The 72089-nt window shown below is 36.3% G+C and overlaps 1 protein-coding gene across 1 annotated transcript; it reads right to left on the reverse strand.

Moving 5' to 3' along the window:
* Positions 1–4222: 4222 nt before the first annotated feature.
* Positions 4223–60090, reverse strand: RFX6 (regulatory factor X6). Its single transcript, XM_004264686.3, has 19 exons — positions 59868–60090; positions 59445–59601; positions 56470–56593; positions 54728–54789; positions 42790–42867; positions 41418–41445; positions 24038–24145; positions 20459–20536; positions 20223–20336; positions 18037–18086; positions 15509–15668; positions 14423–14567; positions 13001–13110; positions 11929–12046; positions 10347–10469; positions 9473–9679; positions 7850–8362; positions 6777–6989; positions 4223–4398 (listed from the first exon to the last, which is right to left on the reverse strand). Exons 1-19 carry the CDS (start codon positions 60088–60090, stop codon positions 4223–4225), a joined length of 2787 nt encoding a protein of 928 aa, XP_004264734.1.
* Positions 60091–72089: the final 11999 nt, after the last annotated feature.

Here is a 72089-nt window from a genome sequence, read left to right on the forward strand (position 1 = left end):
AGGTGATTACCTTTGGGATTTTAGCATAGAAATCAAAGTAGAACACATCAGCAAGAGCCTCTTCCATTCCATCTTTAGAACCAAAACGTTCAGTAGTTGAAGCAAGAGCTCTCTCCCTGACTCAGTGGCAAAATGTCTATATTTTTAGATGCCACTGCTTTTTCCTCAGATGCTCGTTTTGTGAATTTCATTTCCTATTTCATATCAGACCAGTGGTTGAGATTGGTAGGTGGATCACTAGACATGTTTTTGTTTTGCAGACATTATTTCCATTTCGTTTCTCTCTGTACTGTACAGTGCAGTAGTATGCAAACTGTGTGATACGAGAGGTTTCTGCCTTATTTCCACATGCAGAGTAGCTGGGTGTCCTCTGCCTGAGCATTTGGTTGTTCAAGCTCTGTCCACCTCCTAAACTGGCTACTGAGAAAATCAACTTCAACCACGTCAGAGAGTCTCTGGCAGCAGTTCCTAATAATTATTTATGCTTTGGGAATGCTTTTCAGCTCCTAAAACCTGTCTATTTCAGTTTGATTTTCTCAGTTTGTACAATATATGCATATTCTCTTTTTCCCTTTTGTCATCTCCCCACTCTCCAGTGTTTTGCTTTTTAATGTTCTGTAGTTTTGTATGAGATGAGACTTGGGTACTTCTTGCTCAAGCTTTAATGCTTTGTAAATAAAATTGGATATTTATTAAAAAACAAACAAACAAAAAACCCTTTCTGACCTGAAAGTGTACTTGGGAACATATAACTGAGGATAGCTCTAATTTTTCTTAGTGCAATTCTACCTGGAGAGAAGAAAATAAACTAGATCCATTCTGATCTGTGATTCTAGGTTAATGACGTAGCTGGGTTTTAGTTTTTCTTCAAGTTGTTACAAAATAGGCTCTTGGTCTCTGAATTGTATTAAGAATCCACCAAATTAATTAAAACATTCATTTTTCATGTCTTTTATATTTAGTAACCACCATACCATAAGATTTGAAAGATAGTACCCCAAGAATTGAGTCATAATAAACCTAGCATTTAAAAAATTTTAACCTTAATTTTGCAATTCACATAAGCATTAGCTTGAACAGGTCACTTCTTTATGATTGATACTCCACAACTTCTAACAGTTACTTGAAGAATGATTTATTTACTTTTAAAAACATAAAAACCTAGGCAAGATCCTCTTAACTATATCAAAGTTAGCCTAAAGAATAACAGAAAATGCCTTAAGCAGCCAAGTTTTAGATCCATGAAGGAAACAATTCTTAAACAATGAGTGTAGCTGATGGGCAGAAAGGTATTAAATGTCTCAAGCTCCTTTTGGTAAAATTAAAGATGCTGTCACCGTCAATTCGTGCTGGAATAGCACTGCCTCTCCAGGGGCATTTGGATGCTGTGTCGGGAGTACATTGGTATCTAGTGTTGAGGCCAGGAATACTAAATCTTGTTCAATATGCAGAATAGTCCTGCAAAGCAAAGAACTGTCCTGCCTGAAAGCCAATGGTGCCTGCACTGAGAAATACTGTGCTACCTCTAATAGCAATAAACTCAAGTTCACTACCTGGGGAAAAGAGCAAGTTAGTCTTTTTGTCGTCAAAATTTAGCACCTTGGTACAATGCACATGAAACCCAGACACTGCTCACTTGTCTTCTGAGCTTCTCCCTGCTCCAATCATTTTCCCTCACCTTAAAAGGGCAGGAGGGAGTACCAATATAGGGTCAACTATTTCCACTGAAATACTTTGCAAATAGTGTTAAGGAAAACTTTAGAGCCGCTAGTGACATATTCCTTTTTTTTCCCCTTCTATCTAGTCAGTCGCCAATCCTTCAATGTAGTCTTTGAAATGATCCTCATGTTTCTTTAAAATGATGCTTGTGCTTCTTTCTCTCTCCCCTCCTCATTCACTCTTCTTCCCCATAAGTCTCTGCACTTATCCGCTGAGCATCTGGATGAAAGAAACAGCCTTCAGAGTGGCCCATTCTTAGGCTAATTCCTTTCCTAACAAGTCCACCTCCTCCCTCCAGCTGCTGCTAGATGTTCCCTAAACATCTTTTCCTCACCTTGTTTTTTACTCAAAAATCTTCAGTTGAGGTTCTATATCCTATCACCCCTTCATCATTACATCAAAACTTATTAAAGGTATTGGCACTTTTTCATCTTTGTGTTTCTTTCATCTTTTTCATCTTTGTATTTTCCACTGTGTCAGACATGAAACAGATGCTGAATATATACTTAATTACCATAAAAATGGAGATTTGTTTCTCAATTTTTAAGATTTATGTCCAATCACTTTTTTTTTTTTTTGCGGTACGCAGGCCTCTCACTGTTGTGGCCTCTCCCGTTGCAGAGCACAGGCTCCGGACTCGCAGGCTCAGCGGCCATGGCTCACGGGCCCAGCCGCTCCGCAGCATGTGGGATCTTCCCGGACCAGGGCACGAACCTGCGTCCCCTGCATCGGCAGGCGGACTCTCAACCACTGCGCCACCAGGGAAGCCCCCCAATCACTTCTTTTTTTTTTTTTTTTTCAATCACTTCTTAAAGCTGTTTTGTTTTCTTCTTCAGTCCAAGCCCTTATTAATTTCATTTCCTTTGTACTCTTATGATATTACCATAGCAAAGAATAGAACACTTAGTTTTCTATTACTCGTGATTTGTTATTGTTGCAAAATATTTCTGCTAATTCATTAGCTCATAAACTACATACTACTGAGCAAATGGCAGCAACACTCCAACAAGTCGACAGATAATTGTTTATTGCTTTGCTGAATAACAATTCCACAGTTTGTCTCTACCAAATTACATCATGATGTAAAATGGGTGTTTGGGGCTTACAGATCCTTTTATAATGTACCCGGGGCTTACAGTATAACCCAATCCTTAATACAAGTAATAGAAGACCTGTCATAAGACTAAAGGAGAAGCCTGTAAAGTTAATGGAAGTTTCCCATTATAGGCCATGAGTCTTAACAACAGACCTTTCAGTTAAGACATATGAAAAAGAAACAGAAACAGAGCTAGATAAATGGTGTATCAAATTGTATTAGTTTATATGTAATGAATCTTTCACTTCTGAGTTTGTTTTTGCATCCAGATGACCCTTGAACACTCATTCACTCTCAGTTTCTAAGCAAAGTTCTCGATTAAAGACTGCTTCCACATCTGCAGAAGTTCAAACAGTCTACAAGTCACAAGTTCTTTATATGCATGGATCTGTTATGCAAATGTTCTAGAATTATTGTTTTGACCAACCAACTTTACTCTTTAATTTGATATACAAAGGTGCTTTGCCTGCAAATCCCCAGGATTCTTTTTTTTTTTTTTTTTTTTTGCGGTACGCGGGCCTCTCACTGTTGTAGCCTCTCCCGTTGCGGAGCACGGGCTCCGGACGCGCAGGCTCAGCGGCCATGGCTCACGGACCCAGCCGCTCCACGGCATGTGGGATCTTCCCGGACTGGAGCACGAACCCGTGTCCCCTGCATCGGCAGGCGGACTCTCAACCACTGTGCCACCAGGGAAGCCCCCCCCAGGATTCTTTAGAAACAGAACCAGCCCTGAGAACAACCAAGCCTTTAAAAATATTTCCATACTTTATTTCTTCCTATCTTTTTTAAATAAAGAAGGAAAGCATTTTTAATCTCCATTCAGTTACATAGAATTGGAACACTGCTATGTAACAGAAATCATCATACTAATGCACAGAAACTGAAAGTCAAGCAACTTTGGTCGAGGCTGAATTGAATTAAGTGTTGATCTTGTAAACATTTCCATAGGAGGTAGCCATACACATTTGACTTTTTGTCAAATAAGGGATAGTAAACAATGATTCTGAGATCCTAATAAATTAAAAGTATTTTAAAAGCATTAAATAAATGTTTCTCTTTTTTAAAAACCAAAAGTGAAACAGCACACAGATTTTCAATAAATTAAGAAGTGAAATATTAAATCTTCAGAGTTGAAATGTCTGCATCTTCAAAGCTCCACTGGTTCCATTTGATAATGTTTGAAACTATGATTAATAACGGGACCACATTCTAAACAACTTGTGTGCAAGGCAAACTCTGCGAATATTACCATTCACTATGGTGCTGTCCATAGTTTTACACCGGTGACCTGAAAAACAATACCGTGCCACTGGATATTCCATTTTCTTTCTCTGACAGCGGTCTGAGTAGATAGCATGTGAGCACTACAGACTTTTCAAGTTTCAACCCCTACCCAACAGTGCTGGCTTAAGTGCCTCCAGCTGCTGTTCCCATGAACACAGTGTTGATTGGTGGTAGAGAGGATGCCATTTCTCTACCATTTGCTCCATGGGAGTCCAAGGTTTCTTGAACTGGATATTGATTGGAAGTTCCATACATACACTGGGATGAGGAGGAAGGAATCGGGGTTTGCAAGCTGGATGCTGTAAGGGAAAATATAATCATCAATTGAAAATTGACTGACATTTTCTTTTTTCTGTGCCACTCACTTTACGACTTGTGCATTGAGCACATATATCTGTACTAAATTTGAGTGTGTATGGTTTCTCAGAGCAATGCTCATCTTTTCTTCCATTTCCCCCCCTGCTATTCTCCCACAAATTTTCCTTCAGCACATTTCACAAAGAAAATTCAATTTCAAACATAAATTCAGACAACTGTATCACCAAAATATATCCCCAGTCTACGTTCTTTTTCCAGCTGCACCTCCACCACTGTAGTTCAAACCACCATCTTCTCTTACCTGGACCAACACAGCAGCCTCCTAACTAGTCTCATGACCCTCACCCTGCAGAGAACAGCCAGGATAATCTTGCTGATGTGTGTATTAAATTGTCCCTCTTCTCAAATGCTACAATGACTTCCCATTACTCTTAGAACAAAATCCAAGCTCCTTGCCGTGGTTCATAACATCCTAGATGAATTGGTCTCTGCCTTCTGATTTATTTTACTCCCCTCTCTTCATACACTGTACTCAAAACACATGAGCCTTCTTTCCGCCCATTGAATTTTCCCAAAATGGTCCCATTTCAGAAACTATGCAACTTGCCATTTCTTCTGCCTGGAACTCCATCATCAAATCTTCACATCATTGCCTCCTTATCACTCAACTTGCAACTCAAATATTTCTGCCTCAGGAATCCTTTCCGAGCTGCCTTACCTAAAGCAGCTCCTCCGTTACTATTTGTCATTTTACCCTATTTAATTGACCTGAGAGTAACTGAAATTATCTTTTTAATGCATTTGTTTATATTTTCATTGCCTTATCTCTTGCTACTGGAATGTAAACTTCTTACAAGCAGGAACTCTGACCTGATTACCACCATAACCTCACACCTAAAATGAGGTTCGGCACATAATAGTAGGTTCTCAAAACTTTTTACTAACTGGCTCGCTAGCACTACCTTTCCTGCATTTTTGGTTCCTAACTTCTCAGTGCTGTTTTTCTTCTTTTTCTAAGTACCATCATCTCTGTCACTAAAAACCAGGCTTTATAATTAAGGAAATATAATTATAGGTCCTAACTCCCCTTGTGCCACTCATTCACTTACTCTATTCCCTCTTTTCATGCTGAAGCCCTCTTTGCAATTTACTTGTAAGCCAGCTCTGACAACTAAAGCTTAGAATCTGTCCTACACCCAAACTATGTTTCATCAAAGCATCCACTATCACTACCAGTAAACAGAACTAATAGTAACAATAGCAACTCCGTACATTTCAGTCTCACAGTGAGGAAACTTCCTGAAGTGGAATTTTCTGCTTCATTAGAGTAACCCAGAAGCAATGACCATCTGCAGATAGCATAAGATGATAGCAGACTCTGCTCAGGGAGCGTCTGTGATGGTCATAGGAAGGGAAGAAGTGCTTCCTATTGAATTATTGGAAAAACACACTGAGTGAGGAGAGATGCAATGTATTTCATTTTCCCTTATGCTCTGTTTGGGTGTCAATGCCCTCTACTTATGCTAATCTGAAATCAGTTCCATTGGAAGATTTCAATCATCTCATTTAAACATTAACAATCCGCCTTGATACTTATGTGGATATAATACTCGCCCTGTGATACCTTATTAGCAGGTTTAGAAACTAAATCTATGCATTTGTTTCTGCCCCTTTTTTCAACTCAGTGATGTAATGAGTTCCTACTATGTGGCAGACTCTTTGCTGGGTGTCAGTGATGCATCTAGTACAAGTGGCCGTATTTTCTTAGGGACAGCAACCTGGCTGGAATAAGAAGCTAGGGGACTTCATGGCAAACATACAGTTTTGCTCATTTTTACTTAAAATGTATGTTCTAGAATAAGAAAGCAACATTTTCTACAGAGGTATCTAATCACATTTTACATACAACTGAGAAAATTATAGTAACCTTCATTACAAGTCACCATTTTTTAAAACTTGGAGTGGTTTTAGGATACTGATGGAGATTATGGGGTCCAAAGACAGCTCTTGGCACTGGCCCTGCTTCCAACAGTGAACAAGAGAAAGTGAGAAAAAGATGTCATTATTGCCCTTGTAAAACTTAACAGATTTTTGGACTGCGTTTGACAGGTTACCTGAATTTTTTGCATACATAATAGATTCCAGAGATTTGTTTTGGAAAGAATACCAGATCTAGCAGTAGGTTGCATGGTGACATGTATATAGAGAAATGGCAAGGCTTTTACTAACAGATTCAGAAACATAACTTCAGATCCGAAGTGATAAACCAACTGTGGGAACGTGAGTGCCCAGTTAACACTGCATAGCTGAGGTTAACAACTTTTAAAGAACGTTTTCAAGAAATGTTAATATAATTTACCTACTACAGGAGTTCGACATGCAACTGCAGTTGGTGTGTCTGCATAAAACGAGCTGGTCTGCTTTCTACTACCATCGTCTAAGAGGTTGAGTGGATCATGGATGTCACCATAGGGAGGCAGGGAGCGAACACTGCTGATGACAGAAACATGTTGATTCACCATCGATCCAAGTCTGTGAGACTCTGGGTAGTTCACATTGCTTCCATAGTACCCTACAACAGAAAACGGTGAGAATGTAGCGTTAACTTATTACAAGTAATGTTCCAGGAAGACAAACAAAAGGACAAGGTAATAGGATAGAGCCCTAGAGATAGCATACTGTAAATATTACATTTACATCTACATTTACAATATGGTTGGATTTGTGCTTATAGAAATGGTTCATTATGTTGTTTTTTGTTTTAAAAAATACATAGGCATTATCATATTATCAAGTTTGAGATGGAAGACAACACCTCTCTCATATTTCCCTTATTTAAATTAACAAGATCTTACAATGCTTATGAAGAAAAAAAAAAGGCACTGTCAGCCTCTCACAAAGATTACTTGTCAAATACTGATTTTATTTACAGATTCATGTTTCTGGGAGAAGGACTGGCCTACACTGAGGAGAGGCGCATCAGAGCAGCCTCTACACAGAGCTTACTTTGGTGGCTGACTTAAGTCCACAGATTTTTGCAACTCAGTAACCTCAAGGTACTTCAACAGGAGGCACTGTTTGGGTCCTAATCTTTAAGATCTGCCGCTAGCTCTCTGGAAGAAACATTATTCACTAAATTTTCAAAGGACAGAACATTCTTCTTTTGGGCTATTAAGGTTGGTCTCAAACATATGGTTTGACATAATATTTTTGCATCATGCAGGACATTTAGAAGGGCAACTTTAATAAAGTCACAAGAATTAGGGTTATGTTTGTATGTGGCAGAAATTGGCTCCAAATATCTAAGATTCCATGATTTTGAGAAAGCTCTACATGGGATGACATGCTGTTCACCGGAGGTAGAACTCAATGTCTGATTTTGCCTTAATGCCAACTCGAAAGCCAGGAAAAATTCTTAAACAATTTCAATACCATTAGGTGAATTAGGAGGCAATGTTGCTCCTTGGCAGCTGGCAGCTCCTGTGTTGCTCAGGAAATTGAAGCTTCCTGTATTTAAAAACTGCATACTGTGTGAATCTTGGCCATGTGGGGATGGTCCATAGCTGGAAGATGGCCGAGAATTATATGGGGACCCAGCACAGCTGCCACTGAAGAAGTCTCTAGAAAGCTGCTGTTCACTCCAGACCATGCATCGACTGTGCTCGGGGCGATGAGGATAGAGTCCCGATGGGGTGTGAGGCTGTGCCCGAAACACAGTCTGATAGTTAGAGTTGGTCCCATAAAAGTCATGGTTGGCTTGAGGGAGAGTAGGATAAACAGGCTCTGAGTATGCTGAGCAGTGTGCTGGGGCTGACAGTACTGGGCCCACACTCGGGGGTCTCCCTGCCATCGGCCCCTGATTAATGACGCTTCCTCGGCTCGCCATGGCTGGAGAAATGGGTGGTGTCATCAGATGACCAGAGCTCTGGGAAAGCTCCATTGGACCTGGAAAAAAGTTACCAGAGCATTCACTAGCGGCAAATTAAAAATAGATGGCTTCACAGCTTTCAAAATTACGCATGATTTATTACTATACCTTTTTTCCAACTTAGTTCATTTCTGACCTCCAAAAATAATGGGACTAGGGACCTATAAAACTCTAGGTTTAAAAAACAGCATCACAACAGTGTATTTCACAACAGTGGCAACTTTCGGAGTTAGTGACTATGGAGGAAAGCTTGGGATGGCTTCATCCTTCCGTGGGTATAAAGATGATTAGAGATCAAGCTTGGGAAGGGCAAGGGGTCTGCTGTTCACATTTCTCTGTAATTAAAAAACAAGCTGAAGGCTAAATGGTTTCAAGTTTAGGGTAAAAGAAAAGGGCAATAATGTCAAAATGACCATGGCTTCAAAGCGGTCAATTCAAAACTTCATACAAACCCCACTGATGAGCAGTGAGTTATGAAAGCCGCCAAATCCCTGGGTCTCCAATTTTCCATTAGTGGAATTACGCCCCTAAACTACCCATTCCAGGTTTAAAATTCTGTGTGTCCAATGAAGTAAGGTATATAGAAGGATTTCAAAGAAGACATAAGGCAATAAGCAGACTTAAAGTATTATCTAGTAGCTGGTTTAAGCCGTAAACATTCAGATTGACAGAAATGGGACCCTACACCAAAGAGGAAAATTATTGTAATGGTTATCCTAAAATAGCTGAATCTACTTTTTAATGGAGGAGAAATAAAGTCTCCTCGAAATCCAAAAATAAACAAGAAGCTCATATTTTTTGACTTTCAAAGCATTTTAATGATTTTGTGAACACCTAATCTATTTTTTTCTTCCACTAAATGAAAATAACCAATTATTGGGACCTCTGAGATAACTAAGAGAGTATGTTAAAATGTGATACCTATCTTAAAAATGGTATTGATAAAAATGTGAATGACAAATGTTGAAAATCACAAAAATATTATAAAGCTTTGTTATAAGTCAGTGAAGAGAAGCCTTTTTATTCTTGAAATGCCTGGAGTTTACCAGCTTTAAGAAAACAAAGGAATAGTTTCCTGTGAGACATATTGAAGCCTATGAGGTTTTCTTGGTTGTTTCATAGCCTACCAGTGAGCGGCATGTTGTCTGTGTTCCCAGCAGGGAATGGGTGCAGAGCAGAGGTTAAGCCTCCAGGTTGACTGGATGATAGAGGAAGATAGGTTGTTTCCACATGGCTTTCATTCTTCACGGTATCGCTGGGAACAGTGCTCCCTTTATTACGGTTGGCCAGAAAGCATGAACTCGGAGAAGCAGTGAAGGCAGCTTTACTTGCATCTGGAAAGATTTTTTTAAATAGGAAAGCTAATATCATTGCCATGTTCTTAGTGGATAAGCCCAAGTTAAAAAAAAAAAAAAACTGAAAATGTTCTAGGGTTGTGTCATAAATCTGGAAATTCCTGAGAAGTGTTTTCCATGGGAAATAAGACTGGCAGATCTTTGGTGTTGGCAGTGGTGCTGGTTTTTGTTAATTGTATATTTGTGGATGTAGGTGTGTTCTTCAGGGCACTAAATAATCCACTCTGTAGTGAACAGCCTTCAAAATGCAAGTCATCACATCCCAAATATATTGTGTCCCTCCTTCTTTAAATTCCTATAGAACTCATCTCTACGCCATTTATAAGGTGGTATACCACATGTGCTGTCTTAAATTCTAGTTATTTTTGTATTATTGTCACTTGTCCAATATTATCTGAGTTCTCAGAAGTTAAGAATATTGATTTGTATTCTTCAGGGTTTCCAGTAAAGTACCTTGACTACTCTATATACCAATGGAGGAAAGAAAAAATAGGGCTCTCTTAGTGTTAGTAACCTGTGTTAGTAGTGACATTTTGGGGGTAAAATCTGAGACTGTTATAAATCCATTTAACAAGTGTGCTTACAAATTCTTGAACTTAGGTTTCAACAAAGACATATGCAAAACAAGATATACATTTTAAATCACCTGAATTCTTCATATACTTGTCCAGTAAATTCTGTAACTCCTGCTCTTTGTCATTATTAAACTGGGTCTCCATGGCCAGCAGAATGTATTCATCAAGAAGCATTCGGATCAAATGGAAAGAACCTTGTTTATGGATAGGGAATGGGGAGAGGGCATTGTGAGATGAAATGAGGGAGAGAAAGAGAAGGAAAGAGAAAGAGAGAAGTCAAGTTATCTTTGTGACCATCTCGAAACACTTTACAAGGAGCAACTGAAATAAACAAATACTTGTTGGACTTTAAATGACCTGCTAAGACCAACATGCTTAACTTGGGTCTCTAATCTTTTTGTGTACCGCCTGCCCAGCTCACTGTGTGTACTGTCCTGCCAGCTCTTTGACCACTAATTACATCAAAGGAAAATTCGGATGAAAGTGAGACATGCTTTATGCTTTAAGAGGGCACACATTGGAGTGTGATAAGCTTTAACCTGGGGAGAATGAGCTCTACTCTGCTCTATTTCTGTTTACTTTGTACTAAATAATTAGACAATAGCCAACATGGTCTGAAAAAAGTATCAAGTAAGAAGATGTCTTTCTAGCCTGAAACAAAATGCTCTTTCATTTGAGAAAAAAGGAGAAAAGTAATTTTCATGTGGAAGATGTCCTGGAAAACCTCAAACTGCTTTTAACTGTTCAAGAGATTTTCCAACAAAAGTCTTTTTTCATAATAAGGTCAGGTTTAAATATTGTATAATTCAAGAAACCTTAAATATAAGCAACATATTTCAAATCATAGACAATATATTTTGTTCATCCCTCAATACAAGTTCACTGATTTTATCTAATTCTGTTAAAAATTAAATAAACCAATTTAGTTAACTGTAACCTATTTTATAATGCGAGGATTTCTCAAAATGCAACTACTAAATGTGGAGGTACTGTCCAGGAGATAGCGTTATAACTACAAACTAAGAACCTCAGAGATTTTAGGAAAAAGAAGGTATTCGATTTTTGAAAAAGCTAACGACTCAATTGTTTCATAAGTTGTATAGATCAGGATAGATGGTTCAAAAACATATGACAGCATGTCTTCTAAGCTGGTCTTGGATTCTTGGAATACAACTATGAGGGTAGGTTCCTGGAAAAGATGCAAACATTTGCCATATTTCAATGAATAGCAGTTTGGGAAAATAACGTATTAATTATTGTTTATTTGCTTGTTTAACAGAAAATTTATCGAAGCACTGATGGAGTGTCATGGTCATAGCTGCTATTTATTGTGTTTTCCAGGTCCTGGCAATGTATTTTTATATATATCACGTCACTCAAGTGCCTCTATAACCCAATGAAAGAAATAGTCTCCCATTTCTACAATGAGCAGCCTAACTCGGGTTAAGCCAAGCCGAAGAGAAGCAGTGTTAGGATTTAACTCCGCAAGTGGTCTGACTACAAAACCCAGGCTAAAACCGACCATTCTCCACGGGCTCAAGAGTCCAATTCGAGAAATGACAGTGCCACATGCTTAAAAACTGGTAGGAAATGTGACTGAGGCATGAAAGATATAATTCATCTAAGAAGAGTTTTATAAAGCACATAAGATACCAAAGCTAGAGGCATTGTTCAAGGTGAGATTATGCATTACTCGAGCACCAAAAAAGCTCCACTTTAGCAGAAAGTCTTGAGCCCTCTTCTTTAATGATCTTCCATTTTGTTTGCTGGTCTAAAAGTAAAGGAACAAAATGAAACTATAGAATCTGTCATTTCATTATTACATGCTTCCTATGTAAGATCAAGAGGTAGAAAAACTGACAAACGGACAGATTGACAGGGCATGCCATTTATTTTATCAAATAAAATGATGTGTCTAGGGATTTTAATTTTCATATGGCTTTGCCATCATTTTTCAGGTTAATAGGTCTTTATTCTATATGGTTTTGTTACCTAATAAATTGGACAACGAAATGAAATAATTTACAAAATATTTTCTCTCTTAATTTTCCTTTGACAGAGCTTTAAAAAAAGCAGAAGGCGAAGTATGAAGGAAGGGTTATATATTTCTGTGAATGATTAACTCTGACTTCTCTGGTCCTGAATGATCATCTGTTTTCCTTCCAGGAGAAAAAAAGTCCCTACACTATAACTAGTTTCCTTGATATGGAATGGCTAACACCAACTGGTGATGGATATATTTGTTCTTATGGCCTTGTTTCATGATGGATGACTTGAAGGTTAACTGAAAGAGTTGAAGAAACCACATGAAAACACAAAATACTGAGCTCCTGGAATTAAAAAATGTAAATACTTAAAACCATATCTTCTGTCAGCTTTTGTGAAAACGTGCTTTTTAAGAAAAGGGCCAGCTCTTTCCAGTTTCTAAGTTTATCTTTCACTACTGATGTTACACAGCTGTAACCTTATTGACTGATAGGGAAGGAATAGTGTCTTGTAGTCTGTCAAAAAACGACAAATAGAATTGCAACTGTGCCCAGTGCTCTCAAATCTGCCATATTTCTAATCCTGATATTTGACTTCCCTTATTCCTAGGGTTTCAAAAGCTTTTCAAAGTATTATTACACACACCCTATCACCATCCCCCACCATTCAAGAAATTACAGCCAGTTTAGCATTTACTATTAACAAAATTTTATTTTCTGAATATGTCATTGAAAAATACCTTAATAACTCTCTGCTCTACCACAGTATCCAACCATTCAATAAAAGCCTCCACAGTGGCATTCTTCTTAAGGAGATCTTTCAGTTCTTGGAACACTGTGATAGAGTCATCTACCATGTAAAAAGGAAAAAAAAAAAAGAAGAAGAATATTGCACACTACTTTGAACCCAAGAGGAAACCTAAAAGTAGAAATCATTAATAATTTTATAGAATAAAAGGGCAAGACAGGTAGATTAAATTAAATGTGTTAAAGAAGTTATTTTCATATCCTGGAAACTAACAAAAATTCTTTAGTTCTTTACTCTTCAAAATTTTAACCATAAGTGTATATGTTTTGGTATATATTGAAATGCAGGTTTATATACTATATACTAGGGAAGAATTGTTGTCAGTAGAGATGATTATTCATTTTGAATGCAATGTTTTCATTAAATGCAACAGATTAGTTGAAACCTAATGACTGAACTAAGCTAGACTTGTTGATTTCCTGCTTTCTGAAATATCCTTTATCTTTAGCAAAAATTAAATTCTGCCCTGCAGAACTGAGCCACTTAAATAAATAATCTTTTATCATGTAAAAGTTAAAGGGGCAGTTAAGGACTATCATTTTATTAAAGAGTTTGAGGTTTACTGAATCCCAAAGGGTAATATAATTTTATGTTAAGAAACAGAAAGCAGGACTGAGGTTAGACTGTCCCCAGAGAGCAGTGTGCTGTAGCCTATAGGAGGCTGCATTTTTTGGTGTTTTCAGAGAGAAATGATGGGAGAAACAGTGGGTTGTTATCCCTGGGAAATGGAACCGGTCACACGTACTGGCTTGGTAAATTCTGCCAGATTGTCCAAACCTAAGCAGGGCATTTCAGCTTTGAAAAACAGTATTGCATTGAGATATCATTTTGGTATGCATTATACACCATATGATGCCAAGAGTACAAAACGCATGGAAGTGCGTATGCATGTAATATAAAAATGGAAGAAAACTCACAAAACTCAAAACTGTTTAGATTATTCCCAGGTTTTTTCTATATGGATTATTTCTAGGCAATGAAATTATAGATGACTTTTATTTTCCTCTTAATATTTTCTATATTTTCCAGGTTTTTCACAATCAGTAAGTACAACTGTTTTAAAATAGAGACCAATTTTTAAACTTAAAAGTATTTCTCTAAACCAGAGTTTCTCAAACAGATATGATTTTGTAGTCCAAGGGGACATTTGGGAATGTCTGGAAACATATTTGGTTGTCACAACTCGGAGAAGACTGCTACTGGCATGTAGGGGATAGCGGCCAGGGATGCTGCTAAACAACCTTCAATACACAGGACAGCCCCACTGCCCTATCAAAGAGGTAGGTATCCAGCCCAAGACATCGATAGTGCTGAGGTTGGGAGACCCTGCCCTAAACAAAAAGAGAAAACTTACATTCAGTGTAGATATCAGATTCAGTGTCTGTGCTGCCCGAAATGGTGAGAAGGGCCTGAGATCCAATACTATTCAAGTCAACCTTTTCAATGTCAGATACCATAGAATTCACGACATGCTGGTCAAAGAGAGCTGGTCTGGCAATCTCCATAAAGAAAGTAAAAAAGACAGTAAATTATATCACTGATCCTCCATCAAAAGAAAATTTTAGCTTCTAGAGAAATAGTTCCTTGAGAGAAAAGTATCATAAATAACTCTTTTTTTATTTTAAAACTAAAAGCAGTAGCTGAGATTCACGATCATCCTGTTAAAGGTTTGAAAACTATTTTCGGAATAAGAAAATAATTCTTTTTACCCGTGGTCATAAAATAAGAATTTCACAACGTTAAATTTCTTATCTGGAACTATCCCAAGCTAGTCTTTCAAAATTCAGGGGGCTAGAAACCTTCATAAAGCAAAGGATCATTTGAGGAGAGGGCAAGTATATTTTAACAGTATACAAACATGTAACTCTAATTTAAGAATTACTTTTTTATCCCTATTTAAGAGAACTAAATTAGAGGTAGTTTAAAATGTGTTGTGGGTTTCACAACATCACACGGGCTCATTCCCCATAACCTATTAATTTTATTAATTGGATTCATTTATTAATTGAATTCATCTGGCAAATAAGAGTTTTACATTTTACGTTTCATTCAAAAGTTTTTTTTTCTTTTTTTACTTTCTATTTTGAAATAATTTAAAATTTACAAAAAAGTTGCAAAAGTAGTGCAGAGTATTTTCACATACTCTATCCAGCTTCTCCTAATGTCATCATCTTACATAACCATTGTATATTATCTAAATCAGGTACAATACTAGTAACGCTGGTACAATATTAGTAACTAAACTAACTAAACTAAACTACCGAATTTCATCAGTTTTCCCACTAATGTCCTTTTTCTGTTGTAGCATTCACTCTAGGATCTCATGTTGCATTTAATTGCTGTCTACTTAGTCTCCAATCTCTGAAAGTTCCCCAATCTTTGCTATCAGATGATTCATTTTTTATTTGGTGACTCAAATACCCTCAGCTTACCAACGTACCTGTGCAAGATGTAAGAAAGATGTTTGTCGTTTCAGAGATGATACAAATCTTCGCACAATAGGTATTTTCTTGTCAGTTAGAGCTTCTGGCAAATTTTCCAAGGATGAAACAACCCATTGTTCCCAATTTTTAGCAAAATTTCTTATGTCTGCTAATAAGCTACAAAAACCCCCAAAGAACAAAAAACTCTATTAAATGCTAAGTAGTTCAAAATGCATTAAATAAATGCAGTTTAATGGAGGTATATTATTATGTTTTGATTCCAAGAACATGACTGAAGTCAGCCTAGGTCTGCCATTTATCATCTCGGTCAAAATACTCAGTCTCCTGAAGGTCCAATATCCTCATCTGTTAATAGGAATAAGAATGGTATCCAGGGAATTCCCTGGCAGTCCAGTGGTTAAGACTTCACCTTCCAGTGCAGGGGCTGCAGGTTCATTCCCTGGTCGGGGAGCTAAGATCCCACATGCCTCGCGGCCAAAAAACCAAAACATAAAACAGAAGCAATATTGTAACAAGTTCAATAAAGACTTTAAAAATGGTCCACATCAAAAAAATTAAAAAAAAGAAAGAATAGTATCCATGTCACAGGATTATTATGAGGATTACATGAAATAATTCATGGAAAGTGTTCAGGTTACAACTTGGCAGGCAGAAAGTGATCAATAAGACATACTTTATTATTAATATTAATTCATAATTCAATCATTTTCTATAAAATATTTCTGGGAAAAGGTAAGTGTGCACTTGATTTTGCATATTTTGGCTACTGAGAGACACGCATAGGGATCATAATGCCATTTCAGGTATTTCATATTTGTTTCTAGTAACATATTCTTATAATCCAAATATAACTGTAGAACAAATTACCACAAACATACTAATTAGAGGACCCCATTTAGAAAATTGCAAAGGTTAGTTGTGTATATCTTATGAAAACATACAAAAATTTATAAATCCATCAACAATCTACATATTATATCTCAACAAAACAGATCTAAATATATTTAGGATGGGGCATATGTTGGGGAGCAGTGACATAGTACAGGAAAAAAATAGGCAGAGTTTGGAGTTAAACAGACCTCAATTAAAATCTAGGTTCTGCTTCTTAAAAATCAGCTGACTCTGGGCAAATTAATTTCTTTGTACTCCCAGGTTCCTCTTTGTGAATTTGGATCATAACAGTTACTTTAGAATAGTCTGACAAGTTGTTTTAAAATAATCCAATTGTTCAATGATAAGGAATTGGTTAAATAAAGTATAGTATTTTTCAGATGCTGGATTTCTATGCAATCAATCATTTAAAAAATGCTAATCTATATTTGTTGATATGGAAAGATTTTCATAGTATACTGCAATAGTATGTGTACTATAATTCCATTTTTAACATTCCTAGAAAAAAGTCTGTGAGATACAATAATAACCTAAGACATTAAAAATGTGGTAAGACAATGAGTGATTTTTTTAGTTTTATTTTATATGAGTGATTTTTTAAATGCATTTATGCGTGTTTTTCATTTTCCAAATGAATATGAACTACCTGCATACCTAAGAGATAAATACATAAATAGTACTTCTCAGGCTAAGTGAAATAATTTATGTAAGTCTCAAATCCCACACTGTGTTTAATAAAAGTCAGCTATTATTACTATTAGTTACACGGCTGAATGCCTGTCACTATGTAAGCATAGCCATTTTGCTGTGACATAGAAGTGTTAAGTGTACCTAATTCAGAGCTCAGGCTAGATGTTTAAAGACAACGTATTAATTACTATTAATTAATTAAAAGAAACTATTGACCAGGCCAATATCAATTATTATTTAAATAAATAAACCAGTCTAGAGGAAAAGGTAAATCAAAAATAGAGATTGTTTTATCAATCATCATGTATTTATTGAGAACCAACTATGCTCACCCTATATGTATTTGTGCCCCAAAATACTAAAATAAATTTCATTACTTTACTAGAATTCGTTTTTTAAAAATTGGCTTTTTTTTCAAGTTCCTATTGTCCTCACATCAGAACAATAGGAAAAGACTTTGTGAAAAATCTTCAGGCATCATTTCAATTTGAGATCTTATTCCTTTGTTAAAAGAAGGTGGTAATTCCATTATGCTACTTTCTAATTTTGGCAATTAAGACCAAAGTTATAATAAATATAAAATAATTTTCCTTATAGTTTTATTATTGTGATTATTTTCCATCAATTATCCCCATTCATCTCCCTCTAGCCAGTTTCCATTGAAGAGCTTCCTCAGTAACCTAAAGGTCAACTACACTTAAATATTTATTTTTCACGTGAGCAGCTCTCAAATTAAAGGGATTTCAGGATTGTTCCATCAATTTTGTTCATTGAGGTTTGAATATAAAAATTGAGGCACATCTCTTATAGCTCATACAAAGGGGCAGGAATAGGAAAATAATATTGGTAAATGAATGAATTTCTACTTAATGTTTTGCTTTACTATAATGTATAAGGTTAAACCCTATACAAGCAACTATCATATTTTATTGACTGAACCTACCTTTCAGGCATTTCTTGCATTGTTGCAGGAATGAGTACATCTGTTAGAACCTTAATCACAGCAAAAGAGAGTTAACATAAATCCTTAGTATTTCTATAGAAACACATTTACTCTTTGTCAATTACTTTTTATTCCTAGCTTTCTAGAGAATAATATGTTAACTCATTTCTGAAAGTTATACTTTTATCTCTAAAATGCATGTATATATGTAAGCTGTGTATGTGTGTGTGTGTGTGTGTGTGTGTAAAAGGCAAGGGGAGTGGGGGTATATAGAAGCACTGCAGTGCTAGTTAAGCAGGTGACACGAATGTACCGGGTACAGAGAGCTAATTATTGGAACATAAAGAACACTGAAAATACAGGGCTAGACTGAACCTTAAATGTGGGTGATATGGTGAGTAGGACCTTGATGAGAACTAGTAAAAAGAAAAAATTAGTGCTGACTGATCCCAGCTCAGGAAAAACTATGATAAATAAAGGAGATGGGGAACAAGATAGGATATGAACAGTACAGATCCCCTAGGCTGGCTCATAAACTGAGTGCGCCAGCCTGGAGAAGAGGACCAAGAAGTCCCCTTGGATATTTCAAAGATATTTCAAAACGTGAGTAGATACTCATCTACAAAGTCTTGTGCAGCTTACCAGCAAAATGCACATGTAGTCCGTGTATATGAAACACTAAAACAAGAGACAGTATTGTATATGCCCAGTATGCTAGTTACCAATGAACTGGCCTTGGCAATCATGTGCAGGTTTATGGACTAAAAGCTGACCACTTTCTAGGGATGGGATGAAGATCTTACAGAAGTTCATATTACACTGCTCTATTTACAGTGCTCACTGTGCCTCCCTGGGTCCACCAGGAGGAGGAAAAACTTTGTGCACGTAACGGTACTTAAACTCTGGACTTTTGTGTTGGACTCAAAGAAATAGACCATTTGTGGTGGGGGGGAGGTTATGCTTTAAGAATATTTCTTGGAGGTGTTGAATGACAGTCCAAAACAGCTTTACCTTGATGCTGGTAAATGTGTGTGCACGAGTCCAGGTCTTTTCTTATACCTACTCTTAGAACCACCTTCTTTCCCCTTTCTGGTTACTTCCTCATGTCTTAAACACTTCAGACAATCTGTTAGTGCAAACTAAACCCTTTCTCTCTAAATGATGATATTCTTATTTGACCCAGAAAAATGAGACGATCCTTGCTCTCCTTTGTCCTTCTTCAGCTTTAGCTTGAACTAAAGGTAGAGACTCTATTTTCTTATACTGCAATGAGGAAGAACAGAACAGAGGATGAAAATATGGGCTCCCTCATCCTGGTTCAAGCCCACCTACAGTTCTTGATGTGCAAAGTTGCTGCTGGACTGAGTTTATCTAGCTTCTGCTTCACTTCTCTGCAAAGTTGAGAACGAAACAGCAGCAACTAACTTAGAAGGATTTTACTTCCTAAATACTTAACAGGATTCCAGCTTGGGTTTTCTTGCTTACTCAAATTATGTTCTTAAAGGAAAGCTTTTGTTTTTCCTTCTGACAATTTAGGAGGTTAATGTAGACAAACTCACTTTAAAATACCCAGAATGCAGTACAGTTTGCTTCCTCAGCTTGGACCTGTGTCTGCTCTAACTAGGGAACAGACTGTTGGGGGAATTAGCTTCACCCTCTTCCCCGCTGAATGGCGGGCTAGATGGCCAACCAGCTCCTATCTGTTTACGATATCCTCGTGATCCTTCTGTAGACACTTGGGGACTCTTATTTGGCTTAAGAACAGAATTGGTCATTAATGCCTTAACGCTAGAGATTTCCAAATTTTTCAAGTTATTAGTCCCATAAGAGTGCTTAATTCTGCTTTCCCCAAAACACTGATACTGTGAAAAAGCCATTAAGTTATTTACTCTGAAAACACCTTAAACAGTTAATAAAAATTAACTAAGTTTTTATGGAAGTATGTCACATTTAGAATCATTCTTAGCTGTAAACAGAAACTGATTTTGTTTTACTTAATGAAAATTTATATTAAAATACATTCACTATTAAACATATACTATTAAACTGCTTGCTTTCTCATCAGAAAAATAATAGTGTATCTCCAGCCAGGAATAACAAATTTATTGAAAATATATGGCAAAAATTTAGATGGAATGTTTTTTAAAGAAATATATGGTTCATGTTTGACATCCTAAGGAGCTTACCTTATAAAGAATTGAGTCACAAACACAGAAAATGTCAATGATAACAGGGTTTTCAAGCAGGGGAAGAAGATGATCAGGCATTCCTTGCCAAAAGTGTAATAAGAAATGCTGGATCTAGTTGAGAGCAAAGCGTATGTACATTAATATTAACATTTTCCTTAACATGAACTCATATGAAGAACAGGACAAGAACGTTTACATAATATAGTCAGCAAAGCATTCTTTGTCACTCTTACCTCCTCAAAGTTTCCATTTATTGCATTGTCCAGGATGCACTGGCAGTGAGTTTTGTACATCATTATTAGGGTATCAACCTATTTCAAGGAAGAAAAATCTTAACAAAAGCACCCTTTCAGTGCTGCCTTCGTTTTGTTCATGCATTCATTTGTTCATATATTCAAACACATTTTTAAAGTTCATGCTATGTACCAAGCATTGTGCACAATCTGAGGAACCAAAAATAAAGGCACAATTCTTATTTTAAGGAGCCTACTGCCTTGTGAAGGGAGAAAGGCAAGCAAATGGACAACTGCAGGACAGTGTGATAAGAATGATGAAAAAGCTGATGTTCAGGAAACTATGGGCCAAAGCAACATTGTAGTTTTCTGCTTAATAAAAAAATTACCTTTGATTGGAGAAATAAATGTAAAATGGTAAAATACATCGAATCTTCACACAGTTTTATTAAGTAGGTGCTTGGGTAGTGTGGTGCAGTGGTTTCCTGTGGAGTCAGCTAACACTGAGCATCAGCTCCACTGCACTGTTTTGCACGGGTTGCTTTGTCTCTGACCCCAAGCTTTATATCTTCAAGTAAGGTAGTAATAACATATCACTCATAAGGTGTTAAAGAAGATTAAATGAGATATGACGCACATGGAACAATTTTCCTGGTATGAAGTATAAGACTTTACCACTTTACCTAAAATTAGTAATAATATCAAATGACTTGCTGACCAAAAAAAGATTTGAACGTTAAATGTCTGTTATGAAAATTCTTTATTTCCATGTTACACTGATGTTTGTATTGCAGAGATAGGAAGTTTTAAACATATTTTAAAATATGCGATGGATTCGAACTTGATAATATTCTGGCAAACTAATAATATTCATATTCAGAACATCTTTATTTCATAAGCTAGAAATATTCCTACCTGTTACAGGTTGTGTGTTCTATGTGAACAGGAACAGGCTTAGAGGTTAGAGGTGTGAGCTTTTCCTGCAGGATACCTGGATTTGAATGCTAGCTCTAATCTGCTACGTGATACTGGGCAAACTACTTGACATTTATGTGTTTTAATTTCTTCATCTATAAAATGGAGATCATAATAACAGTAAATATCTAGTCAGGTTGTTATGAGGACTAAATAAATTAACACATGAAAGTGGTTGGAGTAATCCATAATTCATGTTAAGAAACTTACAGTTGTTAGCTATTTTTACCTTCATAATATCTAGGGTGGTCATGATGATGGGGGTGTCCTGCCCTACTCTTTGCTCTCCAACCTTTGTCCCTGCAGCCCAGCGACAGCACATATCTTTGTGGTTTAGCGCAAAGCTGTATAACGATGACATGCAGATTACCAATCTACTTCCAAGGAGGTATGCCGACTACACACCTCTGGCAGGACATGTCACCACTGATGCAAATGAGACATGCTCTTTACTTTAAGCAACGATTTTATATTTTTAGATAGGTTGCCAAGACATATTTCTAAAATGAGGATAAGGACAGCATGAAAGATAGAAAGGAATTCATAATTCTTGTCCAAAATTAACCCTTTGATCCCTGAAACCTACTAAAGTACAAGTAAACTTTTATCTTCACAAGTATTTCCATTTATTTGTGTCAAAATTTTTTCTCCTATACACAAATCATCAAAAAATTTAAATCTTATAACTGATATTTTATTTAATATTTACATAGTCTTAGGACAATAAATTTTCACTGTAGCATACTTTGCAGTCTTTATAAACATACTTTTGCTCAATTTTCTGAGAATAGACACCACATTACAGAGAGTAGGAGCAGAGGCAAGGCTTAGCTCTAGTAAGGTCAGTGAGCAAGTGGGGGAAGGGTGGCAACTGCCCTCAGTGACACTGTGATGGGGGCAGAAAGCAGGCCTCTCACCTTCAGCCAGCACCCCGCACTGGGGTCAGCTTATCCCTAGGAAGTCTCCATCCTTCCTGCCTCAAGAAAGTAGGTGCTTAAAGTGCTTAGCTTCAGCCCCACCCATCCTTCTAAACTGACAACTTACCTGGGGAACCTGGCTACTGGCTAAGAAGGTAAAAGGCAGGGCCCAGATGTCCTCAAGGGACAAAGAGTATTAGTCCCTGGAGCTCATGATGGGGACGACTGGGAATGAATTTAGAAACCAGGGGTTATTTAAGTGTCTTGAATACTGAATGAGAAATGACCTACAGACCAGTTTTCAAGTTGGCAGGTAAGGAAGTCCTTGGAAGCTAGCAGAGAAGCTGAAATAAACTATTGGAACGTATTCTTCACTTCTCTTTTTTTTCTTTGTTACTGTCTCCATCTACCCTCCTCACCTGGTATATTTACACAGTAAACATCTTCTTGATATGTTTGTACGTAAGCTATCCTCTCCACAAAGGTGAGCCAACAATACCCTTCCCCAAAGAACTGTGTTCCCCGAGGTCCCACAGACTTCCACAAGTTCCCCCACAAATTGCCACATGTTAACACCTACTGGAGGTGTCTCAAATCTGAAGTCATAATATCACACATTATTTCTATATGGTTAAAAAAACGATGTGATAACCTTGAGGAATGTGATGGGAGAGGAGAATAGTAGGAAGTGGACATACTCCAGGAGACTTGAATCAGCATCTGAGAATTATCTTCTATATTTTGCCTCTTCTTAACTGGGAGAGTAAGTCTGTCATTAGAATGAACACTGGAAGTTGCTGTGCATCTCTACTTATCTATCAATAGACCTTTTTATCAATGTGTCATTTTTATTTCTAGTTTCTACAAAAGCCCATTACTAAAGTAATACAGGTGGACATTGTTAATCATATTCCTCTATCTTTGCACCTCAAAATATGAACCGACTTAAACTTACTATGAAAGATGTTTTCCTCAAATGCTAATAAAAAATGAACGTTAATGGAAAGAAGAATGTAGAAATTTTATGTCCTGATTTAATAATGGATCCTACTATTAGTCAGCAGATAGCCAGCAAATGACTCTAGAAGTTCAGAAATAGAGGAGGATTTAGCTTTAGACTTTACTACGTAAGCACTGAAAGTTTATTTATAAACTGAATTTTATGAAACTGTTTCTACCTTAATTTTCAACAAATTTTGCAACAGAGCACAGTTTTACAATGGAGAGGAATCTTTGGAGTCTTCGAGTGGGGTCCTTGCATTCATCTAGGCATTTCCCCCTCAGTGCTAGGAACAAATTCTGTCCTAAGAAATGCTTGATGACCAGTTACTGAAATTAAATAGAACTAGAAAATATAGAAAAGATAACGCTTATAATTAAAGAAATTGCATGTGATAGACACATTCTAGTATTTTCTTCCTTGATACTGAGTTTTAAATAAAAATAATCTTTAGTCTTTACAGGTTTATTTTACCACCTTCTGATTATGTACTATCATGGGGATGGTAAATAATTAATTGGAAAGTCTTTAATCGATGTTAGTAAATGTTTGTCCCTCCTATAAATCAGTCAATTATGTTTGATTATGTAGATTTCTATTTCCTGCGAGTGCCATGAGATTCCCAGTAAATTGAGATATGGAACCAACATATCAGAAAATCAATAGAGAAGTATCTTTAATTGATACCTTGTCCTTAGAAATGCATCCTTGGTACACAAGGTGTTGAGCACTGGGGAATTCTGGAAGAAGTGTTCCAGTTTTTGAGCTAAGCGAATATTTACGAGTGAAGCCACCCTATAATTTAGAAAAATGAAAAGAAATAAATCATTATCAATTGTTTGACTCCAAAATACAATTCTAACAAAATAGAACCTTACAAAATTTCATTCTTTTTCATCCTGCAAACCATGACAAGTTAGGAGATTTGGGTAACTGTTTATTAGATCAAATAACTGAATAAACTAGACATTTCAGCAGAATTACTGTTGCCAAATCATAAATAGTTTCACAGTCTGGATATTTTTCTTATACTTTGGATTTTAGTTTTAGACACTTGCCATTTTTCACAACTTTTAGAAATTTAATTTTAGTTCACAAGTTTACATTTGTTAGTGACATAAGTTTTGAAAGATCTATTTTTAGACTACTGAAATTATTTTAATATTAAAGGATCAGAAATTGCCAAATTTACTTATGGATTACCAAATCATTTATGGATTAAATAAATGAGATGATAATAAGTTAATTAATTTATCCAACCTCAGAGATAGTTAATGGTAAAATTGTAATTGGAGTCCCAAACTAGTACTCTGGATTTTCCCATCTCAATCTTCTTCCCCCTGCCAAATTCAGATATTTGTTCTTCTTTTGAATCCTCTGGGGAAAGCATACCTCTGGTAGTTTTCAGAAAATTAGAAAAAATGACAAATAAGTAACATATAATACTGCAGTGCTAATGTACCTACAAGAAACACACACAGAAAGAGAGAACGCATATTCATGACAGAACCAGAGCCTTAGCGAATCAGTCTCCCAGGTCACAACTGATTGTTCCTTCTCCACAAACAAAACTTTAACAAATTGGATTCTAGTAAAAAGTTTGGCAAAGAATAAAATTGTGACTATGGTAAAGGAAGTAAAGTGTTCCTGGCAAGGACCAAATTTCATTCTTTCTCATAGTTTTCCTACATTTGCTTCTCGAGTTTTTGTGTTTCTTTGTGTGTCTTTGTCATACTGAAGATGTTTACTAGACAAAAGCTTTATTACTTACATAGGTAGATTGGGTCCCTACCCTGTCTTATCATTCCCAACATTTGTAGACTCTTACGGAATTATCATGATAAATCAGAAAGAAGTTGGGGGGACTTTTGGGTCCTTAAACACCAATTTCTTATTGACTGATTTGATATATACTTTCACACAAATTTTATACTAAAAGTGCAGTAGAATTTCATTACTTTCAGGTTAGGTTTTAGTTTTTGCCTTGTTAATCTTTATTTTCAAGTATGGATAGAAAAGGATTATTCTGATTAAATAATTTTAAAGAAATTAATAAAGAACTACTACATAAATATCATAAACTGAGATAATAGCATGGTTGATACAAATTAAATCAGTCTTAATTCAAGATATGCTTCAAAGATTTTTAATTGCTTTGGGTTGTCATTTATGAGCATCAATTATCATTGTACTGACAAAGAATGGTACTGTCAATGAATAGGGAAAAATAATAAAATGCAAGAAAATAAAGAATTTAATCTGGAAGGAAGTGATATGGCAAAATATGAAAATAACATTTGATAAACATTAAAAAAATGCACCTAAATTCTAACTTTAGGAAAGTTTACACCTTTTTCTTATACCTTTTCTCTTGGGTGGAATATCATGTTTAATTTAGCATAATTTGGTGAGATTGGAAAAGAGAGACAAAGAAATAGAAACCAAAAATGACAATACATAATGTACATGGTGTATTAAAGTTAGGAATATGAGAATAGTCTCATTTCCATGAAACAAATATAATTAGTAATCAAAAATCTTTCTACAAAGGAAAAAACTGGCCCAGGAGATTTAACAGATGAATTTTCTCAAACATTCAGGAAACAAATCATTTCAAACAGAAAAGATTTTTTCCATACAGTGAAAAAGAAGAACCACTTCCCAATTCATTTAAAAACTTTTATGCCAGAATTGGACAAGGACAGAAAAGGAAAGAAAAATTATAGGCCAATCTTGCTTAATATCATACTTGAAACAGTACCAGACAAAATATTAGCAAACCAAATCCAGCAATCTATAAGAGTGATCATAGCCACCTTAGGTTTAAATTGATCACATTAACAGAAAAAAAATGAGAATTATATATATTACATAACCATCTCAATGGATGCAGAAAAAGCATTTGTTTAAAATCCATCTACCATTCACTACTTTTTCTCCCTCTCCCCCCTCTCTCTTTCTCTCTCCCCTCCTCCATGCTAGAAACAGAGGAAAACTCTTTAATCATTCAATAAATATTTATTAAAAACCCACAGCAAATATCATCCTCAATGGTAAAATACTATAAACATTCTCTTAAAAAACACGAATAAGATAAAGTTCCCTACTGTCCTATCTTTTATTCAACATTGTATGAGTTATAGCCTGAGCAGTAAGACCAGAGAAAGTGATGAAAGATTAAATATTGAAAAGAAAGAAACAAAACTAGCATTATTTGCAACTGACTTGGTTAATTACATTGAAAACTAAAGCAAACTGCACAAAAATTGTTACAGTTAACAAGAGAGATTTTCAGCAACGTTGCTGAATACAAAATCAATGAAAAAGTCAACTGAATTTCTAAAATCAAGAAAAAATTTTAAGAACATACAATGAAAAGATACTGTATAAAATAATAACAAATATTAAAATAAAGTTGAAATATCAGTAAAGGGATAGAAAATCTAAAAAGAAATTCTAGAGCTGAAAAGTACAATAACTTAAATTAAAAATTTATCAGAGGGATTCAAAGGTATATTTGAGTAGGCAGAAGAAAGAATCAGAGAATTTAAAAAAAAAGGATAATGGAAATTATTGAATCTGAGAAACAGAAAGAAAAAAATGTAAGAAAAGTAAACCGAATCTAAGGGACCCATGGGAGATTAACAAGCAGACCAACATACACATTGTGGGAATCCCAGAGGAAAAGGAGGGGGAGCAGAGAGATTATTTGAAAAAATAATGGCTCAAAACATCCCAAGTTTGATGAAAAACATGAATATAAACATCCAAGAAGCTTAATAAGGTCCAGTTAGGATGAACTCAAAAAGATGTACAGCAAGACACATTATAATCAAATTTTCAAAAGACAAAGACAAAGAGAGAATCTTGAAAGAAGCAAAAGAAGTAACTCATCACCTACAAGGGATACTCAATAAGATTATCAGTGGATTTCTCAGCAGAAACTTTGAATTCCAGAATGACATATTCCAACTGCTACGAGAAATAAATTGTCAACCAAAAATCCTATACTTGACAAAACTGTTTTTCAGAAGTGAAGGAGGAATCAAGACATTTGCAGATAAATAAAAGCTGAGTGAGTTTGTTACTACTAGACTTGTTCTACAGGAAATGCTGAAGGGAGTCCTATGGGTTAAAATGAAAGGACACTAGACAGTAGCTTGAAGTCGTACAAAAAAATAAAGATCTCAGTAAAGGAAAATACATGGGCAATTATAAAACTAGTATTATTGTAACAACAGTTGTAAGTCTACTTTCTGTTTTCTACATTATTTAAGAAACATTTTTTAAAAACAATTATTAGTATAAAAGCTAATATTATTGTAACTTTGGTTTGTAACTCCACATTTTGTTTTCTACAAAATTTAAAGACTAATGCATTATTTTAAAAAACTATTATTGTATAGTTTTGGACACACAATTTGTAAAGATCTAATTTTGTGACATCAGTAACTGAAAGAGAGACAGAGCTGTAAAGGAGCAGAGTCTTGTATATTATTGAAGTTAAGCTGGTATAAATTCAAATTACAGTGTTATAATTTAGGATGTTAAATGTAATCCCCATGGTAACCAATAAGAAAATAGTTATATAAGGTACAGCAAAGCAAATGAGAAGGGAATTAAAATGGCTCACTACAAAAAATCAACTAAACAAAAAAGAACAGTAATGCAGGAAATGAGGAGTAAAACTGCTCTAAGGCATATAGAAAACAAATAGCAAAATGACAGAAGGAAGTCACTCCCTATCAGTAACTACTTTAAATGTAAATGGATTAAATTCTCCAATCAATCAAAAAAAAAGTCATTGGCAGATAGATTTAAAAAAAAATTATCCAGTTTTGTGCTGTTTACAAGAGACTCACTTTAGATCCAAAGACACAAATAGGTTGAAAGTGAAACATTGGCAAAAGCTATTCCATGCAAATGAAACCAAAAGAAAACGGGGTGGTGAGGGGCTACTCTAATATCATATAAAATAGACTTTAAGTCCCAAAATATTATAGAAGATAAAGAAGGACATTATATACTAACAAAAGTTTCAATAAATCAAGAAGATAAAATAATTATAAATATTTACACACCTATTACAGACCATCAAAATATATGAAGGAAAAAAATGACAGTATTAAAGGGAGAGATAGTTCTACAATAACAGTTGGAGATGTTGATACCCCACCCTCAGTTATGCACAGAACAACAAGACTGAAGATAAGTAAGGAAATAGAGGACTTGAGCAGCACAATAAACCAACTAGATCTATAGACATAAGCAGAACACTCTATTGAACAACAGAATACACATTTTTCACAAGTGAACATATAACATCTTCCAGGAGACACCATGTATATTGGCCATAAATTAAATTTCAATAAATTTTAAAAGATAGAGATCATACAAGGTATCTTCTCTGATCACAGTGGGATGACAGAAGGAAAACTGGAAAAATTAACAAATTTGACAAAATTAAACATACTCTTAAACAACCAATAGATCAAAGGAAAAATCATAAAGGCAATTAAAAAATATTTAGAGATGAATGAAAATGGAAACATGACACAAGAAAACTTACAGGATGCAGCAAAAGTAGTACTAAGGGAAAAAATAAGAAAGATGTCAAATCAACAACTTACATTTACAACTTAAGTAATTTGAAAAAGAACACACTAAACCCAAATGGGTAGAGAGAAGGAAATAATAAAATTTGAGCAGAGATAGATGAAATAGTAGAAAAACAATAAAGAACATCAATGAAACCAAAAGTTTGTTCTTCAAAGAGATTGAAATTGACAAACCCATAGGCAGACTGACTTTAAAAAAGAAGAGAGAAGACTCAAATGACTAAGACAAAAAATAAAAGATAACCGTGTCTACTGAAATAAAAGGATTTTAAAAGAGTACTATGAAGAATTGTACATCAACAAATTGGATAACTTAGATGAAGTCGATATATTCATAGATACACAAATCCTACCAAGACTGAATCACAAAGAAACAGAATATCTGAATCAGTCTACAACTAGTAAGGAAATTGAATCAGTAATCAAAAATCTCCTGAAAAAAGAATGGATCTGGACCTGATGGCCTCACTGGTGAATTGTACCGAACATATAAAGAAGAAATAACACCAATATTTCTTACAGTTTTCCAAAAAATTGAAGAGGAAGGAACACTTCTTAATTCATTCTATGAGGGCAGCATTACCATGATACCAAAGTCAGACAAAGACACTTCAAGAAAAGGAAACTACAGACCAAAATATCTCATGAACATTGACACAAAAATCCTCAGCAAAATACTAGCAAACCGAATTCAGCAGGGTATTAAAAGGATTATATAACATGACCAAGTGAGATTTACTCCTGTAATGTAGAGATGGTTCAGAACACAAAAATCAATCAATGTAATACACCACATCAACAGAATGAAGAAAAATTAAACACATGATTATCTCAATTGATGCATTTGACAAAGTTGGACACCCTTAAAAAAAAAGAGTTTGACACCCTTTCATAATAAAAACACTCAACAAACTAAGAATAGAAGGAAACTACCTCAACATATTAAAAACCCACAGCAAACATCCTACTCAATGGTGGAAGATTGAAAGCATTTCCTTTAAGACAAGGATAAGGCACAGCTGCTCATTTTCACCAATTCTATTCAACTAGAAGTTCTAGCCAGAAAAATTAGGTAAGAAAAAAACAAACATCCAAATTGGAAAGGAAGAAGTAAAATGATCTCTGTTTGTAGATGATATGATCTTGTATGTAGGAAACTTTAAAGATTACACACACACACATACACACACACACACAAACTGTGAGAACTGATAAATGAATTCAGCAAAGTAGCAGGATACAAAGTCAACACACAAAAATCAGTTGCATTTCTATAATATAACAATGAACAATCGTAAAAAGAAAGTAAGAAAACAATTCCATTTACAATAGCATCAAAAATAGATAAAAATTAACTTAACCAAGGAGGTGAAAGACTTGTACAATGAAAACTACAAAACATTGCTCAAAGAAATTAAAGAAAACATAAATGAAAAGACATCCTGTGTTCACAAATGGAAAAACTTATTGTTAAGATGCCAATACTACCCAAAGCAATCTATATAGACTCAATGCAAAATCCCAATGATGTTTTTTGCACAAATAGAAAAATCCATCCTAAAATTAATGTGGAATCTCAAGATACACCAAGGAGTAAAAACAATCTTGAAAAAGGACAAAGTTGGAGGAGTCACACTTCCTGATTTCAAAACTTACTATTGATACAAAGCTACAGCAATCAAAACTGTGGTGTTGACACAAAGACAGGCATATAGATCAATGGACTAGGATAGAGAGCTCAGAAATAAACCCTTGCAAAAAATGCTCGAAAGATTTTGACAAGGATGCCAAGAATATTCAATGGGGAAAGCACAGTCTTTTCAACAAATGGTGCTGGTAAAACTCAACATCCATGTATAAAAGAATAAAGACAGAGCTTTACCTAATACCACATACAAAAATTAACTCAAAATAGATCAACGACCCAGATATAAGACTTAATATGTGAAACTCAGAAACAAACAGGGCAAAATCTTCACAACATTGGACTTGGCAAAGATTTCTTGGATATGATACCAAAGGCACAGGCAATAAAAACAAAATGAGACAAATTGGACTTCTTAAAAATTACAAATGTTTGTGCGTCAAAGGACACTATCAGCAGAGTAAAAAGGCAATTTATGAAATGAGAAAAAAATTCACAAACTGAATATCTCAAAAGGGATTAATATTCAGAATATATAGAGAACTTGTAAAACTTAACAAAAAACCAACCAACCTGATTCAAAAATGAACAAAGGACTTGAATAGACATTTGTCCAAAGAAGATATCCCAGTAGTCAATAAGCACATGAAAGATGTTCAACATTACCAATCATTAGGGAAAATAAAATCAAAATCAAAATGAGATACCACTTCATCCCCATTAGGATGGCTAGTATTAAAAAAAAAACAAAAAACCAAAACCAGAACATAACAAGTGTTAGCAAGTAGGTAGAGAAACTGGAACCCTTGTACACTGTTGGTGGGAATGTAAAATGGTATAGTGCTGTGTAAAACAGTATGATGGTTCCTCAAAAAATAAAAAATATAATTACTATATGATGCAGTAATTCCTCTTCTGGGTGTATCTCCCAAAGAATTGAAAGCAGGGTCTCAAAGAAATATTTGTACACCCATGTTCATAGTAGCATTATTCACAACAGCTAAACCATGGAAGCAATCCAAATATCCACTGAGAGATGAATGGATAATCAAAATGTTGTATATACGTACAATAGAATATCATTCAGGCTTAAAAAAGAAGGAAATTCTGAAATATGCTACAACATGGATGAACCTTGAGGACATTATGCCAAGTGAAATACAAATACTGTATGATTACACATATGTGATGTACCTAGAGTAGTCATAATCATAGAGACAAAAAATAGAATGTTAGTTTCCAAGGGCCAGGGGAAAGGGAGATGGGGAGTTATTTTTTAATATGTATAGCCTTTCAGTTTTGCAAGAGTAAAAGTTCTGGAGATAGGTGGTGGTGATGGTTGCACAATAATATGAATGTACTTAATACCACTGAACTATATGTGTACTTAAAATGATTAAGATAGTAAATTTTATGTTAATTATATTTTGCCACAATAAAAACAATCAAAAAATCAATTACAGGTTGAAATAAATACTTGTGTTCAAAGAATAAATAGAAAAATATTTTTATGATCTAGATTATACACAGATTTTTTTAAAAGATACAAAAATGCTAATCATAAGGTTTAAAATGATCTTCATCAAAAGATACTATAGAATGTTGAGCCATGCCACCAACAGAGAGAAGTAATTCACAGCACATAACCTACAGGATATTAGTATCCAGAATATATAGTATTTGAACCAAAGTTTTAAATAGAAAAATTATGTGATCTGAACAAACGTTTCATAGAATAGAAGTGACCGATAAAAATCCCAAAGGATATTCAAGCTCATAATTTTGATGTAGTTATCAAAAACAATTTTCAAGTGAAAACCACAGATACCATTTTACACCTATTGGACTGGCAAAAACTCAAATGTCATTCAATGCCAAGTGTTCCTGAGAATACGGAGCAAAAGGAATGCTCACACACAGCTGGAGAGACATAAACTGATACAACCATTTTGGAAAACAACTTGATATTAACTAGTAAAGTTAAACATGAGTACGTATATCCTAAGACCCGAAATTCTACTCCTGCACATGTGCACCTGGACAACATTCCGAGTAATAATGTTTTTCAGGCAAAAAGGAAAAAATTCTCCCAAACTGGAATGAATAAATGTGCTGTGATATTTTCATACCATGGAATATTAGCAGTACAAAAAAGGTACTAGAACTACACCTATTAACATTGATGAATTACAAAACCTAATGTTGAACGAAACTAGAAAGTCATAGGGAAAAATGAATCCATTTTTATGTAGGCTAAATAATAAATAATATATTGGTGATAACAAACTGGGCAATAATAAATGATACATAATATTTACTATTTTAATCATTTTTAAATATATAGTTCAGTGGTACTAAGTACATTCATATTGTTGTGTAATCATCACGACAGTGTTTAATATTCATGATATACATTCATAAGTGATCAACTTTAAGGAAAGACAAAGGAGTAATTAACACCAAATTCTGGAGCGCAGTAATTTCTGGTAGGGAGGGGGAAGTGGGGTGAGGGCACACAGAGAACTTATCTCTTCAGCTATGAGGTAGGTCGTGAGTTTTCATCCTATGCTTATTTTAAAAACTCTGTGTGTGTGGGTATGCATGTGTTACAAATAATGCATTACCCAATAAAAATGTTAGAGTGCTATGGAAACACACTTAAGGAACAGAGTATATGTCTTTAATTCTTATTTAAAACTCTCATGTTGATAAATTATAGTTTTGTGCAACAGAAGCTAGCAACACGTGTGGAATATCAACAGGCGGCAAGAGTGCCTAAAGAAAAAATTCAGAAATTAAATTTGGATATGTTAACAAATGCGTACATGGTATAAATCAAATAATAATATTCTGTCTAGAACATGTAACACAAAAAGAAAGGAGAGATTGATAAGCTGGGAAAAATTAGAATATGATCATTTTAATTCCACTAGTAGATTTTCTATTTTAATTACACTAAAAGAGGGGCCAGATCTTAGACCAGCTATGGAGGTCTGGGTTTTGTTTTTTTTTTTCTCTCAACTGATGACTTCACTACTCTTGGTTGAACTATTAAGAATCTTATTTCCAAAAGAAAACAAGAAGGAACCTACAGAAAAGAAACATATGATTAGAAGACAAGAGGGTCTGATTTATGAGGAAAGATTAAAGGATTTAAGCTGCACAGTTTGGCTAAGTGATGACTAAAAGAGAGCATGATAACAGTCTACAAATATTTGAAAAGCATATACCAAGGAGGGAGGATTTGCTGTTTATCTTGGTACAAAGTTGTTAAACTGGCCATGAATGGTTGATGTTAAGGAGAAGGAAACTCAAGCTATCAGGGAAACTTCCTGGTTGAAATGTATGAAATCAAGGGACTTATTCCCTAGGAAATAATGGCAACTTCATTACTAGAGCTACTTAAAAGATTCACAGGAAAAGAAAGGCTTCCTTTGACCAGGACAAAGTATTAAAACTAGGTTTCATTTGTTTTTTTTTATTCCTGGGAATTAAAGTATTCTGAGACTTTCTCTAAGACATTTTTGAAATCTGAACCACTACATTTATGAATAAAAAATTTAAAACAATCAAAATTCATACCACTGACTGATAATTACTCTTAATTTCCTCCGCATGTTTTGTTTTGCTTTTGTTGCTGTTGATTTTGTTTGCTTTTATATTATGAACTATTTAAAACTTTAAAAAAGGTATAGGTAAAAAGTAGTAAATACTCATGCACTTACCATTCCAATTAATATATTAGACTTTTTTTTTTTTTTTTTTTTTTGCGGTATGCGAGCCTCTCAGTGCTGTGGCCTCTCCCGCCGCGGAGCCAGGCTCCGGACGCGCAGGCTCAGCTGCCATGGCCCACGGGCCCAGCCGCTCCGCGGCACTTGAGATCTTCCCAAACCGGGGCACGAATCCGTGTCCCCTGCATCGGCAGGCAGACTCTCAACCACTGTGCCACCAGGGAAGCCCCAATATATTAGACATTTGAAATATTAAAGCAACCTCTGTAGCCCTCCCTAATCTTATTCCCTTCCCTCCCCATAAGGAATAATTAATGTTCAGGATTTGGTTTATATCATTATTATTCAAACCTTTAAAAATTTACCTCATACGTAAATATTCTTAAATAACATATACTATTGCTTTAAAACTGGTACCATGCAGTATGTATCTTTCTACATTCAATGAGCTTTTTTCATACAACTTTAGGTATTTGAGATGAACCTAATTTGATTCTTATAGCTACAATTCACTCATTTCCAAAGCAGTACAGTATTTTCCTGTATTGAATATATAAAAATTTATTTTCCCACTATATCATAATAGACTTTCATTTTTTGGTATTCTGAAATTATAAACAGTACTGCAATGAACATCCTCATACATGCCTCCTTGTGCACGGTGTAAAGTTTTCTCTAGGAATGCAGTCATAACGTGCGTGAACTTTCAACTTTTCTAGATATTGCCCCTCCTACCATTCATGAGAGTCCCTCTGTTCCACATTCTTAACAATATTCAAAACGCATATTTTGATACTTTTTAATTGCTGTTATTCCAGTAATGGTAAAATAATTACTTTTAGGTTCTAATTTGCATTTCTCTGATTAAAAATTAGATATGTTTATTGGCAGGGATAGTATTCAAAATATTTATTGAATATATGTTATAGAACCTGGTCAGTCAGAATGGGCACCACGAGCACCAACACTATTTATCAACCATTCTTTTCCATCTTGTGTGAATTGCCTATTCATATACTTTGCTACATTTCTATTGGGTTATCTTTTTATTACTAAGTTGATCACATATTCTAAAACGGTGCCATCTGATAGAAATTTCTGTAATGATGAAAATGTTCTATTTTTTAAAATGTTCTATTATCTGCACTGTTCAAATACAGTATTTACTAGCCAGCACTTGAAATGTAAATAATGTGCAGAGAAACTCAATATTTTATTTTACGTAATTAACAGCCAAGTGTGGCTAGTGGCTACCATACTGCATAGCATAGTATTTATAGATATTAATCCTCTATCATCCAGTTTTATTTTACACATTTTACATATTTTTGAAGCCATATAAACATATATTTGTTTTTGCATCCTGTTTTTCTTCCTAATTAACATTTCTCCATGTCATTAAAAGAGCCCTTTAATAAATGATATAATATTCAGTCCCATAAAAGTCTTATAAATTATGTAATCGTTTTTTTTTGTAAAAAGATTTTATTTCTTTTTATTGCTGAATAATATTTCCTTGTATGGATATACCAGCTTTTGGTGGAGTTTTTTGTTTAACATCTTTATTGGAGTATAATTGCTTTACAATAGTGTGTTAGTTTCTGCTTTATAACAAAGTGAATCAGTTATACATATACATATATTCCCATATCTCTTCCCTCTTCCATCTCCCTCCCTCCCACCCTCCCCATCCCACCCCCCTAGGTGGTCACAAAGCACCGAGCTGATCTCCCTGTGCTATGCGGCTGCTTCCCACTAGCTATCAGTTTTTATGTAATCATTTTTATTATTAGTCATTTAGATTGAACACAGTTTTTCACTGTAGTCAATAACAATTTTGTCCATAATATTTTTTCTGCATTTTCTATTATTTCTTTATATGTGACCCATACAAAAGTGAAATTAGTGGGAGAAAGAGGATGAACACTTTAAAAGACTTGAACACAGATCTTGCAGTTATTTTCCAGAAAGTTTGTTCTGTCTTCACCAGCAGGGTATGAAAGAACTTATCTCACCATACTTTCACCAGCTTCATAGTAATTTCTTAATATTTGATAATTTTATTATTTAAAATTTTAATTTATTTGGTAGTTCATTTTTCATGCATTTATTGGCCTTTTCTTCCTTATGCGTATTGTCTATTCATATCTCTTTTTTTTACTATTTATTGAGGTCTTCATATTTTTTTAAATTGATAGGATTTCTTCATATAGTAAAGATATTATCCCATTGTCATATTTGCATGTGACAATGGAATAATATCTTCCTACTGTCTTTCTTCTGACTTCAGATTTTGTATATGATGCTTTGATTTAAAGGAGTTTTCAATTTCCATTTTGATTTTTTTCCTTTGAAATTTCTTAAATTGTTTTCATGGTAGAAATTCTTTCCCTGAGGCCCCCGCCCCCCAGAAATGAGGTAGATACATGTTTCCTTCTAATTATTATTTTTGTATTTAATAATTTATATGAACTTGATAAAGGTATGAGGTATAGAAATATTTTTCCAAAAAATATTTTTCTAACATTATGCCCTGAAGAATTTTATTTATTTAGTTGGTACTCTATCTTCCTTCATAAAGGACTTATGACAATTCACTGAAAAATATTTCTTCCTTCATTGGTTGTAATGTCTCCTTGATCACACACTAAATTATTACACACACTATGGCCCTTTTTCAGGTAACTAATTTCTGCTGTAGATTTGTTCTACCTACATTTGAGTCAGTATCATAGTGTCATAATATTTTGATATCTGCCAGACGAGTCCCTTTTGACTCTTCTTGTTTATACTTCTCTCAACTATTACTTCCTATATATCCTTCTAGATCAAATTAATTTCCAAAAAAACCTGCCCACTCAAAATTTTAATAGAGTATTAAATGTCTAAATCAATTTAAGGAAGAATTGACATATTTATAGTATCTAGCATTCCTATCCAGACATGTGGTACGTCCTTTCATTTAAAATTTTCTTTTATGCCTGTATTTTTTTTTCAGATAGGTAGTATGCTTCTCCTGTTTTGATTACTCCCAAATATCTTTCATTTCTGCTGGTTCCTGCCATTTACATTTTATAATGTTCTACCTTTCTTGTCTTCCACAGAGACTGTTCCCACCTCTCTCAATAGGGAATCTGTGAGAAAAGTAAGTTCTGTAGAAAAGGATTTTTTTTTTTTTTTCCCCGCGGTACGCGGGCCTCTCACTGCTGTGGCCCCTCCCGTCGCGGAGCACAGGCTCCGGACGCGCAGGCCCAGCTGCTCCGCGGCCTGCGGGATCCTCCCAGACCGGAGCACGAACCCGCGTCCCCTGCCCCGGCGGCGGACTCTCAACCACTGCGCCACCAGGAAAGCCCTAGAAAAGGATTTGAGTGACCATTTTCTCAGTTCTCCCAAGGATAGCACTTAGCTAGTACCATTCCAGATGCATACAACAGCCCATTCCCTACATACAATGGATGCCTTGGGGCATTAGGGCTACATTCTCTCTGGGAATCCTGAGAAGAGCTGGGACTTTTTTTAAGTTCTTCAAACTCCTACTACTCCTTACCAAGATTTCACTCACAGAAAATGACCTAACTGACTGCTGATACCTCAGAGAGAAATCCAAAACCACCAAACTATCTCAATTTCCTGCCACAAATCCACTTGCATCTGAACTAACCCATTTCTTTTTCCAGTTTTAATGGAGTAAGTGTTCCTTCTCTTCAGGGCCACTTTCTCCACTCGGAAGCTCTTCCCTGCCCACGCCTTCAGTAACCCTGTACTCTCAACTTTCCCCTCTCTTTCATATCTTTGGTCTCTACTCTTTACTGAATCTGTTTTACCAACATTAGAATCATAGTCTAATCTTCCTTCAAAACTAAATGTCAGGCTTCCCTGGTGGCGCAGTGGTTAAGAATCCGCCTGCCAATGCAGGAGACAGGGGTTCGAGCCCGGGTACGGGAAGATCCCGCATGCTGCGGGGCAACTAAGCCCGTGAGCCACAACTACTGAGCCTGCGCTCTAGAGCCCACGAGCCACAACTACTGAGCCTGCATTCTGCAACTACTGAAGCATGCGTGCCGCAACAAGAGAAGCCACTGCAATGAGAAGCCCGCGCACCGCAACGAAGACTAAACCCTGCTCGCCGCAATTAGAGAAAGCCCGCACACAGCAACAAAGACCCAATGCAGCCCAAAATAAATAAATTTATAAAAACAAAAACTAAAAAACTAAATGTCAAGCTCTCCTCCAACTATCACCCTTGACTTGACTAAATTTTCTATGTTCAATGCCACTGCCCATTCGTTTCACAAACCAAACCCCGGTTCTCCCCTGATAATGTTCTTGCTGCAGTCATTAATTATCTCCACTTAACTAATTTAATAGATCTTTTCCAGTTCTTATCTTGATGACCTTTTAGCACCATTTGATAGTAGCAACCATTCCCTCCTGTTGGAAGCACTCTTTTCTCTTGGCTTCTGTGCCACTGTATTCTCCTTCCTCGTACCTCTCTGGATTCTCTTCAGTTATCTTGCTGACCCTATTTTTCTTTCCCACTTTTCACAACACTTTTCTCGTAATGTCTTCTCTTCTTATTTATTTATTTTTTCCTAGACATTTTTATTCATTACCCTGACTTCAATCACCATCAAACCAAATCCCTAAATCCTCTTGTCCAGTCGCATATATCCACCTGCTCACTTCAAGTCTACACTGGATGTTTTACAAGCACATCAAATATGGCAAGTTCCAAACTGAACCCTTTATCTTTCTATTCTTTCTACCTGCTTCTCTTCCAGTGTTTCCTAGCTAAAAGCAGTCACTTCTCTCCATCCCTAGGGCTATTATCCTCATTCAGGTATTTTCTTATCCAGACTGTCCACACATCTCTAACATGATGCTCCTCTTGTTTGCTTGCCCGTATGCCAGTGTTTGATATCTGGCAACGTCAGAGACATTTTTGGCTTTCACAATGAGGGGGAGGGAAGGCTATTGGATTCTAGTGGATAGAAACCAGAGACACTGTGATGTTGCTAAATATCCTACAATGCACAGTACATCTCCCACTACACAGAATTATCTGGCCTAAAATGTCAGTGGTACCAAGGCTGAGAAACCCTAATCTATGCGGTTCCATCTGTCTGGACTCTTCTTCCCTCGGCCCCTACTCCTCCTCCAAACTCCTTCTTATTCTCAGTTCTTTCTTTAAATGTCACTTCCTGCAGGAAGTGTCCTTAACCACTCAAACCAGGTTAACTCTCAAGACACCCTTTATAATTAGTTATGATTATGTGCTCAAGATAGGTTTTTCTGCTACACTGTAAAGGATCAAATCTAACCATTCACTATTTTGCCCCCTCATACCTGTATCACCACATATTTATTGATTAACATTTCAACCATGGGTTAAAAAAATAGAACTTTATTGTGAATTTTTAAGAAAACAAATATATCTCAGCCTCAGTTTCCTTAGCTGTAAATTGGCAATATTATCACCCATTTTCCCCACCTCACCGTTCTTAACGTTCAAATGACCTGAAGGATATGAAGGTTTGCACTGACAGTCTCACACCCTGAGCAAACTGATGGCTGGTCACTCTAAGTACAAAATAGTTTTTTTAAAATTTCAACTTTGTTAAACAAATATTTTATCATAATTTTAAAAAAGTATTTAGAGTATTTTTGAGCCTTTAGAAAGCCCTTAACTGTGCTCATTTATATAATCATCACAATAATGATACTCTATTTTTGCTTCCGGTAGCTTTAGAAAAATAGGTTTTATAGCCTAAACAAAATATTTTAGTTTTACTTTATTAACAAAACCTACACATGAGTTTTGATTGTGCTCTTCTAAGGAGGAAGCAGTAGACTTGAGAGAGATTTTTCTTTTATTCGATAAAGTGAGGCTTGCCATCTGCATGCTGTACCAGCTAATGGACCGCTGGTACCACCAGTCTCTTCAAAGTGGCAGAAAGAACACCTGAGAGAAAATGACTTAAATTCCCTATTGACATAAACTTCAGTCAACTGAAGTGTATTTCTAAGTCAATATTTTTGCACTTTCACAACCGTTTATCTAATAAAGAGCTATTATTTCATTGATAAAAAGAGCAATCTGGAGGATTTTATTATGTAATTAGCCATTAACTGTATTAAAAGCACTGGTGGAAAGAAATTGGTCATTTCAGAGGGTTGGGGGCTTTATATTATTTCTTAATATGCCTGCATCATTTCACCAAACTAATGGAGTTACAATTTACGTCAGGTCCAAATTTACCACACAACACATTATCATGTGCCCTCAGTTCTGTGGCACCTCCTCTAATGATTAGTGAACTTGAGGATAATGAAGGCCTTATCATGTGCCTAATTAGCCATGCAGGCCCTAATGGTAGTTTAACTCATTTCGATAAAGTCAGTTTGCTGATCTGTTCTTTGGCTGGGAGTAAGAAGGAGGAGGGTAGTCTAGGCAGAAAGTGTGTGCTGTGCACGTGGTGGACCCTTTCTCCTTAGCTCCCACCCCTGCCATCCCCATCTCCACCCCCAGTGCAGAAGAGATCAGTAAACTGACTAATGCGCGCACACACACACACACACACACACACACACACACACACACACACACACTGAAACAATCAAGCATAACATTTGGGTTTCTTTTTTTTTTTTTTTTTTTAATTTATTTTTTTTTGGGGGGGTTTCTTGATAACTATCAAACGTTTTGTCTAGATAGGTATATGCCAAATATTAATTCTTTCCATATCCTCAGCTGTAGGCTTTCTGTTTATATTTAAATAACAATTTCTTGGATCAATAGTGGTCTTTTTTTAAATAATCTTTTCAGTATCTGATATTAGGTAAGGGTAATTGAAAAATTACCCCTCCTAGGGTACTTGCAGGTGGTTCAGTAGGTCCATGTAAAGAATCATTAGTTGCCCCAAATCTAACTTAGCTCTGTCTAAAGTCCTCAGCCATTCAAGGGACTCAATAAACAACATTTATTTCTATATTTGCCAATAAGGATGAATAACTCCTATTGTTAAACTTGTAATACATAACAGATGTAAAATAGAAATGAAACTAGTTCTTACCTCATTCTTCAGCTTGCTTCCAGAAAACCTTAAAAATCAGAACATTTTTCATTAGTTAAAAATACATATACAGTTATATCTATCAAGGAAATGCAGAGGACCTACAAAAGTAGTAACTTTATATCACGATCAGTGAAATAAATCTGGAGAAATTTGTTTGATTTTCAAAGGGACCCAAGCATCTTTCTCAACTTACTAACAAAATAAGTCTATTACGGGAAAGTTAAATAAAGGATACTTAGGGAAGTCAGGTAAGATCTGAGGCAATCAAAGCACACTTGATATTAAATATTTGTGCATTCTGGCCTGTATTTTCACTTCACAGTGAGTAGTGGTTAGTAAGCTGCCGTTATATTGTTTGTAATATCTGAGTTCATCTTTGTATGACTCGGGTGACTAAAATTATTTTTTTTTCCACAAGATACCTTACTTTTAAAACTAATTCATTCTTTTGAGAGCAGTTCTTGGGGAATCGTGCCATAAAGCAATCTCAGATGCAGATTTAATCATTTGGAGCTCCAGTATTTTAAAAAATAATAATTGCATATTATCACTAGTTTCATTAGATGTCCCCTTACTTGTTAATAACCTCTGCCTGATAGTTGATGACAGATTAGAGCAATATGTTCTTTTTTTTTTTTTTTTTTTTTTTTTTGCGGTACACGGGCCTCTCACTGTTGTGGCCTCTCCCGTTGCGGAGCACAGTCTCCGGACGCGCAGGCTCAGTGGCCATGGCTCACAGGCCCAGCCACTCCGCGGCATGTAGGATCTTCCTGGACCGGGGCACGAACCCGTGTCCCCTGCATCGGCAGGCGGACTCTCAACCACTGCGCCACCAGGGAAGCCCGGCTATAGGTTCTTTATATTCATTTGTGTTTTTTCTTTCACAGAGACTCAGTAGCTTAGGTCAGTAGCTTTATCTTACTAAGGTAAGCTGGTATATCAAAATATATGTGATTAGAGATGATTATAATAAACTTTTCATCTTTGTAAGTTACTGGCCAAGCACATAGATCCTTAAAACAGGTTATCTCTTAGAAAAAAAAATTAAATTTTCTGCCTTTATTTTGTTGAATCTAGCTTGAAAACAGATTCAGCCTTATAAGTAAATACTAATTTGAAAGCAATTCTGCTTCCCTGATTTCTCTTTTACATCTCTCTGGGATCCCTGGTTCACCATTAATTTCTTATTAATGATTGCAAAGTATATTAATTGCCCATTCATTGTAAATGTCCATACAAAGTTAAAATTAAGGTTTGATGCTTAAAGGAAAATATCTCAATAAGCAAAATTAGTAAGTCATTTTATTCAATAAATATTATACATATTTAAAGACATACAGAACTTATCTTGAAGATAGTCGAACTCTACCTTGTCAGGCCTTTTCCAGAATAAACGGAGTGGTAATATGCACTGCTCTCTTTTATGCCAATCCCATAATAATGATACCTAGAGCAAGAACAGGAACCAGCTCTGCATTAATGTAGTTTTTTGAAGGGGAAAAAAGAGACTAAAGTAGAATTGAAATAAACCACAAGTAAGAACTGCAACTTCTTGGTCTGCATCTTCCTTTCCTGATTTTTTCCTGATTAAGTAATATCTTAATGTGTTTAATCCTCCTTTAATGGTAACTAATTCTACTTATGGTCATATTTCTGGCTCTAAGCTTGAAAAAGACAGGATAATTGCCTACTGCTAACCCCCCTCAAACCTCTAAAACATTAGGTTTCAAAAACCAAAAAAAAAAAAAAAATTATAATTGCAGGCATTTAACTGCAGGCACTTAAATTTGTAAATGTAGACATTGGCTCTAAGTATATCAAGCGTATTTATCTGCAGACTGCTTGGTTCAATTTGAATGTGGTCAACTGAATAAGAAAATGGTGGGTTTTCTTTGTAGTACATCTATTGAATGGAGAAAAGAGTATAACATTATGTGTGGGAAATACGTTGATGTCATGCATAGGAATATGTACGAAGCATCTGACCCTTTGAAAGTTATTTTCCTCATGAGGTATGAGAAGCCCAAGTCACTGTCATTTTCACTTCAAACTTTTGTGCAACAATGGGGAAAAAAACATCTCTGTGATGAATCAATGGAAATATGAAACATGGATTGTAACAGTGTTATAAATAATTTGTTATAAATGTATCTATGGATCCTGAGCCACAGGCAAATGTAGCATCTCTCAAGTTGTACCTCATTCTCCAAAACTGCAGACCCCAGACTTACTCCATGCCTAAGTACAAAGGCTACACATGTGACACAACCGCTAGTCAAAGACTGGGTATTTAGTGAGGGTGACCAAAGCCTGCTAATTTCTGCCTTTACGCTTCCTTCCCCTCTCTGCGCACCACGCAGCACCATTACCTATTTGGTTATTTACCATTTCAATCTGCATTCATCTAAGATCAGGGAAGGAATGAAATAAAAGAATAAGGGGGTTTGCAGTAGACTTCAGTGTAACCATATTTAAAACTTCATTTCTTAGCATCACCATCTGAGTTTAAAGTGGACAGGACAATGACGGATCTACGCTTCAAGGCACCTTTGCTGACCTCAGTAATAAAGAAGGGACTTGTCAGAGCAACTCTACCCCTAAATGTTTTCAAGGCTCAGGACGAGAGTACAAATGGAAGCCCACATACCTTATGCCTAATTACTTAAAATATATAAATCAAGCGAACACATTGTGAAATAAAATGTCTCTGTCCTCCTATCTTGACAATGTACCTCCATAATGATCTAGTAGGTAATTCTGAGCTTAGAATGCCTAGACTCCTGGAGTTCCATGAGGAAACATGGTGGTGGGAGGAGAGCCGCCCCCAGCTCCCTTATCTCCCCAGCCTCTGCTGCTTTGTGCACTGTGAGGGGCCTCTTGAGAACACTCCAGCCTCCATGTCCAAGATCCACTCTCACACACACCCCAGACAGCTGCCCCCTGGGGGAGGCACCCATCTGGTCTATGTCTCCTGAGGATGGATGAGGGAAGAGGCCCACTTCGGCCCAGGAGGCAGGCCTGAGACTGTTTGGAATTCTTGGGCCCCACGGACCTGAAATGCGAGCTTGAAGGGGGATGCAGTCTCGGGGGACACATTCACTCAGGCAATGGACTCCTTGTCTCCTGGGAAGGAGATCAGCTGGAGGAGGGGAGGAACAGAGTCCTCTATAAGTATGAGTCCCAGAGATGGCTTCTCTCCCATTAGGTTCTAAGGGCAGAGGAGTTGCCTCTAATGACCCTGGGCCATTTGAGATGGAGAAGAAAGAGTTTTTAAATATGAAAAATTTGTACATATTATAATAAGAAATGTTTCAGAAAGGGCTGTTATGTTTGAGAAACAGTAATGGAGGGTGATCACGGTAATGAAGGTATTTTATGAGTGTGGCAGACTGGGAACAAGTTTTCAAATCCTCAGTTTGGGTAGAAGGACAATAGCAGTCTGTTAACCTGAACAGAAGAAACTCCATTTTTACAGTAAGAAAATACTCCTCCGGTAGATAAGGGTAAAGAACCTCTACAGTATATTGGAACAAAGGGAGAAATGAAGGAAATATGAAACTTAAGCAAAGGACATTACAAAAGGCAGCTATATTAATAGAAATTGATAAGGTAAATACCTAAAACCATAACAAATGAACAGATTTAGATGATATTCAGCCAAGCCTATTAGGATTAGTGAGTGAACATGAGTCTGAAATAAGTATAACTATTTTTCTTTATTAGATTTTAGAACTAATATACCAAAGAAAATGTCTTTGCATTAGAAGAAATGAAGCAAGAGATGCTTGAGAACAAGAGCATCTATTACAATGGAAATATATTGCAATTTCATGGTCGTTTGCAAAGCTTGCTCTTTGTTCTATGGGTGCTACAGTTCAAATAACTTCATTCTAGCCACTTGCTAAAGCAATACATGTTAAGCATTGCTTTAAAAGTTGATAAATCTTCTTTTACTATAACTTTGATCTTCTTGTTTCTCATCTATAATCCTTGTCTCAACATGTAAATAATATTATACCATGGTAAAGTGGTTTGCCATGCAGATTGAGAAGAAACTACATTGCCTTCATGGGTGGTAGACAAAAATCACAAGACAAATCAAAAGGATAACCGTGAGTTCAACAAATATTAGATGGCACACTAATCCTGACCACTGTGAGAGCTGTCAATACAATGATTAAAAACCGACATGGATGACCGAGCCAGGAACATATATGCTTCTGAATTCCACCCTAGTCCATGGTTTCCTGAGCCAGACTGCCTGCGAGTCACAGAACAGTGACCACATTGAGTAGCCCTGAGGCGAATTTTACTTCCATTTTAAAAAAATCACTTGATGAACACTTTTTGTAAAAATGGCAACATCCTTTAGGACCCAATAAATGCTGAGTAACATGGATTTGTAATTCTTTTCTTAGGATTTTTTAAGGAAAGGATATTTTATTACACAATTCATTTGTTCCTGATTTTTATAAAACAACTGTATTATTTTGCTTCCTTCTTTCTAATCATTAGGGCAGAATATCTTTAAAAATAGAAGTACTTAATACCTCCACTTACATTTACAGTCAAGATTTTACATCTAAAAAAAAAATCTTTTAAGTAATGTGTTTTATTCGTAGGTCAAATGTAAATGACGCCATCAACCAGATACATATTGACACCCAAGGAAGGTAACTTGGTCAGCTACATTCCACTCTACAAATGAGAAGCAGCATGTCCTTTTCTCATTAGCAATGCCTCATAATTTAGACATGTTGATGTAGCTGAGCATGTTATATCAATACAATCTTATAATTACGCTGGCACACAGGGAACGAGTGAAAAAGTGAACTCTTTCCTTCAAACATGTATTTAATGTTTATTGTGTGCTACGTGCTGAGCACGTAGAAAGAGACAGATGAGGGTGTCTGCCCTGGAGGAGTTGATAGTCTTGTGGGGGAAAAAAGCATGCAAAGAAAGAACTGCAATACAAAATTAATATGTGCTAAAATTGAAGCAGGTGATAGTAGGTACTAATAGAAATAGTTACCATTAATTGAGCAACTATTACATGTAAAAAATTTTACGTATACTTCATCTCAAATTTCCACAGCAGCCTGCAAGTGAAGTAATATCTCCATTTCAAAGCAAAGTTCAAAAAAGTTTATGTGATTTGTTTGGAAAAAATATGTGAAAAGTTATGGATTTGAAGACAAAATTCAAACCCAAAGCTCCACAGAGCACTCTTTGTTTCCATAGACTATACTCAAGATGCAAAATATATATGTATATATAATTTTGTATCTCAGTTTTATTTATACTTAGAAGTTCTTAAATGAAATATAGTTGGAATATGCTTGCACTCAGCATATACACTCTCTCTTCAACTTTAGCATGAATCTTTAAGAATTGATAACTAACTTGAATCATTAAGAACTATACCATTGATCTGAATGTTTCATATTTGAAATTCCATATATAAACAGACTCCCTCTAGAATATAAGCTCCCTATAGTAGGAGCTCAATAAACATTTGTTGAATAAATAAATTTATAATATGAAAAAAGTTAAAAATAACAATGTGTCATAAAGAAAATTTTATAAGCAGGAATTTTTAATAAAGGGCATGCATATAGTATCATATACTTAAACATAGCACAATTTAAAATCTGGTAGAGATTAAAAAGACTCTTGTCTAATGTGATGTAAGGAAATCTACTAATTCCTTTAACTCTACCACTAGTACCGTGTAAACTTATCTATTTCTATCAGAGTTACTTGCCCTCCATAAATAACGCGTGCTTTCCTCACTGTGTGCCTTTACTTTGTTGAGCTCTATTGGGAATGCCCTTCTTCCTGCACGTCCCCATTGCTTATCTGTGCCTCAAGGCACAGCTTCAACACATGAAGCTTTGCCTGGTCTCTTAGGCAAAGTTAATTTCTCTGTCCTTTGAACTCCTCTCTTGGTCAGTTATCCCATGGAGCTTTGCATCTCGTACCAATGGTATATGTATACACGGCTTACCTCCCCTACTAACCTATAAGACTTGGAGGAAGGGAATTTCATCTTCCCCTTCATTGTGTTCCCCCTTAGAAATTACTGTAAAGAAAAATCCTTATTTATTGGACCAGTCAATGTGTTCTGCTAGAAATCTGGAAACTGATAAAACACAAATTCTCTTAAAGCCAGTTGTTTTCAATAACTGCTTCCTAGGACTGTGCCTTTCCAGGTACTGGTAAAATATTGGCGTTGAACAAAAGTTGTATCCCTAAACAATGTATATAAAGGACATGCAATCAGCGTATTTAGGTGGAAAGACTAGAAATTGCTGGAAATACAAATCTCAATATTTTGCAATGACCATTGTAATGCTTTAGCACATTTCATATCCAGTTTCTTCTGGAGCCAATAAAATAATCTTCCCCTTTAATCTTCCTTTTAGTCTAACTAGGAACATGTTATCGTCTGTCTGAGTGATGATTTAGTGTCTTTGAGAAGAGATAATAAATGAGCAGCTCTCTGTCTTCCTAACAGCTGAAGATAAACCTCATAAAACCGGGGAGAGTAATTTCATACAAAGTATACATGGATTTTTCATCTCACTTGCAACATATTATATCACTACTTTGTTGTTAATATATTACCCCAAAATAAATCTTGCTAGGAAACATTTGCCAGAAATATTCTAGCGTAACAAGAATATATACAGGTAAATGTTGAATAAAAAGTGAGGTTTGCCTCACTGTGGGCTAACTAGTTTTTATAATTTATATACCAATAGCTAATGTCTATCCTGTAGGTTACTCTGAATAAAGATTCCCAAACATTTCACAGTTCTTTCTCCCTATATGATTTTTATTTTAAAAGATATATGATAACTGCTTAAAAATCTTAGATATGATTAGCTAATTTCTCTAAGAAAATCTTTGCATAATACAAGTAGTCTTTGTGATTATCTAACAAAATTGTCTTCATTCATTAGCATCAACTGTCCTTATCCTTGTATCAAGTGACAGATATCATTTACATTTTAGGAATAAAAAAGAATAATTAATTAATTTTTATGCCCACATTTTAAAGTGAATGTGTTATATTTTAATAGGACAAATGAAATTATTGCTCCTCTTTTTAGTACTAAAGTATTTACCTTGTGTCTAATACTTTTCTTCATTTGCTGATCAATTTATACCTGCACCTATATTTCTTCTTTTCCATTTTGTCATTATATAGAATTCCTGAAACATATGTTCCCACTGAGCTAGTAGCCCTGATGTTAGTTTACATTATACAAATGATAACTGATAAGGAAATGATGGGATTAAGTTGTTCAGGGAGTTGCAATAACTTACTATGATAAGAGCAGCTGCCATATCAGTTTTATTAACCCACTAAATCACTACTAATAAATAAGATAATAGCTTTTATCCGTCATGTCTGAAAACCAAGATTTGACTGATCAAAGTCTACAAGAAATTAAAATGTAACTTCAAATCAAACAGTTTACTGTGTGCATGAAATCTCATGAAATCTAATTGGTGGGCTCAACTGTGTTCTCCCTTACCCTGCTGAGCCATTTTGAGCAAGGGTGGGACGTAGCCTCTTTTGCTAATCATTGTATCTTTAGGACCTAGTCAGCACCAGGACAGACGAAAAATGTTTACTAAATAAATGAATATTGATAATGAAATTGTTTTGACAGCATGTACCCTATCTTACTATTGTTTGCACCTCAAAAACTCTTTGGGACCATGCTTTGTCATCAATATAAATATGAATGGATTGATGATCCTTGCTATAATACATTCATAACATAAAATAGGCAAGAATTACTTTTCATTAGATACTCTTTGTACCTATAGAATTTTGATTCATTTTTATTTATTCAAAATCTAAATTTAAAAATTTTGGGACTTCCCTGGTGGCACAGTGGTTAAGAATCTGCCTGCCAACGCAGGGGACACGGGTTCGAGCCCTGATCCGGAAACATCCCATGTGCCGCAGAGCAACTAAGCCCATGTGCCACAACTACAGAGCCTGTGCTCTACAGCCTGTGAGCCACAACTACTGAGCCTGGGTGCCACGACTACTGAAGCCCACGCGCCTAGAGCCCTTGCTCCGCAACAAAGAAAAGCCACAGCAATGAGAAGCCCAAGCACTGCAATGGCCCCCGTGATGCAACTAGAGAAAGCCCGCACAGAGCAACGAAGACCCAACACAGCCAAAAATTAAAAAATAAATAAATAAATTTATTAAAAAAAATTTTGCACAGGAAGAAAAACAAATTATTAGCATTGGTGGTAAATCAAAGAGAAGAAAAGAAAAACACAAAAGCAAAGTCAGTTTTTATCTTGGTTTTCAGAACATGCAGAATCTGCCATTGGGATTGTTGGTTTTCTTGGCAGGGAGGGGATGGTAAGAGAAAATGAAGGGATGGAGCGCAGAGCTTATTATTTATTTATAAATTAATTAATACCAAATTTATTCATATATTAGAAATAATTCAATAGATATTTAGTGATAGTATGTTTTGGGCACTACGACAATACAAAGTTTTACAAAATTGCTAGGAAAATTGGGAGAAATTATAAATTCCTGTTTCTGCAAAATATGCTTACTTCTTCATTTATATTTCTATATCATCAATTGTTCATATTTCCATATACATAAAAATGTTTTTCAAATGTAAATTTTTAAATATTAAACATCCAATAGAAATGATGATTGTGAAGATAATATACCAACACAGAGAACATTTTGGACAAAAATTAAAAGCGGAAAGCAAAATTGTGTTTGTGCTACAAATTTGCTTTTATAGAAAACATAAATATCTCTAAACAAATATAAAATAATTTAAAATGCCTTATGATTGATGCTTGAGAAATGTTGTTAGTTCTCTGAAGAAGAATCTAATATATTAATTAACATTTAAAACTGTTAGATCAGAAAAAATAAATAAGGAACCTCCATACTGTTCTCCATAGTGGCTGTATCAATTTACATTCCCACCAACAGTGCAAGAGGGTTCCCTTTTCTCCACACTCTCTCCAGCATTTATTGTTTGTAGTTTTTGTTTTTTTTTTTTTTTTTGTGGTACGCGGGCCTCTCACTGTTGTGGCCTCTCCCGTTGCGGAGCACAGGCTCCGGACGCGCAGGCCCAGTGGCCATGGCTCACGGGCCCAGCCGCTCCGCGGCATGTGGGATCTTCCCGGACCGGGGCACGAACCCGTGTCCCCTGCATCGGCAGGCGGACTCTCAACCACTGCGCCACCAGGGAAGCCCTGTTTGTAGATTTTTTGATGATGGCCATTCTGACCGGTGTGAGATGATATCTCATTGTAGTTTTGATTTGCATTTCTCTAATGATTAGTGATGTTGAGCATTCTTTCATGTGTTTGCTGGCAACCTGTATATCTTCTTTGGAGAAATGTCTATTTAGGTCTTCTGCCCATTTTTGGATTGGGTTGTTTGTTTTTTTGATATTGAGCTGCATGAGTTGCTTGTATGTTTTGCAGATTAATGGAACGAAATGGAGTTATTTGTAGTGATGTGGATGGACCTAGAGTCTGTCATACAGAGTGAAGTAAGTCAGAAAGAGAAAAACAAATACCGTATGCTAACACATATATATGGAATCTAAAAAAAAAGAAAAGAAAAAGAAAATGGTCAGAAGAACCTAGGGGCAAGACGGGAATAAAGATGCAGACCTACTAGAGAATGGACTTGAGGATATGGGGAGGGGGAAGCGTAAGCTGTGACAAAGTGAGAGAGTGGCATGGACATATATACACTACCAAACGTAAAACAGATAGCTAGTGGGAAGCAGCCACATAGCACAGGGAGATCAGCTCTGTGCTTTGTGACCACCTAGAGGGGTGGGATAGGAAGGGTGGGAGGGAGGGAGACGCAAGAGGGAAGAGATATGGGAACATATGTATATGTATAACTGATTCACTTTGTTATAAAGCAGAAACTGACATGCCATTGTAAAGCAATTGCACTCTAATAAAGATGTTAAAAAAAAAGAAAAAAGAAATAAAATTTATACCTCAAAAACTCAAAAGTTCAATTAAACAATATTTTGTTGATGTGACTGATATGGGAAAGAAGAAGCTTTATCAGGTGACAAAGCACAAACTTTAGAGCCAGATAAACCTTGATCTAAATGCCAACATTGTTATTTTATAGTATCTGTGTGGCCTTGAGCAAGTCAGTGATCTTTGAACTGCAGTTTCCTCCTTTGTAAAACACAGTAATTCCAATCTTGTATTGTCATTGTGAGGATTAGAGAGTGTGTGTGTCTGTGTGCATGTGTGCGTGTGTGCTGCTCAGTAAATAATAACTTTTAATTGCATTGCTGATTTTTGGATGTATTGTGAATATCATATTATTAATTTTATATTATTATTAATAATTTCATTACTATTAAGGATAGTGAGGTTGAAAGCATATTCATGTCTCCATTCATTCCTGTACTTTTCCATTTAATTCTCACACCAAACCTGTAGATAATGGCGTATCCAACTTATTGATGAAAAGCTGAACAGCTCATCTAGTTGTATATGGGAATATGGGATTAAAGCTCAGATTTGTCCAATTTTAAGCCTCATACTCCTAACCACCAGGCAACTCTGCCTTTTGATATATTATCTTCCAAGATAAAAAAATCTAAGGGTATTTCTTGGAAATAAAGTCAGGAAAAGTATCTCGCTAAGTATAATTACATCAGAATATTAACAATGACAAAATACACAAACTCTACATCTTGCCATATCTTTCAAAATACTTAGTTTACATATAGAAAAAAAATTTCCCCATGATACGAAAATACCAAAATATAATATGCAAGTTATAAAAAGCAAATGGCACATCAGGTAAGTAGGAAAAAATTCAAATTGTTAATGCTATGCTCTTGGGCATCTGTTCTCAGATATCAAACAAATTGCCTGAAGTCACTACATATTGTTACAACATAAACCTACACACTGGAGCCTCATTGTGTCACAATGGGCAAGGTTAATGATTCATCCCTAATCCTAAAGCCTCCTTCTAGGATTAATTGACTTTCTCTGCAGCCTGCCTGCCTGTCCTCTTGTAGATCCTGTGAAGAGGATTTCTCTGCATTGCTTTGCCTCTTTTTCCACCATCTAACTATCTCAAACACTATCTAATCTTTTCTCTACCTACACAAGTCAGTAGGAATCAATTCCGTAGAAATTAGGCAGTTAAACTGATTCGACTTTGAAAAAAAGCTGACTTGGTTAGAAGGAATGAGCCAATTTTGTCTTTTTCAATCTGGCATTTCATTTCTCAGGCCACAATACTATTCACATTAATAGGAATCAATTAAATAGATATAAATTGATAATCTATTATGTAGCAGACCACAGAAATAGTATGAAAATGGGTGAGACAAAGTCTCTGTCCTCAAAATACCACCTTTTAAGGGGAGGAGATAAGTTAATTTTGCATTAGGGTAGGTATCAAAAACTGCTATGAGGGTGCAAAGAAAAGCCTACAAAACATCAAAAGGCTAAGAAAAGATTCAAAAGAAGAGGAAGTTCAGGAGACATTCTTTTAAATGGATAGGATTTCAACACACCTCTAGGGGAAAGGGCATTTTTCATGGAGGAAGACAGCATGAACAAAACAGTGGTGGTTGAGAGGGAGGCAAAGGGGACTGGGCAATAAATTGGTGACAGCATAGGCTGCATGCTGAAAAGTGAGAAGTAGATAATAAGGTAAGAAAATGGTTTGGGACTAAATCATAATGGACCTTGAATGTCAAGGTGAGAAAAGTTTGTCATGAGCAGGCGAAAATGTCTGAGGATGACAGAGAAATGATTGAACTTCAGAAGGTCAGTTTGGAAGAATGGTATTGAACAGACTAAAAAGACAGAGTCAAGGCCAGTTTTTGAAAGTGAGAATGGAGAGAGAGATTCAAGAGAATTCATAATAAATTAGGATCTATTTTTTGGCAAGTGACTGAGCCAAAAGACTGAGCTAGCCAATAGAATAACCACAAGTTACATGTGGGTATTAAGCAGCTGAAATGTGACTAGTCTGAATTGTGATGTGCTGTAGGTATAAAATACACACGGGATCTCAAACACTTGGTAGGAAAGAAAGAATGTAAAATATCTCATTAATAATTTTAATTTTTATTATATGGTTAAACGATCATGTTTTGGATATGTTGGATTAAATAAAACTTAGTAAAATCAGTTTCATCTGTTCCATCTTACTTTTTTAATATGGCTACTAGAAATTTTTGATTTAAATATGTGGTCACGTTATATTTCTTTGGACAATGCTGAACTGGATGTTAGAGCTGAAGGAGACACTGGACAAACTAGAAAATAAGTGGCAGAAGAGGGAAGAGGACTTGGTAGTGTTGCAACAGAGAAGCTGTAGGGGAAGTTTTATGCATTTATTTGTTTTAAGAAGACATTATCAACAGGTTCAAATGCTAGACAGGTGCCTAGGAAGATCAGTAACAGTAAAAATAAGCCATTGAGTTTTTGCCCAGGCAAAGAAATGGACAGGACAGAGGCATATGATCAGTGCTAAGGCAAGTGAGCAGATAGCTACTCTCAAGAAATAGCAGAGAGAAGAAAAATAACAGAGCAATAACAAAGAGTATAGCAGGTTTGAGACAATTTTATTTTATCAACACAGAAGAGATCTGGATATGTTTGTAGACAGAAAGAAAGGAACAACTAAAAACACAGTGGACAGAAGAAATAATGGGTGAACATGAACCTGTAACTGGGGGTTCTACAGGGGTTGCCACAAGAGATAAGTAAAGCTAAAGTTATCAAGAGAGAGAATTCATGACTGCTTATTTTATATTTATATTTCCATTAAGTCATATGGGCATGGCATTTGTCTTGAAGGGAAAAGAGGGGAATATAAAGAAATTATTATCTGGGAAAGAAAATCAGAGGAAGAACCTGGACCATGTTCAACCCCTGGCTTTGGCCTTGCTCTTTGGAAGTGTTGTGGATTCCATTTGGTCACTTATGTAGCCATATGTATTTCCCTTTCATGACACTGGTACCTTCAGTCGTGGCTTTAAGATTATAAAAATGATTCATTTAGATTATTTCATCAGAAAAAATAATATATTATGATTTTTCTGTGTAATCCACTTATTTTTCTTTTTAGGTCTTTTTAGGTCTTAGAGTTGGTAAAAGTCTGCTTTATTAAGAAGAGAATACCTAGCTCTATTCACTGATAAAGACAATACTTGTTTCACATTGCATTAGTCCTCATATACAATGCATCATATGTACAGATCTGAAATGTGCTCATCCATGTGCCTTACTTTGAATGGCCTCTTGTTCCAAGCCGCCGAGTCGTCAAGAGGGGAAATTTTTGACGAATTGTCTAAAAAGAAAGTCAATTGCTTTAGTTTTTAGAAAGTGTGTGTTTCTGTTGCAAGCCTCTCATATTCAATTAATTCTAGAAAGCAAATGTTGAACTTTGAGTAAATATTTAGTCTGGAAAAAATAATATCATACACATATTGATACATAATGACACCTCAGCAAAGGGAGGGAGGTGCTTTTATGATGACATTGTTCTACTGCCCTTTTCTCAATGTCCAAAGCAGATCATACCAATATCTGCTCTTGCTTGATGTTACTGCCAAAGCAATTATTACTTCATGTATGTGCTTTGTGGGAAGATTTGGGTTTCTTTATAGTAATTCTTTGCAGAGATTTACCCACAATTAAGTATCTACCTCCAACCCTGAAAGGACATGGAAATTTTCTTTGCCTTGCCAGATCTTCAAAGCCGTGTTTGAAACCTTTTCTTTTCTACGTTCCTTTCTCTAAATTGCCTAAAAGTTAGCACTTGATTAAAGAACAAAAATCTTTTCTACATAAAACAGGGCTTTTAACCTGAATCTTAGGAGATCCATACATGATCTTCTAAAGGCTCCATGGCAAACTCTGTGTATTAATATGTGTTAATTTCTTGGTGACTGGTTCTGTAGTTTTTATCAGATTCTCAAGGTGTTTTATGGCTCCCCAAACAGTTAAGAATGACTGCCATAAGGGGCACTAATAAAATATTAAAGCTAAAATGCAGCCTCCTCATTTTACAGAATGAGTGAACTGAGTTTTGAGGAAGTTTAGTGCTTTTCAGGTCTTGCAACAAATTAGAGTCTAGGCTAGCACCTAAATCACTGGATTACCATGCCCTTATCACACTGTCTCCTGTAAACGATAGGTTTTCAAAATAAATTAATAAATTATTTTAGTTAAAAAAAAAACTGGGAAGCCAGACCATAGTAATCATTATTTTCTAGACAACGAGTCCCTCTACAGGTTAGAATTTGGATTTCAGTTTATAAGAGATGCAATATTTGAGATCTAAGCTTCTTACAATTTTTCTGGGCTATCCTTGGTTCTTAGATAATAGAGCAAGACAAGAATCTCAAAGAACAAGGCTCTCCCAAGAGATTGATATTGTTTCCTGATTCTTAAAATGAGATCAACATATGTAAGTAGAGTAATGTCAGCTATATAGATTCCCATCCTAACCACACAGGTTGGGTAAAAAGGAATGTTTTTAAATGAGAGAAATTTAACCAATCCCATCACGACATCTTGGAGTTTGGAGTGTAAATATACTTAGAACAAATGCAGAATTAGGAGAACTATTTATGAAATAGAATAAACACAGTCACCAATTACATTAACAAGATACTTGTCACCTCCACTTAATTCTGCTTCTCAATACAGGCCATACCATACTCTTCAATGTATCCATCTTTGAAAGGAAATATTATTGCTCAAATACAGCTTACCTTAAGGTCACATTAAATCTTCTAATAGCCAGGGTTCTAATATTCAAAGCATATAGTAATTCAAGGTAAAACAAATAGTAGGTAACATCTAGGTTAAACATATCTTAGTTCCAAATACAGCCAAGAGATTTCATTTACAAAACAGATTCTTAATATTCTATAAGAAAATTTGAACAGATAAATTTGTTTCCATACTGTCTGCCTGACATGACTTCAGTTGTAAGGTAGTATAGCCAATATGTGTTATTTACCTTTCCAAAGGTGGCTGCACAGGCTGGCTCCAGTTTCTCTTTCCGGCAGAAATCTAAATAGTGTGCATAAAGGATGCACCGTGGTAAGCAAACTCCTTCACATACAATGTAATTCTCTTCAAGCCTAAGAAAAAGGGCAAAGAATTAGGTCAAACCTTTTCTGTATTTCTTCTTTCCTTTCCCCTCTCACGTTGATTTAATGCTCCTTTTGAATACAGACTCTATACAAATGAGTTCTTGAGCAGACATGAGTAGACTTCTTTTATTCTGGATAATATTAAAAATATGATCACAAGGATTAAAGTTAGAAGAGCAAGAACCCCAATGAACACCTGCTAGTGCAGTTAAAATACGGTGGCTAAGACAAAACCACTCCTGTGTGGTCCACATCCCAACAAATAGGTCTTACTTCTGTGTAAGTCTTCCCTGTTCAACACGCTTTGCTCTGTGATAATCAAATATGAATAGTGAAATTGAAGGTGATGGTTTTTAAAAATAACATTCTCAACACTAAACATTCTCTTACTTCCATGTAAGTCTTCCCTGTTCATCACACTTTGCTCTGTGCTAATCAAATATGAATAGTGAAATTGAAGGTGATGGTTTTTAAAAATAACATTCTCAACACTAAAGGGCTACCAGGCTTCAGGTTGGCAAATGTCTATAATCTCTTGCTTTCTTTCACAAACTAGTTCCAAACACTGAATAGTTAGGGAAGCATGGTGATACATTTATTTGCAAAATACATAAGAGTAAATTAACTTCACTTAAGTTCGAGATGGTACCGATCTATCTCTACACTTTTTACTGTAATCAGTACTTACAATTATCTGAAAGATCCTGTACACTTGAAACATACTGTTATTCTCTATAGATGCCTCCAAACATGACATATAAATTCAGCTCCATATTATAAACATAATTATATAAACTTTGAAAATTTAGAAGTAATTCCATTTAATTTGGATGCCTGCAATTGCAATTACACACAATTTATATAAATGTAATAAAATATATTTAAGTGTTATAAATATCTGAACAGCAATCAGAACATCAGAACTTGTAGATTCTACTCTCAATTTTTCTAACCTTTCAGTAGATGATATTGGCTAAAATTTACTTATACTCTTTTTATGTATAGTAAAATCATAATTACTACTATACAAGAGCAATGCAATATAGAATATGCATTCAGACTAAAATTGAGTGAAACTCTTCTAAACTCTTTAGATCTCTGATTTAACACATTCCCAAGGTGCATGAGATAAAAGTTACAGGACGTGTTTCCTAAGCAGGTAAAGTATCAGACATCCATTGTTCTATGACAAAGGAAAAAAATGAATCAAAACCCAATAAAATTTGCATACATAAAACCAAACACCTAGTTGATGGTGAAAATTGAAGTTAGGCAGATTTTTCACTTTAATTTTCAATTCTACAGTTTAATATCCCCGCTATAATCTATAACCTTAAGGAAAAAATTATCAGAAGGTAAATAACTCACCTAGGCTATTTTTTTTTAAATTATGTAACACTTTTTTAAGAGAGAGTATGGAGAATTCAAACAAAATGACAACATTTTATAGTTTCAAAAAATATGAAAATTACTGAGAAATATTCAACTATTTAAAACTATATTTTAATGACACGTATATAATGCCCACTTTTTCACCTGGCTATTTTGATGGTGTAGGCATTATTTTTGTCTTCAAAATACTGAAAAATCCTATACATAAGTATAATGTTAATTTTGGGTATGACTTTTTTCTTTAATTGTAATGCATTTACATTTATAAAATAAAAACCTAAGTTTGTTTCCATTCATTCGAGTTGAACTGAATAATGCAAGTGATCATTCAAAAGACCTTCATAATATATCTGAAGTCAAAACCTTTTAGCTCCAATTATCCTAAAAAAAATAGTGTGTCCTAAATATTTCAGATAATTAGCTCAACTATTTACTGCTCTAGTAGATTCTTAACCAGTAAATGTGATATCAACTTCAATAGTTAAACCATAATTTTAGAAAGATATTTAGTTTATATTTCAAATATTTGAAAGAGTTAAGGATACAATTACAAAAATTTACTACATGCAAATTGTAATTCAGTGTTTAAATAAAATGTGCTACTTTTTTTAAAATACTGTTTTTTCTATTGTATTTTTCTAAGATTTAGATCACACTTTACATATAAACAGATCATGTAACTTATCAGCAAGTAGACATTTTTACTTATTTGCATCTTATTTGGAATTTGGAAGGAAATTTATAGTTCTATTTCTTCACACTACATAGAGAAGTATAATATTATGTTTTTACTTTAAATTTCTCTTCCTTTTAGAATATTATAAAATGTACTGTATATGTAGAGAGCCTACTGATAAACTCTTGGTTTTTAACGATTTTCCACAAAATCCAATTAGTGATATTTCACTGTAATAAATCATATGTGAAAGGTAGTTGAACATTTATTTAAGTTAATAACGTCATCTTAACTGATTTTTCTATGTCTTCTAGTTCAAACACATTTCATCTTATGGCCAATACACAATTTTGAATTTGCCCTCTACGGATAAAGGCACCGTTAAGATCCTTCCTCCTTTTAAGTTGTTTTTAAGAATCATGTTTTATAAACACAAAAATAACAAATATATAAGGACTGAATTGATTGCATGTTAAGCAAATAAGTAATAAAAAATTCATTATTGCTTACATTAGAAGAAATTATAGTTTTAGTCAATAATGAACAGAGTGATGGTTTTTATTTGTATTGCAGATCAGTTTTCACCAGTACCAGAGTATGTCTCTATACCAAATATTCAGTGAAAACAATTTTTGGATGAATTTCTAATCGGTCTTTTAAACTTCTCCAAGAAAGTCTGAGGGAGAAGCAAATTGAGAAAAGCAAAGAATCTGAATATACTGACTTTAAAAATTCAACAGGTGCTTAAGGGTATCCTTGGGCGAGTCTTACCACTGCAGGGTGAGCTGAGTCTGCTTCTTTTTATCCTTCATAATCTGCGTGATGGTTTTCTTCTGAGAGAGGTGTGGATCGGTTGCTTTGGTTTTGCTGTCTTGATTGTCCGCAACCTCTTCTTCAGAGGAAAAGTTACCATTGCTTAAATGCATTTCTGATTGCAAGTTGAAAAGATGATAAAGAAAATCAGAATATACAATCAATTAATTAGCCTCTAAATGTATCTTGGCGTCAAACAGGGTGGCCTATGGGGTTCAGAGCAGAGCTATGCAAAATCCTTTCGACTTAATTTCTATTTAACAATCATTTTCCTAGGGGAAATACATGCGCGTTTGCGGTATGTTTCTTTTTATTATCGGATGCCCTGTAAAAAATACATCCGCGTCCCAATCACGTCCCGGGAGGGGGCAGAGCACTCACCGGCTTTAACTCCCACCGGCAGCTCCGGGTCGTCCCCTTTCTCCCCGCTGCCCAGCGCACCCCCGGGCTGCGCTTCAGCCGCCAGGTACACCCTTTCTTCGGGGAAAACGAGCAAACCCTTGCTCAGGAGCTGCACACAACACTCCTCCTGGACTTCGGGGGAAACCTGGGGAGAAGCCTGCACCTGCAGGAAGGCGTCTTCCAGCTCCGGGACCTTGGCCATCCTCCTGGCCACGGAGACTCGGGCACCCGCCGCTTGACCGGCTCCCAGCGGAGCCCCGAGGCCGAGGCGGGGCGGGGCGGGGCGGGGCGGGGCTGGGGACCCGGGGCCGCTGGGGCGGGGACGGAGGCTGCGGCTCGGGATCCCCCGGGCGTCGCGGAGAAGGAAGGCCGCGCACAGGTACGGCTCGGACAGCCCTGGGAACTGGGTGGGCCGAGGCGGGACTGACTCTCTCCACCTGTCTGCCATCCTGGCAGATGCTCAGCTTGGAACTCACTTCCTCACCTGCGCTCGTCGAGCCTAAGCAATGGAGTCCCATTCCCCACATCTCCTTTCCCCTCTTTCCTCCTTTTCTCTCATCTTGCCCTGGGACCGAGCACTCTTTCCACATCCAAAGCTCCCAGAAATAACCAAGGCTGCTTCCGCGGACAGCCTTGACTCTGCAGGCCCAGGCCAGGAGAGGAGGACTCCAGAGCACCGCTCAGTCTTTGCACAACATGTCCTCGGTTGATTTATTCCTGGAGTAATCCTAGGGGGTGGTGAGGGCCCTTCTCAGTGACTTGGGACAGACGCCATCGCATCCCACAAGTGTCCAGAGGGCCCTGCTCCCGGGGCGCAGAATGCCGGGCCTCTCTGCCCTCCAGGATCTGGCCCTGAGCTTGGAGGAAAAGATGCATTCACTCCCTACACGTTTTGTAATTTAAACGCGTCCCTGACGATCCTCACCTCTTATACCTAGTAGTAGTGCAATGGACGTTTGTTGAAATGAAGAATGAAAGAAATCGCTGTATTTCATTTCCAATCCAAACTGGCAAGAAAGTCATGTGGTTGAAAATATCTTGTTCTCTAAGAAGGAGAAGTCAATAGACTTGGGGTCTCTGTTGCCTGACTGCCACATAATCCTTCATTCCTTTCATCTTCTGTTCTTTTGACAGATAATGCCCTGTGCTTGCTATCTATATGCTCAGTGCTCTCCAGAAAGAGCAAGAATCCTGCTTTGGTTCACATCGCCTCACCACAACCTGCAACCTGTCACCCTCATTTGGAGCGTTAGAAAGATAAATCATCCTTGAAGTTTAATTTAATATTAAACTATATTACATCAAAATATAGCATAGAAAAAACAAAATGGGACCCAAGGTGATAGATGGCTGAAGGGTGGATTTTGGGGAGGAGTAATACAATCTAAGAGCATTAACTTGCCTAGGTGGCCAAGATTATGAGTGTATTTGACCCTTACCCATTTTTTTTAGCACCACTTATGGGAAAGGCACCACCTCTCTGTCAAAGGTTTTCTCCTTAGCTGTACCTCCAGAAGCTGGGTCCAGGCTAGGGCCATCCACCCATCCAGGCACCCAAAGTTCTGAGGCTATACCACCACCTCTCCCCACAACCTTGCAAATCAATCTCCTCTACCCAGTCCCCCCCACCCCCAAAGCCTCAGAGTTTTCTCAGTCCATGGGGCTTAGCTCTACAATACTAAACTTTAGAATCTTCCTTCTTTACAGAGACACCCTCAGACTCATTTTGTAAAGGAAGTCGTAGTGGTTAACTGTACACAAGACTCTGCCCACTTATATCACATAATCAGAAGAAAAACATTCAGGAAAATTACTGGGATTTAAAAAAATTTTTTTTAATAGCACTTGATATCCAGGTTGATTGTGTGTGTGTAAGTCATACAGACACTAAGTGAATATCTGGCACTTATCCAGAATTGATCAGTGAAAACACAAACCATTTAAGGCCCTAAATGAACTTTTTGCCTTAATTTTAAGTAAACTCTCTGCCTAACAAAATAACATGTAAGTTCTTTGTACTACTGGTCAGAGATAGAAATCTGAAAGACTTACAATAACTAAAGAAATTTAACTAGTAATAAAAACACTTCCAACATATAAAAGCCTAGGACAAGATGGCGGCAATGCTGAGTTATACCAAATGTTTAAAAAAGAGTTAATGCCAATCCCTCTCAAATTTATGTGATGCAGTAAAAGTGGTGTTGTGAGCAGGGGAAAAACAACTTCTATCATCCTAAATTGCCATCTGTGATAATTATAATTTGACCTCATGAGAACAATGTTTTAGAGACATAATAGTGATAAGCAAGTCATAAAAACCTAGACAGGAAAATAGGTAAATATAGAGAATGATCTTTTAAAATAGTGATTCTAAACATTTTGGTTTTTATATTCCCATTAAGAAATTTGTGTAAGCCATAGATTCTCTCCCCAGAAGAAGAAAAGCACACACATACACTCACATACAAAATTCTGCATGCAATTTGACAGATCCCAAAAAAAGAATATCTAAAACAGTTTATTCTGTTTGAAGAAAATAACACAACGATATACAAAACAGGAGATGCTTGGAAGTTCCCAGATGACATTACCTTCCTGACTGGAGGCACCACATTAAAGGGGAAAGGAATTTGGAGTCCGATACATTAGCATTCATTCTCTTTGTGACTCTGCGCACTTAACCTTTCTGTTTCTTTCTCTCTAAATTGGAAAAAAAATAGTACGTCATCTGTAGCAGACTCATGGGTGCTTGCCCAGATACTCTTGGATCCCCCTCACATTTTCAAACCACCCTTTCTCCAGCTTCAACTTCCTTTTGTTTCCAGTAACCAGCTCCACCACGAACACCACCTGAAAGCAACTGAGACTCTTCTTTGGAGAAGCTGCCCTTGGCTCCTGGACCACCATTGCCCATAGGCAGAGCGAGCAAGCACCTCAGTGTTTATACATCCCCTGGGTAGCCCTTAGCCAATGACTGATGATTAAGGAGAATAAAAGTCCAGCTCATTAACCTCATGGTAGATAAATCTGAGTTGCAGTTTACAATCCAGAGCTCCTCTGTAGGATCAGGCTGAAGCATTCTCTGCTGGATAATTCCTGGAATCCCACCCTTGTTTGGCTACTTCCCCTTATCTGTCCTGCTATCCCTACTCCTTTACCTGTTTCTCCTAGAAACACTTTCTTAAAAATCACATTTGTAGATGACTGCTTGACTCATGTTCTGCTGACATAAGACACCACATTATAGCGCTGATGTAAGAATTAAATAAAACATTATAGGGCTTCCCTGGTGCTGCAGTGGTTGAGAGTCCGCCTGCCGATGCAGGGGACACGGGTTCGTGCCCCGGTCCGGGAAGATCCCACATGCCGCGGAGCGGCTGGGCCCGTGAGCCATGGCCCCTGAGCCTGTGCGTCCGGAGCCTGCGCTCCGCAACGGGAGAGGCCACAACAGTGAGAGGCCCACGTACAGCCAAAAAAAAAAAAAAAAGCATTATAAAAATCCCTAATACAGTGCCTGGAACAGTAAGCATTCAATAAAAGGTACCTAATATTTTTATTCTGAAACTTTAGATTGCTTTCGGTGCTCATAGGCAAAAAGAAGAAAATTTTTCTTTCATTGCAGAATGATTCTGAGAAACATCTTCCTCCTTGTCTAGACTCTTTCTGAGTGTAGTATGATCTGCAGTGACCGTATATTATGAAACTTTCTTCTGTGAAAGTTCATACCTCACCTAATTTTTTTTATGTTCACCAAGATTACTTTTTAAATATAGAAACTCCTTATTTTACCTTAAGGTAAAAAATATCATGTTGTTGCTACATTCAAATAAAAGTAAGATCAGTTGTGAACCTAACAACAGATCCCCCAAATACATGAAGCAAATACTGATTTTGCAAAGATGCTAAGACCATTCAATGAAAAAAAAATTGCCTTTTCAACAAATGCTGCTGAAACAACTGGATATCCACATGCAAAAGAAAACCTTTCCACATGAATCTGAAACTTTTCTTCACACTATGTACAAAAATTAACTCAAAATGGATGAGACCTAAATATAAGAGCTAAAACTGTACAACTCTTTTATTTTATTTATTTTATTTTTAAAATATTTATTTATTTTGACTATGCTGGATCTTAGTTGTGAGATCTTTTTGTTGCAGTATGCCAACTCTTAGTTGCAGTATGCATGTGGGATCTACTTACCCGACCAGGGATCGAACCCAGGCCCCCTGCATTGGGAGTGCAGAGTCGTACTCACTCGACCACCAGGGAAGTCCCTAAAACTGTACAACTCTTAAAAGGAAACCTAAGTGTAAACCTGAAACCTTCATGACCTGAGACTAAGCAAATATTTCTTAAATATGAAACCAAAAGCACAGCAACAAGCAAAAAAGATAAACTGAACTCCACTAAAATGTGTGCATCAAAGAACACTAACAAGAAAGTGAAAAGGAAACACCCAGAATGGCAGAACACTTAAAAATCATTTGCCTGATAAGGGTCTAGAATCCAAAATATATAAAGAGTTGTTATAATTCATCAAAAGATAGCAGCCCAATCTATAAATGGACCAAAGATTTGAGTAGACATTCTCCAAAGAAGATAAACAAATGTTCCATAAGCACATGAAAAGATGCTCAATATCATTTTTCTTAGGGAAATGCAAATCAAAACCACAATGAAACAGCACTTTACTCCCACTAGGATGGTTATAATTTTTTAAAAGGAAAATGAAAATAAAATGTGGAGACATTGGAAGTCTCATACATTGCTGATGAGCATGTAGAATGCAGTCACTGTGGAAAACAGTTTGGCAGTTCCTCAAATAATTAAACGTGGAGCTACTATATGACGCAGTAATTCCATTCCAAGATATTTACCCAGGAGAATTGAAAACATATGTTCCCATCAAAACTTGAATACAACTGTTTATAGCATAATTATGCATAATAGTCAAAGCAGATACAACCCAATGTCCATCACTGTTGAGTAGATTAATAAACTGTGGTATATTCATAAAAAGGAATATTATTCAGCTATAAAAAATAAAGAAGAACTGATATATGCTACAATATGGGTGAAACTTGAAAATATAATGGTAAGTGAATGAAGTCAAATATAAAGGCCACATATTGTATGAGTCCATCTATATGAAATGTGCAGAGTAAGCAAATCCATAAAGACAGAAAGTAGATTAGTGATTGTGAGAGGCTGGAGGTGGGAGTAACAGGAAGTGACTGCTTAATGAATATGGAGTTTCTTTTTTGGGTAATGAAAACGTTCTGGAATTAGTGGTGATGGTTGCACAACATTGTGAATATGCTAAAAGCCACTGAATCGTACACTTCAAAATGGTTAAAATGGTGGATTTTATCTCAATAAAGAAAAAATATTTAAATAGGCAAGTTCAGGTTATAAGGATATCTTACCAGATAAGAATGACTACTTAGTCCAAGACTTTGCTATGAAGAAAATTTACAAAGTTTGGACAAACTTCCCAGGCTTATTCTTAAAATTTGAGCTATTAGTTTTGCAATTTTCCTATAAATTTCAGCTAATTATGTCTACATTCCTTCTCCAAGTCTAATTTCTTCCTCCTTCAGTCTTGAGTGCCATGTTATTTTTTCCTTCCTTCCCTCCTTTCTCCCTCCCCCCCTTCCACCCCTTTCTTCCTTGTTCTTACTGCATGTAGGATGAGAAAGAAGTACTAGAAAACAAAGAACAAAGAGGAGATAAAGAAAGAAAAAGGATCAAAAGATGGTTGAGAGGATTGAGGGAGTCAATAAAAATAAAGATGAAATATGTCCAGTTGGTTAGAATTGAGTTGATGGCTCCAGTTTAGATGCAGGCAGAACCATTTTTTTCCCCATAACTGCAAATCAATGTAAAACGTCAATTAATCTGGGGAAAAGCCAGGAAAACGGGTTTCAAGGAAGCTATAGCTGGATTCCATCCGAGCAGTGATCAGGACCAGGAAAGTGAACGTGCCCTTGGAAATGGGATAAATGGCAGGTATTAATATTATTTAAAGGGAGGATCAACATTGCCTGGTGACAAATGGACAAGTCTTGCATGAAAAAGAAAAGATACTTCCCAGGTTGCAGTTTTTAGGAACTATGAAATAAAACAAAATAAAATAAAATAATTGCTATGTAAAATAATTACTCAGCTCCTTGCTTGACACTGAGCCAGAACTCACTGTAGCCATTGCCAAACACAGTTAACAGGCAATTTCATGAATAACAGTTACCTCTTTTACCACCATCGTTCCAAAGATAGACAGAGACTTAAGCCTGAACTGAAGTCAAGAGCTAATAACTCAGTCCTGAAGCAGAAGTGACTCTGCTGAGAGAGTGCTGCTCAACCCCATTCAGGTGTCTAGACATTTCATCAGATTTTCCTAAGGGCTGTAATAAGATACTCCTCTTGCCTTGTAGCTCTCCATACTATAAACCCTGCTGAGTGACTGATGCTAATATGTTTATTTCTTATTTGATATGTTGTTTAGAAAAGTAAAAATGCCAGGATAGAGAGTACATATGTGCGTGTTATGTTACTCACTTTATTTTTCTCTAGATCAAAACTGCTTCAAAACAAAATTTAAAAAGCAGGGTAAATCTTATCTTTAGTAAAATTTTGACCTCTGGTTGTTTATAAATAAAAGATATTTATATAATTCTAGGGGTGCATATATACATGTAAAATATATTAAAGCTTGAGAAATATATATATATTTATTACAAAGTTACTGTTAAAAATGGAGAGAGAGTATATTTCAAATATTTGAATATTCACTTATTTAGTTAAAATAAAATCACTCTACTCTTATTGAAAGTTACTTTGTTCAACCTTAATATCCAGTGTCTCCGGTAACCTTTATCCTTCACATGTAAATAATCACTTACTTCTCTCTCCATTTCAAATACAAGATAGTCTAACAGTCTTTTTTTAATATAAGACCAATTGTATGTTTGCAACAGTGAAGAAAACAGATTAGATTAGTCCATATATAATAGTAAATTATGTACTACTTTATGTGTATTTGAGAATTACTTCTTACATAGTGTTGTAATAAATACATATAGTAAAAAGGAAAAATATAACATGCAAATCAAATATTAGATGTATATGTTAAACCATAGCTGGTACATAGTAGATACCTACAAATATTTATTACAAAAACGAATGGAAAGTGGTAGCAGTCCTCCAACTTCTCTTCATTCACAAATAAATAAGACATGATTTCTCTCTTTCAATATTCTCAGTGAATTGGAGGAGGCAGACAAATTAGAATATAACAAGATAAATACTATAATGGTTACATGCACAGAGTGCTCTAAGAGCACAAAGGCAAGAGTGACCATCTCAGGCAAGGGCAGCCTCAGTCCAAGGAGGACAGTCAGAAAGCTTCACAGAGAACATCTGAACTAATTTTGAAGGATTGGTATGCATTCACAGGTGGAAGACAGAATAGAATGTATAGAGGCACAAAGGCAAGAAAGGGCTAGTTGGTGGAGTCAGTAGTTTGGTGTAGCTGGAGAATAAGGAGCATCATGGGACACGGAGGATCATGAATTGAGGTCAGATCTTGAAGGGTCTTGTTCAAGCTAAGAAATGTATAACTAAAAACAACAAGTCACGCTGAGAGATATTAGGGAGAAAAGTATAAAGCGTGAGTGAATTGTGGATGAGGAAGGTTAGGAAGACCAAGTGATAAAACAAAGGCTTAGACTAGAGCAATGGCAGTGAAAATGGAAAAGAAAGGAGTGATTCAAGAACATATTGAGGACGCATACATGATGATGGTGATAGATTTTTACAGTATTGGCTCCTAATGATTCATGCATTCTCCATTCATACTTTTGGGTAATTCCTTACTATGTTGACTCTGAACTTGTCTATTAGCAAACATGCAAGCAGAGGCTTGAAAAGACTTATGCACTGGGCTCCACTTCTGTTGCTGATGCTGGAAACCCTGATATACCACCATGTGGCCAAGGCCAGGCTAGCTTGCTGGAGACATGTCAGACCCATCACTCCAGCTGCCACCCAGAATTAATTAATAGCAAGAACCAACTGCCAGACACATGAGTGATTTAAATGAAGCCATTGTAAAGTAACCAGCCTCCAGCTGACTTGCCAGTGAGTGCAGCTTCATGAGTGAGTCTCAGTGAAGCCCAGTCCAGCTGAGCTCAACCCAAATTGCTGACCCATAAAATTATGCACAAATAAATGATTGTGGCTTTAAGCCAGTAAAGTTTGGGGTGGTTTGTTACACATCAAAAACTCACTGATTGAGTGATGGATTAGTTATAGCCTTGCATATCACAAAAAAGTTGGTTGAACTTTGAGACACTGAAGTAGCAGTAGTTTGTGGGAAAAGCAATTTGGCAAGTATGTGTAGAGCAATTTTTTATTTTTTGTTTTTCATGGGGTTTTTGTTTTGTGTTTGTTTTTTTTTTAGATGAGGAAGAATAGAACTCAAAGGTGAGGGAGATTTTTGAATAATAAAACCTACTTCAAAGGGTTCCAATAAAGATCAAATGCAACAATATACACAAAACACCAAATGAAAAATAACTGTTACCTTATACATCTGTATATATGCAGACTATATGTAGTTTATTTTTTACTTGACTTTTTAAGAGATTCACACTAGTGGGTATACACACACACAGATCTACATCTGCATCCCATTTTTGGGAGAAACAACATGGAGTGCCCAGTACACTCTAAAACAGCTCTCTCTAAAATTTCTGGCTACAGGTAGAATGCAATTTTTGTAGGCACATCTCTTTTTCTATCCCCAAACCCATCAAATTATGCACTTGCTTCTTCAAAATAAAGAGTCCACACAGAGTCACACTCTGTGGGTGTAAACAGAACAAGATCTTCCAAGTGTGAACACTAAAACCTCTGAATAAATTAAGCATGTTTGAGGGCTAAGCAAACTCTATTCATTTTCAAACTTTTTAGTTACAGTATTATATTTACCACACAGTGGCCTTGGTGCTGAAGTAACTATTATTTCAGATAAATAATTTATGTAAAAAGATATGCTATTTAATCAACATTTAATTTCAAAACATAATGTGTAGTGTATAAGATGAAGACAGTATAGTGTCCCAAGGCAAAAGAAATAAAAGCAAAAATAAACAAATAGGACCTAATCAAACTTAAAAGCTTTTGCACAGCCAAGGAAACCATAAACAAAATGAAAAGACAACCTACAGAATGGGAGAAAATATTTACAAATGACATGACCATCAAGGGCTTAATTTCCAAAATTTACCAACATCTCATACAGCTCAATAACAAAATACAAACAACCCAATCAAAAAACATGGGCAGAAAACCTAAACAGACATTTAATTTCTTCAAAGAAGATACACAGATGGCCAACAGGCACATGAAAAGATGCTCAACATTGCTAATTATTGGAGAAATGCAAATCAAAACTACAAGGAGGTATCACCTCATGCCAGTTAGAATAGCCATTATCAAAACGTCTACAAATAATGAGGGTGGAGTCAAGATGGCGGTGTGGGAAGATACTGAGTTAGTGTCTCCCTGCAACTAAGGTGCCTGATGGCCATTGGTGGGGGACCCTGACACCCAAGGAGATGGGAGGAACCCCCAAGAGAACCAGTAGGATGTGCGGGGACAGAGTGGGGGAGGAGAAGTGGAGGCCAGACAGGATCAGCATCCCTGAGGCCAGGGAGATCAGGAGAGGTAGGTGGGAGGGGCCCTCCAGAAGGAGTGGGAAAGGAGCAGAGGGAAATCTCCTGGCCCACTCACCTCAGGGAGCCTGCAGAGCTCCCAGGCCAGCCCCCTGCCCTCCAAGTTCCCCTCCTCCCCCTGGGTGCATTGGTCCTGGGGGCATAGGAAGAAGGACAAGGGGAGAACAGGAGAGGCAGGTGGGAGGGGCCCTCTGGGACAGGAGAAGCAGGAGGAGCAGGAGAGGAGGGCGTTTGCCCCGCCCACTCAAGCCCAGGAAGCCTGCTGGACTCCCAGGTGAGGTCCCCTGCCCTCTGAGACCTGGGGTGGGGGGCATGTCTGGGCCCCTTCTGTTCCTTGAGCCTAAGCGCCACCCCCCCCAGCCCCCAAGGCCTTTTCCAGTCCTGTGGGTCCTGAGCATTGGCCCCGCCCACTGCCCAAACCTTTCCCTTGCTGAGGCCCTGCACTCCACAGCCAAGGCTTTTTCCCTGTTTTTCTTTTTTTTCCTCTTTTCCCTCCTCCTTTTTTTTTTAATACTGTGGTACTATTGTACCTTCCAGTTGTTGATTCATCTATATTTTTATATTCTTTACAACATATCTGTTAGTTTCCTAGTCTAATTTTATTTTTTACTTTGTTATTGTTCTCTCTCTTTTTTTTTTTTTTGCCACCACACATGGCTTGCAGGATCTTGGTTCATGAGCTGGCAGTCGGGCCAAAGCTCCTGTGGTGGGAGCTCCATGTTGGAACTACTGGACTAACAGAGAACCTCAGACCCCAGGGAATATTCATTGGAGTGAGGTCTCACGGAGGTCCTCATTGCAGCACCAAGACCCAGCTCTACCAAACAGCCTACAAACTCCAGTGTTGGAAGCCTCAGGACAAACAGTCAGTAAGACAGGAACACAATCCCACTCCAAAAAAAAAAAAAAAAATGAGATGGCAAAAAAATATGTCACCAATGAAGGAGCAACATAAAAACCTACAAAACCAAATAAATGAAGGGGAAATAGGCAATCTACCTGAAAAAGAATTCAGAGTAATTACAGTAAAGATGACCCAGAATCTCAGAAATAGAATGGAGGCACAGGTTGAGAAAATACAAGAAATGTTTAACAAAGATCTAGAAGAACTAACAAACAAACAAACAGAGATGAACTACACAATAACTGAAATGAAAAATACACTAGAAGGAATCAATAATAGAATAACTGAGGCAGAAGAACGAATAAGTGAGCTGGAAGACAAAATGGTGGAAATAAGTGCCAAGGAGCAGAATAAAGATAAAAGAATGGAAAGAATTGAAGACAATCTCAGAGACCTCTGGGACAGCACTAAACCTACTAACATTTGCATTATAGGGGTCCCAGAAGAAGAAGAGAAAAAGAAAGGGTCTGAGAAAATATTTGAAGAGATTATAGTCAAACATTTCCCTAACATGGGAAAGGAAATAGTCACCCAAGTCCAGGAAGCACAGAGAGTCCCATACAGGATAAATCTAGGAAAAACACACCAAGACACATATTAATCAAACAAAGATTAAATTCAAAGAAAAAATATTAAAAGCAACAAGGGAAAAACAAAAAATAACATGTAAAGGAATCCCCATAAGGTTATCAGCTGATTTTCTCTGCAGGCCAGAAGGGAGAGGCAGGATATAGTTAAAGTGATGAAAGAGGAAAACCTACAACCAAGATGACTCTGTCCAGCAAGGATCTCATTCAGATTCAATGGAGAAATCAAAAGCTTTTCAGACAAGCAAAAGCTAAGAAAATTCAGCACCACCAAACCAGCTTTAAAACAAATGCTAAAGAAACTTCTCTAGGTGGGAAACACAAGAGAAGAAAAAGACCCACAAATAAAACCCCAAAACAATTAATAAAATGGTAATAGGAACATACATATCGATAATAATCTTGAATGGATAAAATGCCCCAACCAAAAGACACAGACTGGCTGAATGGATACAAGAACAAGACCCATATATATGCTGTCTACAAGAGACCCACTTCAGACCTAGGGACACATACAGACTGTAGGTGGAGGGATGGAAAATGATATTCCATGCAAATGGAAATCAGAAGAAAGCTGGAGTAGCAATACTGGTATCAGATAAAATAGACTTTAAAATAAAGACTATTACAAGAGACAAAGAAGGACACTACATAATGATCAAAGGATCAATCCAAGAAGATATAACAATTATAAATGTTTATGCACCCAACACAGGAGCACCTCAATACATAAGGCAAATGCTAACAACCATGAAAGGAGAAATCAACAGTAACAAAATAATAGTAGTGGACTTTAACAACCCACTTACACCAATGGACAGATCATCCAAACAGAAAATAAATAAGGAAACACAAGCTTTAAATGACACAACAGACCAGATAGATTTAATTGATATTTATAGAACATTCCACCCAAAATCGGCAGAATACACTTTCTTCTCAAGTGCACATGGATCATGCTCCAGGATA

The sequence above is a fragment of the Orcinus orca genome, chromosome 12, assembly GCF_937001465.1.
Source record: "Orcinus orca chromosome 12, mOrcOrc1.1, whole genome shotgun sequence".
NCBI classification, from domain to species: Eukaryota; Metazoa; Chordata; class Mammalia; order Artiodactyla; family Delphinidae; genus Orcinus; species Orcinus orca.

Coding starts and splice junctions, on each gene's coding strand:
- RFX6 (XM_004264686.3), bottom strand. CDS start 60,090: ATGGCCAAGGTCCCGGAGCTGGAAGACGCCTTCCTGCAGGTGCAGGCT. Junction 56,594..59,444: donor ACTCAGCTCACCCTGCAGTG/GTAAGACTCGCC, acceptor CCTTTTTCTTAG/GCTTGAAGAGAATTACATTG. Junction 10,470..11,928: donor GAACAATGCCTCTAGCTTTG/GTATCTTATGTG, acceptor TCCATAAACAAG/GTTCTTTCCATTTGATCCGA.